This window comes from Lemur catta, chromosome 19 (assembly GCF_020740605.2).
Source record: "Lemur catta isolate mLemCat1 chromosome 19, mLemCat1.pri, whole genome shotgun sequence".
NCBI lineage: Eukaryota > Metazoa > Chordata > Mammalia > Primates > Lemuridae > Lemur > Lemur catta.
This window is the reverse complement of record NC_059146.1, coordinates 31,313,972-31,386,060: the sequence shown is the minus strand read 5'-3', so window position 1 is coordinate 31,386,060 and position 72,089 is coordinate 31,313,972. Positions and strand designations below refer to the sequence as shown.

General features: G+C 38.1%; 3 protein-coding genes and 1 pseudogene across 11 annotated transcripts in view; 2 read left to right on the top strand and 2 right to left on the bottom strand.

The window, feature by feature from the left end:
- ZNF793 (zinc finger protein 793) overlaps positions 1-13,789 on the bottom strand; it is a 15,167-nt gene extending 1,378 nt beyond the window's left edge. The window contains exons 1-5 of one of the 2 annotated variants that reach the window (XM_045532198.1): positions 13,611-13,789; positions 11,840-11,985; positions 7,848-7,895; positions 1,750-1,876; positions 1,146-1,241 (exon numbers count right to left, since the gene is read on the bottom strand). In XM_045532198.1, the coding sequence (XP_045388154.1) occupies positions 1,146-1,241; positions 1,750-1,876; positions 7,848-7,862 (238 nt within the window). In that variant the 5' untranslated portion in view covers positions 7,863-7,895; positions 11,840-11,985; positions 13,611-13,789. Of the gene's footprint in view, positions 1-1,145; positions 1,242-1,749; positions 1,877-7,847; positions 7,896-11,839; positions 11,986-13,254; positions 13,363-13,610 lie in introns of those variants that run through there. The other variant, XM_045532197.1, reaches the window with a different exon arrangement.
- A 10,363-nt stretch (positions 13,790-24,152) lies between these two features.
- Positions 24,153-37,804, bottom strand: ZNF570 (zinc finger protein 570). The gene is made up of 5 exons (XM_045532196.1): positions 37,684-37,804; positions 36,817-37,030; positions 33,837-33,963; positions 33,341-33,436; positions 24,153-25,622 (listed from the first exon to the last, which is right to left on the bottom strand). Exons 2-5 carry the CDS (start codon positions 36,919-36,921, stop codon positions 24,262-24,264), a joined length of 1,689 nt encoding a protein of 562 aa, XP_045388152.1. The 5' UTR covers positions 36,922-37,030; positions 37,684-37,804; the 3' UTR covers positions 24,153-24,261.
- On the top strand, positions 32,497-33,072 carry LOC123624415 (annotated as a pseudogene).
- A 101-nt stretch (positions 37,805-37,905) lies between the features above and the next one.
- On the top strand, positions 37,906-70,014 carry ZNF569 (zinc finger protein 569). 8 transcript variants are annotated; one of them, XM_045532190.1, is made up of 8 exons: positions 37,906-38,289; positions 41,257-41,398; positions 41,635-41,747; positions 44,860-45,037; positions 52,853-52,910; positions 56,811-56,937; positions 57,677-57,772; positions 66,762-70,014. In XM_045532190.1, the coding sequence occupies exons 5-8, from the start codon at positions 52,896-52,898 to the stop codon at positions 68,582-68,584; spliced, it is 2,061 nt and encodes a 686-aa protein (XP_045388146.1). In that variant the 5' UTR covers positions 37,906-38,289; positions 41,257-41,398; positions 41,635-41,747; positions 44,860-45,037; positions 52,853-52,895; the 3' UTR covers positions 68,585-70,014. The 8 variants fall into 8 exon arrangements, with proteins under 8 accessions (XP_045388146.1, XP_045388143.1, XP_045388144.1 ...); XM_045532187.1 differs by lacking the exon at positions 37,906-38,289 and adding an exon at positions 38,320-39,286 and having other exon boundaries at positions 41,027-41,398; XM_045532188.1 differs by lacking the exon at positions 37,906-38,289 and adding an exon at positions 38,320-39,286 and having other exon boundaries at positions 41,027-41,747.
- Positions 70,015-72,089: the final 2,075 nt, after the last annotated feature.

Genomic DNA, 72,089 nt, shown 5'->3' with positions numbered 1-72,089 from the left:
CACACAAAAGGGTGCACAGTACATGAATAGAAATCATTAAACCATAATCAAAATGCATGGAAGAGTATTCTGTGAGTAGAGAAGATTCAGAACACTGCCACAAATGAAATGAAATATATTGTAGAATATAGAGAGAATTAATTTCAAATAAGATGGGATTATATCATAGAGTAGGGGTTGGCAAACTTGCTCTTAAAGGGCCCAAGAGTAAATAAATATTTAAATGCTTTGTTGACCATATGGTCTTTGTCACAATTACACAACTCTGCTACTATAGCATGAAAGCATGAACAATATGTAAACCTAAGGGTATGGCTATGTTCTAATAAAACTTTATTCACAAAAATAGGTGGCCAATTTGTAGCCCATAGTTTGCTGATCCTTGTTATGGGAGAAAGACATTTAAATGTTATATAGCACTTTGCAAGTCAACATGTGGGTCTTCAAGTAGCAACTTTGGCTTTATCTGGCAGCTTGTTAGATATGCAGAATTTCAGGCCCCACCCCAGACCTACTGAACCAGAATCCGCATTTTAACAAGGTGCCCAGGTGATTCTTAACACATTAGAGTTTGACAAGCACTGATATAGCAGTTATCAGAGAGTTTATCATGTTGGTCTAGTAATTACTTGCAATATAAATGGCAAAGAGCTCTAAGGTGAACTACTAATCAATGAAATCAACAAAGCTAACTGGGACTAAAGCAGTTCTTAACTTGATGGACAGAAATCAGAGGAGTTCTGAACTTTGTTAGGAAAAAAATTACATCTTTATTTTCACTAAGCTTTACCTGCAATTGAGCATTTCCTTTATTATGAATATAAACAACAAAACAGTAGTACAGAGACTAGGAAAGGGCAGCAGAAACAGGAGAATAAGTGTTTATTTGCAAGAATAAGAATATCTGATTGTGAGAAATTCTGGAGAAAGGGAAATGGACAAAGCACATAAGGGCAGAGGTGAGATTTAAAGGAAAGGCAGGAAGAACACCCAGCTATGGGGAAGGCATGCATGCAGACTGAAGCATCATCAAGAGGGCTAAAGCTCTCAGAGAAAAGTCAGACCTTTTAAGAGAAGGACCCTGAACAAAATGTCAAAGGTGCCAGTCTCCACAGTACCCCTTTTGCTAGATTTCTCACACTTACCCCAACAGTGGCAGCCTGGGCATGCTACCTCACAAATCCATGGAGCTTCTTCCTGCTCCAGCCTGAGGATCACATCTGGTTTGGCCCCTTCATAACCTGTTCCAGGGAAATGATCCAGGCCTTGGGCTGAGCTCCTTGGTCTTCAGGGCCTCTCAGGCAGCTTTAAAGGCTGCACAACAGACATCATACTTGGGAGGGGACTATAGACACACCTTGTCCAGAACCAAACGGAATTAGTAAACCAGGACCACTGAAACTCGATCCAAAACCACTGTGGCAACACAGTGTAAGGGTTAGGAATGCATTCTGTGCAGCCAGACTGCTCAGGTTCAAATTCTGGGTCTGCCATGTAGTAGGTGGGTGACTCTGGGCAAGTTACTTCACCTTTCTGTGCCTCAATTTCCCAATGTATAAAATAGTGGTACAAGTGAGTTAATATTTTAAAGGTGACTAAAATAGTTTCTGGCACATAGAAAGTGCTAGATAATTATTGAATAATTTAGGTACTTTAGAGGGTCTTGCTACTTCAGTTGCTTTTAGCAACTGAGAAAGGAAAGACGGTCATTCAAGCATAATCTGAATCGTCTGGCGAAGCTATTCTTACCCACTGAGACGAGGTTGCTGTAGGTCTCCAGCATCACATCCCGGTACAGGGCCCTCTGAGCAGGATTCAGCCGGTGCCACTCCTCTTGGGTGAAGCCCACAACCACATCTTTGAATGACACAGGTGTCTGTTGAAAATGAAATGACATTGAGTCATGTGGAAAAAAATGTTGGCGGGGGATTGGTACTGATTTTTATAATGTTCATAGGTCAGACTTTACCATGATCGTTTATCTATCTGAGATGCCTTTTACATTCTTGGCTTTGTGTTACATATGGTGGGAAAAATGAAAATCATGTTGGAGGCCACCTACCATTGTCATTAACACTTTGAGTCAACAAACATTGAAGACCCACAATGTGTCTGGGCCAGTGTTGGTTGCTGGGGTCACAATCCAGGAGGGTTCCTAACCTCAAGGAGCTCACTGTCTGGCACGTAAAGCCATCAGGGTGACAGTGTCACAAGAGCTGCGATGGCAGAACACCTAGGCTATGGCATGTAGAAACAAATGGTTCATTAAACTTTTCAGGGTCTGATCAGGCTTCAGAGCTCAGGGATATGTGGGGCTGAGTCTTTTCTGCAGGAAGATGGAAATACTGCATTCCTTGCAGGGGAGCAGTGTGAACAAAGTCATGGAGGCAGAACAGTGATTTTAAAGGTGGCAAGTTACTCAGTAACAAGAGAAAAGTATACAGAGGTCTGTGAGTGACGAGATGATGGAAGTTAGGACAATGGGAAACCAATCAAGGGAGAAGTGTATGCACAAAGCATATTCTAGAAGGCATGAGGTGAGTTTCTTGCATTCTATGTGAAGTAGTATAATGGCAATTCTAAGTAGATTGTGAAAAGTAAAGGATGCATATTGTACACCTAGAGTAAACCCTAAAATCATAAGGCAAAGAGCTGTACCTGAAGTAAATAAATAGAATTCTAAAAAAATTCAATTCATCCACATAAACACACAAAAGAGAGAAAAGAAGAAATAGAGGAACAAAAGCAGATGGAACAAACAGAAAACGGACACTAAAATGATAGATATAAATCCAACCATACCAATAATTCTATTAAATGTAATTTATTTATTTATTATTATTATTTTTTAGAGACAAGGTCTCACTCTGTTGCCCAGGCTGGAGTGCAGTGGTGTGATTGCAACTCACTGCAACTTCGAATGCCTGGGCTCCAGCGATCCTCCTGCCTCAGCCTCCTGACTATCTGGGATTACAGGCTGTGCCACTACGCCCGACTAATAATTTAATAAAAGACTAAACATTCTGAAAAGGCAGAGATCATCAGACTGGATAAACAAAGAAGCAATGCTGCCTACAAGAGAGGTACTTTAAATATAAGCTCACGGGTAGCTTGAAAGTAAACGAATGGAAAGAGAAATGTGGTGGGTCACCTGGAGGGAAATGAGAGGAAAGCCCCTGTAATGACCTGGTGGAAGATGATGTTCACAAGGAGGACAGTAATACTGAGAGAAAGGAGGAACATTGTAAAGAAGAGCAGAAACTGCACCTTAACTTGTTGTGGAGGGTGAACAGGGACAGCACAAGATGACACCCGGGTTATCTCAAAGGCAACTGAGTGACAGTAGTGCTACCCTGGAGATGAGGAAAACAGGAGGCACAAAGAGGATGTGGTGTGCTGGACATGTTGGGGGGACACAGCGGACATGCAGGTTTGGTGTCAAGAGCAAGATCAGGAGTGGAGCTAAAGCTGTGTGAACCATCAACACAGAAGTGGGATCTCTCTCCAAGGAGACAGGATGCCCAGGGTGCTCAGGTCAGAGCCCCAAGGGACACTAATATTTAAGAAGCCAGCAGCAGAAGAGTTCAGCAGGGGACCCAGAGGAGGAATAATAGAGTAGTCTGAAAAGGAGGAAGCCTGACCACTTGGCAAGCCTCAGATTACTTTGGCTGCAGGCAGGCCTCTGGTTTTGGGAACAGAGAACAAAAGTTCTGTAAAGAGCCCATGGCCCTGGAGGTCCCAGTATAAGAAATGGAAAAGAGCAGTACAGTCCCTGAGGAAGACCCACAGGTACTAACCTAAGAAAGTACCTATGATTTACTTTTAAGTGACTGTGTAGTAAAGAATTTAACCCTGCCAAAAGAGGGGTCTGGCCTTTGCCCTTAGCTCCTGGGAAGTCCTCTCTAAACCCTTGGAAGGTCCTTCCAGATAAGAATGTTTGTTTACCCAGGAGCCTTGGGCCACAGATAACAGGGGGCTTTAGGTCACAGGCATCAGCTCAGCTTCTTGGAGGGGCTAGAGACTGAGGGTAGCCACAGAGTAGTCAATCATGTCTACAAGACCAACCCCTCATAAAAACCAGATTCCAAGGCTTAGGTAAGCTTCTCTGGTTGGCAATGCTTCTGTGTATTGTCACAAATCACTGTAGTATTTAGCTCTGCCCAGGGCTCCACTAGGAAGGACAACTGGAAGTTGTGTGTGGAACTCTCCTGAACTCTGCATCATGTGTCTCCTTTTTGGGCTGATTTTAATCCATATCCATTTTGCTGTAACTGTTAACAGTGAGTATAACAGCTTTTCGTGAGTTCTGTGAGGCCTTCTAGCGATTATCAAACCTGAGGATGGTGTTGGAAACCCTCAAACTTGCAACTGGTGTGGAAGTGAGGCTCTTGTGGACTGCTGTCTAATTATAGTGACCATAGACACGAGGGGGGAGACTAGCAGATGGGGCTGGACTGCCTGAATTCAAATACCGGCTCAGCCTCTAATTGAGTGACCTTGGGCAAGCTGCTTAACCTCTCTGTTCCTTAGTTTCCTCATCTGTTAAATGGTGATAATAATAGTGTGTGTCTCTTAGTTATTACGAAGCTTAAATAGTTAATATGTGTAAAGTCTTTAAACAGTACCTAGCACATAATAGCATCATATAGATGTGCCTATTTAAAGTAGAAAAATAATGTAAATCAATATTTTAAAATCTGTAAGAAAGGGAAAACAATTCTAAAGGACACCAAAAAATGGGACCCAGTGCCTGTGCCCTGGGGTCTAGTAGGGTAGACGGCTCTAGTGCACAGTGCCAAGGGGACCTGCTCACCACTCTGGGAGTGGCCAGAGGAAGGACGCATCGGAGGGGCTCTGAGAGCAGCCCAGACCCACACTCCACTCTCAGGAGGCTGCGGGCCACCTGAGCAGTGGCCCAGCCAGAGGGACCTGAAGGCAGGACCAGAGGCAGGGCAGGGGCCATGGATGCTGGCGCATGACCCACTAAGACCCACACAGAGGACACAGCACAGAGGAGATGCCAACCAAGCACCCTCCCTGATGCCAGAACCACACACTTTGGTAGTGAGAGAGCAGCGAGCAGGCTTTACCACAGGGCATGGTGACAGGCTCCGGGTCAGTATTTCCCAGGAAGAGAAAGATGCAATTCTGTATCCAGTCGGCCATGTCATTGTCACAAAACACAGGAATGACGAGGGCAGAGATACAAGAATCACTGAAGTTGTAAAATGAGTGTGGCTTGGTAAAAGAGGGGCAAAAAGTGGGGAGGAAGTTAAGGATAAGTCTCCGGGGTCCTGGCTTGCCTGACAGGATGGCACCATCCGGAGATGGGAACCTGGGAAGAGGAGATGTAAGCCTAGAATTCAATTTTGTGCATATTAAGTTTGAAGGGCTATGGGACAGCCAGGCACAGCTGTTGCCCATGATGTCATCAAAGGGGACTGAAGCTCTTGGATGAGGTCTCGGCTTAGGTACAGATGAGGGAGTCCCCTGCAGACTTACCTGCGTCCACCCAAGAGAAGGTTCAAACCCACAGGAACACCAATGTCTGAGAGGTAAGAAGACGGAAAGAGAAACCATAGAAGATGTTGAGAAACAAAGTAGGGGAGCACTATCACTGGCATGAAGGAGGGAGGACCTCAGTGATTGTAATAAACACATGCTGTGGACAGTGTATTCCAGGCACTTTACATATATTAACTCAGTTAATTCTTATATTTACTCTGAGGTAGGTACTGCCATTATCCCCATATTACAAAGAAGAAACTGGGGCACAGAGAGGTTTAGTGACTTGCACAGGATCACACAGCTGGTAAGGACTGGGATTCAAGCCCAGCAGTCCAGTTCTGGAGTCTGTGCTCTTAACCAGTACTCGGTGCTGCCTTTTACATAGGAGAAGGGGGTGACTGATAGTCTAAGTCAGCAGAACAATCAAAATGCATCCTCTGATTTCAGCCTCAGCAAGTCACCTGGTGAGGGTGAAGAGAGGCTGCTGGACTCAAGAAAGAGTAAGAAACAGGATGCAGAAACATCAAGAGCAGGGAGATTGCTTCAGGAGCTGAAGATGGCTGGTGGAGAAAGGAAAGGATTTGGAGTTTGGAAGTGGTAATGATTTCTAGGGTTGGAGCACTGACAATGGCTGCAGGGACAGGGAAAAAGACCTGAGAAAGCGGGAGAGGGCAGGTCTCTGTAAAGAGGTATCCTGCTTGAGGAAGGCCTTCAAGGAGGCAGGAAGGCAGAAATTCAGGGATCAAGGGGAAGAGAGAGTCTTGTCAGGACACAGGGCACTTTGGGAACTGGAAACACCTCAGACTGAGACTTGCTAGGGAATAAGATGTTTAACTGTTTGTTGCCAAACCAGCAGAGACATATAAGGGGAATGACAGTAATTTAAATGCTGGGTAGCACATCTGTTCCTCAGTCTCGATCAAGGCTACAAATAAAAATCAAATACAGATACAAATCAAATTCAGGACTTCTGTAAACTTGGAGGAACCCTCCTTAATCCTGCAAAAGAAATCATTTATATTTTCACTTTCTTCTAACTGAAATTTAGCATTTCCTTCCATTACATATGTGGATCACAGACCACAAAGGAATTAGAACTTCCTATGACTTTGACACAGAAAACACTATCATATCATTGGGGAGCTAGGTCCTGCTGGTTTTGTTCACTTTAAGAATTCAGAGTTTCGCTTTGGGACTAACATTCTCCTTCCCAGGGAAGTGTTGAGGAATCAAGATCGAAAACCTGCTTCTGCATTTATTAGTTATTGTTAAGAATTTTGTCCACTATCACTATCAGTGCTTTCCATACTTTCATGTGCATAAAGATCACCTAAAGCCTTTTAAATACAGATTCCCAGGTTCCACCCCCGGTTAATCCCATCCAGCAGGGTGGGGCCTGCCATTCTGTATCTCTAACAGGCTCCCAGGAGATGCCCATGTCCTGGGACCACACTGCTAGAAGCAGTGTTGCTCTACCCTAGCCATAAGAAGTCCCCTCAGGGAAATACCTTAAAAAAGAAGTGCTTTGAAAAGCTAGTTTTCCCCTGCAGATAACAATATGCTTCTTCCTTATGGACAGTGCAAATCACGGTCTAACTGTATTTGCCTTTTTGTTGAGCTACCAGGAAGATTACAGTTACTGACTCTTGTTGGACTCTCTACTTTATACATCTGTATCCCAAAAAGAAGGTTCCTTGCTTCATGGCTTATAATATCAAGTTGGAAAACTACCAGAATGTCCATAAAATGAGAGACTAGTTAAATCAGTCATATTCCATGCATACAATGGAGCACTATGTACTTGGTTAAAAAAATAGCATACTAATATGTTGGGTAGAGCAGTATATATAAGTGTCTTGCCACTGTTATCTATGTGCAGAAAGGAGGCTGTGGTATTCCACCTAAATTCCCCTGAAAGACTGGCTGCTACAGGCTTTAAACTTTTCTGGGAATTTTCCCAGGCCAAAGGGAACTGCCCTACCCACAGTTATCTCCCCTCCCTGGGGCAGCCTACAATCAGAGGCTAGTTGATTTCAGAATACAAAAGGCCCCTTGCCTCCATTCCCAACAACATAGAGGGCCACCCCAGCTCCAGAGTATTTTACAAGATCAGCTCAGGCCTCTGTTCAGCAACTCTCTCTGCTCAATCCTGCTTCCTTCATTGCCTTACAGGTGTTCCAAGAGCTTCCTTAAAAAACCTCCTGTGTTAAAATCTCCTTCTCTGAGTCTGTTTTCCTGAGAACTCAGCTTATGACAAAGTGTACATACTTACAATGCATACATATTTTCTAGGACAGTTTTCCTAAGAAGGGAAAAGGACTACTTAATATCATACTCACCTGGTACTCAATCATCTTCTGCTCTTCTTGCAAAAAGAGATGAGACCTCTGAAGGTAGAGATTGGGGAGGGGAGGGTGGAGGGTGGAGAAAGAGAGAACACAAAACAGATCTGTGAGGGATTAGGCCTGTCTTGGAACTTGCAAATCCCCTATGTAAATCTTGTATAAAAATCCATGCTTTAAATCACCGTGGTAGAAGAACAAATGGTACCATTCAACTTAGAACATGAATACATAACACAGACCTTCCAGGAAGTAAAAGTTGCTACCAAGAAATAATTGACAATTTTAAAAAGCAAATACCCTAAAAACTTAAATAATTAGACCCAAGTATATACTGGACAAGGGCTTCTATAACTGTTAGGAAAATACTACAAAACCCAAAAGCAAAATAAAATAACGGTATAACATTAGTAAAATATACTCAGTCTGTGATCACAAATAATTATTGAAAGGCTAAACCTTGTTATCCATCCAACAGGTTACTAAGTGTTTTCATTAAAAAATAATTTGCAACAGATGAGAACAACTATCTTACTTTTAACCGAGAAGTTTAAGAAATAACTATGACTTAATAAATTATAAAAGAAAAAGATTAAATCCTAGAATTAGTTTGGCTCAAAAGTAATTGTAGTTTTAGCATTGCTGAAATTTGCCATTTGATATTGGAATACATTCTTAAATGTGGTTATGTTATACATCATTTTAATGTGCATTTCTCACTTTATGTTTTTTTTGCTAATGACTTATTACTTCTTTATTTTATATGTATTTTAGACTATGGAAATGATGTTAGACAAAAAGCAAATTTGAGCGATTTTCTTATTCGAGTTCAAAATGGGTTGTAAAGCAGCAGAGACAACTTGCAACATCAACAACTTATTTGGCCCAGGAACTGCTAACGAATGTACAGTGCAGTCGTGGTTCAAGAAGTTTTGTGAAGGAGACGAGAGCTTTGACGATGAGGAGCGCAGCGGCCTTTGGAAGTTGACAATGACCAATTGAGAGCAATCATGGAAGCCGAACCTCTTACAACCACAGGAGAAGCTGCGGAAGAACTCAACCATTCTGTGGTCGTGTGGATGGGTCATTTTTGTCACATGATGTGACAACTCTTTCTCTGTAACTAGTCAATCTTCTAAGATGTTTTCCTTGTGATTCAGAAGGTCTGAGCTTTGCTTATGGTCTAATCTAACATTTTAAACAGTTTTATAAGTTTCCAATGTGCATCCCCTATCTTCTATGTAAATAGGACACACTATTACATTTATGCAAATAAATACATGGAAGATAAGGGAAAGCTTCTACAATAAATGTTGAAAGAATGATGTAATTAGAAAATCACCATTTGGTAACCATAATAGTAGTAATTGATTCAGGCAAAAATCATTAATGAATACTAACACTAGTAAATGAAAGTTTGAGGTTATTTACATGGTCTCAAAATATCTCTCTACAAGATATTTACAATAACATAATTTTATGGTGGAGAACCCTGGTGGACATAACCTTAACCAAGTGATCAAAGGTAATATCACCATTAATGTGACAAACAACATCATGTACCTCCTAATATAGTACTCTGAGAAGGCCACAACATCACTTCTGTAGCATTCCTGTCAAAAATGTACAACATGACTCTAATCATGAGGAAAAATCAGAAAAACTCAAATTGAGGGACACACTATGAAAATAACTGGCCTGTACTTCTCATAACTGTGAAGGCCAAAAAAGGTTAAAAATGACTGAGAAAATATTCCAAATTAAAGGAATTTAAAGAGACATGACAACTAAATGCAACATGTAATACTGGATTAGAATCCTGGACCAGAAAAAAGAATTGCCATAAAGGACATTATTGGGACAAATGGAGAAATCTAAACAAGGTCTGTGGATTAGATAATATCAGTTCAATGTTAACTTTCCTGCTTTTGATAATTATATTATGATCAATAAAAAAATGTCCTTGTACCTAAGAAATATACGTTAGAGGTAAAGGATTATTGTGTCTGCAACTTACTATCACATGGTTCAGAATAAAAAATAAATTTGTACGTATACAGAGAAAAAAATTATTTGCACACATAGTAAAATGTTAACAATTGAAGAATCTGGGTGAAGGACTTAACAGAAATTTTTATATTATTCTTGTAGCTTTTCTAAATCTGAAATTAGTTGAAAACAAAAACAAAGAAAAAAAATCCTTACTTTTGTGAAAAGGTAAGCAAATTAGGAAGAACTGTGAGTTGAAGAAAGAGGTTAGCTGCTTTCCCAGATATGTCAGGTTGTATGTGGGGGACAGAGGCACTCCTGTGCCTCAGAGTAAATCCACCAGCATCTTCCAGAATCCTTGAGAAAGAATCCTCCCAGAACACCCTGCATTTGCTGAATCATTGTGTCTTGGCCCCCAGACAGCCAGCCCCTATGGGAACTCTTTTTTAAGCTGTCTCATTCAGGTCTCCATAACCAATGGTCAGTCCCTAAGGGCTAAGAGATTTTGAAGAAGGGACTGGAAATCCCCCTCCAAACTACCTATTGAGAAGATGCTTCCATTACTCATTAACATCATTAATGGGACCCTGACTTAGAATCTACCCCAAACCCTCAGAGTCCACTTCACTGTGTATGTTTTTAGCTTCCAGAGGGAATAACAGAAAACAGGCAACCTGAGATGGCCAAGCCAGAAAAAGGTTCGAATTTTATCTGGTGTTTTTCTGGTTTCAGAATTTCAGACTAAACGTTCTCATGGTATGAATCTCTTGGCTTCACATTATTTATATGATTCAAATAGAATCATATCAAATTCAATGAATATGAATCAGTCAAATGGATTCATATGGAATATATGATTTAATTCAAATTCAGTTACAGGTAAAACTAATTTATTGTATTAGAGCCAAGTTACCTCTGGGGTGGCAGTGGATATTGGCTGGTAAGGAAGCCTTCCAGGTGATGCAAATAATGAATATCTTGATCTAGGCTGTGCTTACATGATTCTGTAATGTAAAACTTCATTGAACTGTATCCTTAAGATAAGCACACTTGACTGTGTGTTATACCTCAATTTTTAAATAAAGAACATTTAATGATCTGAAAAAATGTCTGTTCTATGAATGAAATTACCTGGATCAAACTTAAAACTTGAAAATTTTGTTCAGACTGAGCCATATCTTGCCTCTCCCCTTGGAATCCCTGTCCCAATGAATATTCCATTAAACTGGAATTCAAAAATAGGCAAAACTAATCTGTGATGTTAGAAGCTGGGAGAACGGTTCCTCTTGGCAGGGTAATGACTAGGAGGGGGCATCATGAGGGCTTTCATGGTGCTACAATGTTGTTTTCTGATCTGAGTGCATTACCCAGGGGAGTTCACTTTGTGCTGTATATTTATGTACATTTTTGTAAGTATCTTATATCTCAATAAAAGGCTTATGTTAAAATTTTTTTTAAAAGACCAATTATTTGCTCCCAAACCTGGCACTGAGCACAGTATAGGTAATGAAGGAAAATGGCTTGGAGAAAGAGAAAATGCCCAAACTCCTTACTCTGGCTTATGATTTCTGTACTCAAAGCAGTTACCTGTCTTTGATTCTGTGCAATTGAAAAATAGGGACTATCTGTCCTTAAAACTAAAACTTGACTTGTATGGCTTCTGAAAGATGTTACCAGCCTTAGCTGTTGGCTCCCTTTGTTTCTTAAGATTATATAAGAATTAAATATAATAATTTTAAAAACAGTTAAAACACTTTTTCAGCATTGCATCTTTTTGTTAGACTAATGGTCAAAAATCTTATTTCCATTTTATTTGCAATCTTAGCCATTTTTATGACTATTCAACTTTAATTTCAGTGAAAAACAGTTTCTAAAAATAGGTTTAAGTTTCCTCTTCCTTCGATAAATTTTTTAAGTTAAGCCTAGAAAGAAGTATTTTCCAAACACTCTCACTTTGCTCTTTCTGCCAAATCTTTTATGTTATCATTTTAGATACTTACTCAGTAACCTCTTTGTTTTCTAACCACAGGCAAGGAAGGTCACATCCATCCTAGCTGCCATGGAGTCAGCATAGATTTCCAGAAACCAGACTCACTCTTGGAATGCTGTCAAAGATGGGCATGTCATTACCTTTACCAGAAAGAACCTTAAAGGAAACATTAGAAGTATACATTAGATCCTTGATAAGAGCAATGGAAGCCACATCTTTAATAACATGTTACTTTAGATAAGTTTAGCATGTGATGCTTTCAAATAATTTTTCATTATTGTGCAGAAAAATAAAAAAGGGGAGAGTTTCAAAAAAGAGTTTTGAGGTGGGCCTTGGCCAAGAGGAACTGGCTACTTATCAGCTAGGGAGCATCACCTGGGTGAAATGTGCTCCCATTATGCAGGGTTGCAGCCTCAAATCCCTGACTTTCCCATGCCCAACCTCCGAATTTCATGAGCCTCCTCAATACGAAGCCCTATAGGCCTCCTAATCATAACCACAGATGGTGTCCCCAATCACAGTCCCCCAATCTCCAACCTGCAGAGGTTCTCATAGTCACTGATATCCTCAATGTCCAAATCTGACCACGAAAGACTACTGGTCAGTAACTACAAAGCTCACTGATCCAATCTGATTGCCAAACAGTGAATTACACAGATCCCAGTCATGAACCCACACTTATCTCCAATGATATCCCAATGACTGGGGAGCAGTTATTGACCCCACAGTCTCATCCCTACCCATAATTGACAGTTCCAATCAATGACCCTCATTGATGCCTCTATTCCCCATTCTCTCATCTACAAAAGTCCAATCATTAATACTTTCAGATCCATCGATGATCTAAAGGATGTCTCAATCACTGAGGGCCCAAAGGATTTTTCCGAACATTGATTCCCGTGGACTCCCTCATCATTGAACCCCAAAGTTTCGACAATCACGAATTCCAGTACCGAAACTATTATTGCCCACAGAACTTAGAACCTCCAATCACTGAGCCCGAATGCTCTCCATATCAGCATTGTTGAAGAACCTCACCTGGCCCCAGACCCATTAAGACCATTATAAGCGACCCCCATGCACCACGCCAATCAAGACATTTCACAGAACTCTCATTTATTGAATCCCACACACTCCCAATCCATCTTCTTCGCAAAGACCCCCGCCACTGACTCCCACAAACCTCTGCTCGCCACCACGGAGCCCCTACAAGGCTCAGACGCCCAAGCACTTAACCCTTCAGTCCCCTCGTTATTGACCCTTGCGAGTATCCATAACTGACACAGTCGGGCCACCGTAGTCGCCCGGGCATCATCTGCCTCAGGCCTCAAGGTTTGAACATTTCTCAAATCAACCCTTCCCATTTATCCTGTCTCCGCGCCCTTAACCCGAAATTGATCGCCCGACCACAACACAACGCCTCACCGCGGCATAAGCTCTTCCTATTCCGAGGGGCGGTGCGCAGACTCAGTTGCGACTTTAAGGCTGTCGGCCGCCACCCAGCTGCATTCCACAAAGCAGGATTCTGGGGTTTTTTTTTTTTTTAAGCGCTTTAATGGGAGGTATGATGGCCGCGCCCGCTTGACAACCTCTTGCTGGGGGCGGCCATGTTTAAAGCCGTGCCGTATAACGGATGACCCAACCCTTCCTGGACCAGCGGGTTAGACTATTTTAGGGCACGGAGAAGCAAGTGTCCCTGGGTCCCTAAACACAGCTGTCGCCGCTGCGCTTAGTATCTCAGATGCTCAAACCTCCTGTGACCAATATGGCGGTGCCCGAACCTCGAAGCCGAGTTTTCTTTGTCTCCAGCTGCCCAGGAAGATGGCTGAGTACATTTTTACCGCTTCTTACGTGCAATAGGTGCGGCCTCTCCTAGGCGGCGCTCCTGTACCGCAAAGTAAAACTTTTTCTGAGCCAGCTCTAGTAGTTACAGAGAACCGACGTGACTCCCTCTTCTTTTGGGGAACCTGAGGCGGTCTGAGGACGGGGTGTGGCTTCCCGGAGAGGGCGGGGCCGCCTCAGCGGGAAGAGTAATATGTTCTTGGCTGGAATTGAAAGAAAATGTCGAAAACAGGTATTTAAGGTGGCTTGCCCCAGAAACCGACCTGAGACAGGAATATGAGTGCAGTTTATCTGTCAGTAGGGGATGGAGAAGTGAGACAGGGGAGGGATATAAACCAATACAGACATCAATGAGATTACCCTTGTGAGCAATGGCGTCTCAGTCTTATGGGGAACTCTGGGAGATTGTGTAGAAACTACCTCCAAGTTGTCACACCGAACGCTAGTGAGGCTGAGATATTTATACACCATCTCCTCTTCCTCATTGTTTAAGAATTGCAGGGGGGTTAAAGCACTGCCAGCCTGCCTCATGGGCAGGTCTCAGGCAGAGTATGTAGGTGCATGCCATAAGAAGCCAGAGGTCTGCATATGGGAATGCACAAGGGGAGTGGTGGTGTACCAACATCATTCTCTACAGTCCTGCTCTGCACATCACAAACGTTGCCTTCAAGTAAATTATGCCCTGGCTTGGTTAAAGAGATTCAATTTTTCATCTTTTTGGTTTAATCAGTTATCAAATTGTTCCCTGAGATAATTTTATTTCAAACCACAAATGCTGTATTAAGTGCTACTTCTCCAAATGCATGGTAGATAGGTCTATGTTGACTCCTTCCTGTCTCTTGTGCTTAATAAAGAAAGACGCAGAAGTCCCTATTGTGATCTACTATATCTCTTCATTGTGGGAATTAAAAATATATCTGAGAATTTGTCCCATTTTTTTGGCTGATATGTTACCCATACTTTATCATTTTACCACTCCTCTGTAGCAAGGAGGAAAGTCATGGAGTCTTTCAGTGTGAAAACACTGTCAGCTAAGTAGTAACCTATAGGCTATTCTGGGCCAGGCTGTTGGAGTTTTTCAGAGTTTATGAGGCTTTTCAAATGGGATTTAGATAATTTGTTCGATCGCCTACTACCTGTTGCTTGAGGTATGATAGGCAAGGTGGAAGTAACATTATGAAAATTATGGCCCCCTCCTTGGACTACACTGCCTCTGAATTAATCAGCTATCATGGAAGCAGTAGCACCCCTGTATCAGTCAGAATTCAATGCAGGAAAATAGGAATCTCTTTAGGTATCTTAGGTATTTCAGGCAGAAAGGGTTGAAACAGGGGATTATATGCTTCTAAAATCTTTAGAATGACTAGAGAGCCAAACATCAGGATGTTGACTCTAGCTCTAAAGTCACACTAATGAAGCTACAATTTGGAGGTCAGGAAGTTTCAGGAAACTGTGATCAACTTTGCTAGTGATTAATGAATTTACTGTAGATGCTTATATCTGCTGAAGTTTATACATAACTTTACTGCTGGAGGACCTCTACTCCCTTTTTTATTTCCAAATCTTCTTTAAAAGCGTCTCTTTGGCAGTAACCAGATAGTATTTAGAGCTACAGTAGTAAGTAGTCTAGGAAATGAAATTCTTAGGTTTCCAGTCCCTGAGGGAATAAAAGGGAATGGAAATTAATGTTGTTTAGAAATAAATACTATCCAGCCCTACATCTACATATAGAGGATATAGTGGGAAATAAATCCCATAACCCAAATAGAGGCAACTACTATAAAGACATTGGAGGGGGGGAAGTTGTATGGGAAGTAAGTGGTGAAATCAACCTGCCAGTAACAAGCAAAGCTAGCTGTCACTGTAATGTATTCATTCATGTTGCTTGAAGACTCACAGTTGTGAGCTAAGAGAAATAAAATGGAAGCCCTTAACCCAAACCAAAGTAACATCCCTAGTTCAAAGCTACTCTGTTTAGATACATCTGCTTACACTGTTTGTTATTTCTATTGGGGCTCACTTACATGGTTCTGTTCACTTGTGTCTTAGTCCATTCTGTGTTGCTATAAAAGAATACCTGAGGCTGGGTAATTTATAAAGAAAAGAGGCTTATTTGGCTCATAGTTCTGGAAGATATATAAGAAACACGGCACGAGCATCTGCTTCTGGTGAGGACCTCAGGAAGCTTCCAATCATGGTGGAAGTTAGGAGAGCCAGTATGTCACATGGCAAGAGAGGGACCAAGAGAAAGAGGAAGGAGGTGCTATGCTCTTTTTAACAATCAGATCTCTAAGGAACATTAGTTCCTTGAAGATGGCACCAAGCCGTTCATGAGGGATCAACCACAAAGGAAGACAATAATAAAAGAAGAAAGGAAGAGAAGATTTACAAAACAACCAGAAAACAAGCAAGAAAAAGACAATAGTAACTCCTTAACTATCAATAATAACATTAAATATAAATTAACTAAATTCTCCAATTAAAAGATATAAAGCAACTGAATGTATTAAAAAAATAAAACCCAACTATATATTGCCTACAGAAAACTCACTTCACCTACAAAGACACACAAAGACAAAGTTAAATGATGAAAAAATATATTTCATACAAAAGAAAAGAGTAGGAGTAGCTGTACTTACATCAGATAAAATATATTTTATCTGTCTTTGTCAAGAGACAAAGAAGACAAAGAAGGTTATTATATAAGATAAAGGGCTCAATTCAGTAAGAGGATATAACAATTATGAATATATATGCATCCAACATAGGAGCATGCAAATATATAAATCAAATATTGATAGATCTAAATGGAGAGATGGATTTTAATACAATAATATTAGGGGACTTTAACACCCCACTTTAAGCAATGGACAGAACATCCAGGCAGAAAATCAACAAAGAAACATTGGAGTTAAACTACACTCAAGACCAAATGGACCTAACTGATATTTACAGATTACATCCAACTCTCTCAGAATAATCTTTCTTCTCATCAGCACATGGAACATTCTCCAGGATATACCATATGTTAGTCCAAAAGTCTCAACAAATTCAAAAAAGTCAAAATCCTACCAAGTATCTTATCTAAACTTCATGGAATAAAGCTTAAACTCAGTAACAAGAGGGACTTTGGAAACTGTACAAATACATGGAAATTAGACAATATGTTCCTGAATGAACAATAGGTCAATGAAGAAATTAAGAAAGAAATAAAAATGTTTCTTGAAACAAATAAAATTGAAAATAAAATGTGGCAAAAAGCATACTAAGAAGAAAATTTATAGCAATAAATGCCTACATTAGAAAAGTAGAAAGGCTTCAAATAAAAGAACTAACTATACACTTCAAGGAACTAGAAAAGCAAGAACAAATCAAACCCCAAATTTGGTAATTTCCCTTCTCTCTCCTTCATTCATTCCTTCTCTTCCAACCTTTTGTTTCTCTCTGTCCTCCTTCCATTCTTTTCCCAGAAGCCATTATAAAAGCCAAGGTCCCAGCTACCTAGAAGAATGATAAGCCCTGGAAGATACTCAATTTTCTATTGTGAAACTCTCCTAGCACCCCTGAGTAAGGGGTAATGGGGGGCAGATTGAAGATACTTATTAGTGTCAACCTAAAGGAAGAAACCAAGGAAAAATTATAAGTGGAGAGTTTATTTGGGCCAAATTTGAGGACTGGAACCTGGGAAACACACTTCCAAACTAAGTTTGGGAGGTGCTCCAAGTTAGGGCAGTTACAAGATTTTTAAGGACAAAATGAGGAGGTATAGCAAGGTGGTTTCAGCCTGTTCACAGAGATACCATTTCTTAACAGAGATAATGTAACAGATGATTGGCTAAAGGTTACAGTGCTTCTCAGAATAGTCATTATCAATATGTGGTTAGGCCAGTTCTTGGAATTATTCACATAAGTGGGAATGATCAAAGACTTTTAGGGGAGTAACTGTGGCCTCCTGCCCCCTTCCCTTCTGCCATTTTCAGTTAGTTAACCTCTGATTGTCCAATTTTTTTTCTGATTAGGAAGTGATGGGAGAAGGACTGTTACCTCTGAATTCTATAATAGATATCCAGGATGGAAGAGTTGAGATTAATAAAAATGAAAACACAACAAAGCAACACATATGTGATGCAGTGAGCCCAGTGGAATAAAACTAGAAACCAACAGAAGGAAAATTGGAAAATCCTCAAATATGCAAAAATTAAACAACAAACCCTTAAACAACCAATGGGTCAAACACAAAATCAAAAAATAAATTATAAAATATATTGAGACAAATGAAAACAAAAACACAACATACAAAAATTTATAGACACAGTGAAAGTAGTACTAGGAGGGATTTTTTTTTTTTTAGACAGAGTCTCGCTCTGTTGCCTGGGCTAGAGTGAGTGCGGTGGCGTCAGCCTAGCCCACAGCAACCTCAAACTCCTGGGCTTAAGTGATCCTCCTGCCTCAGCCTCCCGAGTAGCTGGGACTACAGGCATGTGCCACGATGCCCGGCTAATTTTTTCTATATATATTTTTAGTTGGCCAGATAATTTCTTTCTATTTTTAGTAGAGACGGGGTCTCACTCTTGCTCAGGCTGGTCTTGAACTCCTGAGTTCAAGCGATCCACCTGCCTCGGCCTCCCAGAGCGCTAGGATTACAGGCGTGAGCCACCGCACCCGGCCAGGAGGGAAATTTTTACCTGTAAATGCCTATGTTAAAAAAGAAGAAATATCTCAAATCAATAACTTAACTTTATGACATATGGAACTACAAAAAAGAAAAACAAACTAAACCCAGAGTTGTTAGAAGGAAAGAAATAATAAAGGTTAGAGCAGAGATAAGCAAAATAGAGAATAAAAAAAGTCATCAAATCCAAAAGTTAGTTCTTTAAAAATATCAACAAAATTGGTTGGGGGCGGTGGCTCACCCCTGTAATCCTAGCACTCTGGGAGGCCGAGGCGGGTGGATCGCTCAAAGTCAGGAGTTTGAGACCAGCCTGAGCAAGAGTGAGACCCCGTCTCTACTAAAAAAAAAAAACAGAAAGAAATTATCTGGCCAACTAAAATATATATATAGAAAAAATTAGCCGGGCATGGTGGCACATGCCTGTAGTCCCAGCTACTCAGGAGGCTGAGGCAGTAGGATCGCTTAAGCCCAGGAGTCTGAGGTTGCTGTGAGCTAGGCTGACGCCACGGCACTCACTCTAGCCCGGGCAACACAGCGAGACTCTGTCTCAAAAAAAAAAAAAAACAAACAAAACAACAAAATCTACACACTTTGAACTAGATTGACTATAAAAAAAGGGAGAAGACTCAAGTTACTAAATTCAGAAATGAAAGTAGAGGCATTACTACCAATTTTATAGAAATAAAAAGAATTTTGGCCGGGCGAAGTGGCTCACGCCTGTAATCCTAGCACTCTGGGAGGCTGAGGCGGGTGGATCCTTTGAGCTCAGGAGTTAGAGACCAGCTTGAGCAAGAGAGAGACCCTGTCTCTACTAAAAATAGAAAGAAATTATATGGGTAACTAAAAATATACATGGAAAAAATTAGCCAGGCATGGTGGCTCATGTCTGTAATCCCAGCTACTTGGGGGGCTGAGGCAGGAGGATCTCTTGAGCCCAGGAGTTTGAGGTTGCTGTGAGCTAGGCTGACGCCACGGCACTCTAGCCTGGGCAACAGAATGAGACTCTGTCTCTAAAAAAAAAAAAGAAATAAAAAGGATTTTAAAAGAATACTATGAACAATTGTAAAGCTAATAAATTTGATAATCGTGATGAAATGGGCAAACTCCTAGGAACACACAAACTACAAAAACCAGCTCAAGAAGAAATAGAAAATCTTAATAGACTTATTATATAACAAGTAAGAAAATTAAATCAGAACCTAATTTAAAAACCTCTCAACATAACAAAAAAAAAACCAGGATCCGATGACTTCACCAGTAAATTCTACCGACCATTTAAAGAAGAATTAACACAAACAATCCCCGAATTCTTCCAAAAAGTTTAAGAGGAAGGAACACTTCCAAAATACCAAGCCAGACAAAGACACTACAAGAAACAAAAACTGCAGGCCAATATTCCTTATGACTATAGGTCAATACAGATGCAAAGATCCTCAATTAAATACTAGCAAACTGAACTGAGAAGCATATTAAAAAGATTATATAACGTGACCAAATGGAATTTATTCCAGTCATATGAGGGTGTTTCAATACATGAAAAATCAATGTACCATATCACATAAATAAAGTGAAACATACATGATTATATTAATTGATGCAGAAAAATTGTAAGAGCTGACACTATAAATCTCTTTGAACAAAATTTAGGTATAAATCTTTGTGACCTTGGATTAACGGTTTCTTGGATATGATACCAAAAACACAAGCAACAAAAGAAAAAATAGATAAATTGGAATTCATCAAAACTAACAAGTTTCTTTGCTTCAAAGGGCACCATCAAGAAAGTTTTACAATTTACAAAATGGGAGAAAATGTTTGCAAATAGCATATCTGTTAAGGCACTTGTATTCAGAATGTATAAAGAACTCTTACAATTCAACAATAAAAGACAATCCAATTTAAAAATTGGAAATGGATTTGAATAGACATTTCCCCAAAGAAGATATACAATGGCCAATAAGCACATGAAAGGATGCTCAACACCATCAGTCATTAGGGAAATGCAAATAAAAACCATAAGTAGTACCACTTTACACCCACTAGCCTTTGTACTCACTTGCCAGCCTATAATCCATAGAGTATGTTCCTGTTCAAGTACTGGCTGCCTGGTGAATACAGCCTACCTCAGAGCTATTTACGAAGATAGGATTTATGCGGCACAATGATATCCCATATCTTAGGGACCTATGAGAAAAGAATATAAGCTGAGCATTTATTTCTTTAACCCTTTTAAGATACTGAGCTATAGTTCAGATCACATAGATATCTAAATGATATTAATGAGGAAATAGGGAAGAAGAGGAGGGCTTTAATTTTTATTTACTGTGTTAACTTTCAGTCCACTGTGTTGGAGTGTGGTAGACAAGCACTTTCCTTTATTCTGCCATCCTGTTTCCTGTTGATATTTTCAATCATTCAAGTATGTAGATCTGAGGCCTCTCTTCAGTTCAGACAGTGGTAGACAATTTCTTTGATATTCTTAATTGCTCATTTTTTCATTTGACTTGTAAATCAGAAAAATATAATAAATTTTAAACTATCAAAAATTCTGCTAGATACTGATTATAACCACAGTGGCTAAGTTAATTTAAGCATATATCTCTTAAGCCAGCGTTATTGTATATCTTTGTTCCTGTATGCTACCTACCTATCTGAAGTAAATTTCTGTCTACCCCATTTCTATTATGATGGCCTCACACCATTTCCCTTCCCCCATTTCCTTTCACATCCCCAGTATATTTTATAAAATAATAGCTACCATTAAATACTGCTAGGAATTTAATATTATGATAAATTCCTCCCATGTAATAGTTCTAAGAAAATATATCCTTTAACATCTGAGAAAAATGAGTTCAGAAAGGATACTAATTGGCCCACAAAAATTCTAGACTTTTCATTTGGATATAACAGAAAATTATTAATAATTAATACATCATGGTACATACAGAATGTGGCCCAGAAAATATTAAGAAAAATGATGGGGCAATTAAACAGGCTTGTAAAACCCATTTATAAATAAAAACAGTCATTCTCAAAACACTCAGACATGGAAAGATAGTTTTAAAATTGTTAACAGTAGTTGCCTCTGGAAGTAGATTATATGTGAGCTTCTTTCTGAAGAAAATGATGAATATGGGAACACCAGTGACATGCCTCGGACATGGTAAGGAAATAACTGACAAAAGCAAACATCATTTAAATGTTTTTTTTCTTTAATTATGAAATAGTTTAAATATACAGAAAGATACAGAGAATAAGAACTGACCCATATACCCACAACCAGCTTTATCAAATTATAAGAGTTGGCTACACACTATTGGCTTATTTTTAAAAGAAATAAATAATTAAAGATATTTTTCTTTGTATCCTTTCCCCAAACTCATTTTTCTTCCTCCCTAGAGGTCACCACTGTTTTAAATTTGATGATTATTTCCATGAATGCTTTTATATTCTTTCTATATAGTATCTAGCCATGAAAAATATACACAACATGGATTTGCATGTTTTCAAACTTTATATAAATCAATGGTACTATAACATACTCTCTAGTTCAATTTCATTAGTACTACTTTAAAGATTTACCTATGTTGGTAGAAGTATTTCTAGTTATTCCTTTTAATTTGCATTCTAGCTTTTATTCAGACTAATAGTTATTTAGATTGCTTTCAACTTTTCATTCTCACAAACAATGCTGCAGTGGACTATAACGTACATCTGTCTGAAACATGAAGAGAGACCACATAGAGGCTTAAGTGTGGAATCCCTGGGTCAAAGAATAGACACATACCTGGGTGTGGTGGCTCAAGCCTGCACTCCCAGCACTTTGGAAGGCTGAGGCAGGAGGATTGCTTGAGATCAGGAGTTTAAGACCACCTGGACAACATAGCAAAACCCCACCTCTGCAGAAAATTAAAAAAATTAGCTGGGTATGGTGGTGCATGCTTGTAGCATCAACTACTTGGGAGGCTGAGGAAGGAAGATTGTTTGAAGCCCAGAAGTTTGAGGCTGTAGGGAGCTATGATCATGCTACTGTACTCCAGCCTGGGCAAGATAGTGAGACCTTGTCTCTAAAATAAATAAATAAATGATGAAAATGAAAATACGAGTATTCACACCTTCAACTTTCCTAGATATTGGTAAATTATGCTAAATATAACTGCTTCCAATAGCACTATATGAATGTTCCCATTGCTCCATATCTTTCCAGTAATTAGCACTATGATAATTTTACCAATAGTTCATTGTTTTTGTTACACTTCCCTTACTATTAGTGATGCATACCATTTTTCTAATAATCCCAAATCCAACCTTTCTCTACTGGTGTGAGTCATCATTATTATATGCAAAGTTTCTACAAATATATTAGATTCAATAATTTTTTTGCTGCTTTTAAGAATTTACACTTCATAAATGAATTACAGAACAAACTTGTGAAATTAAATGGCAAAATTGTCCACTGAATTTTGGTTGGAAATGCAGTGAATTTGTGAATTAGGAAGAACTTCCAACTTATTGAGTCTCTTCAGCCAAGGCTGTATGATACTCCTAGATTTAGTTATTCTTCTGTTTTCTGGGTTTAGAAAATCTATTGTTTTATGTTTTATTAATTTAACTGTTTCAGCGTCTGGAATTTAACTCCATGAGAATGTAGCCTTTGTATTGCCCATTGTTGCCTCATACCTAAAACAGTGTCTGGCAAATATTAGCTACTCAATATTCACCGAATGAATGAAAGCTTGTATCTATGGTTTTCCTACCTCAATCCCCCTTTGATTTCAATTTTACAATCACTGGATAGGAAAACTTAGAAACTTTACATTTTTTTCTATAGTATGGAACAATTTACATGCTCTTAAAATTACCTGAATTCACCCATATGATTACCTAGGCCTTGTGCCTTTTTATGGAAACTTATTCACTTCTATGTTTTTTTTTAGTTAATTATGGTCATTTCTATTCCTCCCTTGATCTAAACGTAAGTTTTGTGTTCTTCCCAGTGAATTTTATTGTTCTTATTTTAACTGGTTTATCCAATTCATTCTCCTAAGAAACTTCCTAAAACTGGTAATAAGTGTTATGGTTCTACTACCTATGTCTACATCAATTACTCACCTACAGTACTAAGACTCCCACTTATGTTCTAAAATAATTAGGTTTTCCCAATTCTGATCTGGTGCTTCCCTGGGATGCTTTCCATTACCCAGTAAAGAATCTTGTTTTAGCTGTGAGGAATAAATGAGTTAATACATGTTGAGTATGTAGGACAGTGCCTGGTGGCTAGTAGGTACTCTATACATGTTAGGTATTATTATTTATTGAATTTCTGTTATATTTGATATACTATGTGAAGCACTTTACATGCAAATTTCTCATTTAATATGCATCAATTTATAACACACACTATTTCATTTAATAATCACATCTACAGTACAGTATCCTTTATTATCCCTATTTTAAGAATTAAAGAAAACCCTGAGGTTTAGATAAGTCAAGCAAGTTGCTCAGAGTCACATAATGCCATAGCAATGATAGAGCTATGATTTTCCAGAGTCTAGCTCTCAGGACTGGGAAGTGCCTAGTACCCAAAAAAGGAGACTGGAACAAAATAAGGCTGAATGGTGTGTAAGAAACACATATAGAGAGCCTCACAGACAATTTTAAAGACTTTGGATGTTAGTCTGAGAACAATTGCAAGCAAAAAAAGTTTTAACTGGGGACAGTAATGTGCATATTCTCATATTTTAAAAAGATCAGTTTGAGTGTATTGTGGGAAATGGATTTAAGCGTAGCAAAAATGCATATAGGAAGACCTGTTAGAAAGCTTTATCAGTGATCTAGTTGAGAAGAGTCATAGACTAGGGTGATAACATTAAAAATAGAGAAGAGTATAAATTCCAGAAATATTTAGGAGATAGGATCTACAGGACTTGGTGATTGACTGGATGGGGTGGTGACAGTGACTCCCCAATGTGAATTCTCTGATGATGAGCAAGGTGTGCATGTTGCCTGAAGGTTTTCTTGCATTCCTTGCATTCATAGGGTCTCTCTCCAGTATGTATTCTCTGATGTTGGGCAAGGGATCCACAGTAACTAAAAGCCTTTCCACAAACATTACATTCATAAGGTTTTTCACCAGTATGAACTCTGTGATGTTGAGTAAGGGATGAGTCATTGCTAAAAGCTTTCCCACATTTAATACATTCATAGGGTTTCTCTCCAGTATGAACTCTTTGATGTTGAGCAAGATAAGCAATCTGGCTGAATGCTTTCCTACATTCCTGACATTTATAAGGTTTTTCTCCAGTATGAATTCTCTGATGTTGAGCAAGATGTGAATTCTGGCTGAAGGCTTTCCCACATTCCTTACACTCATAGGGTCTCTCCCCAGTGTGTATTCTCTGATGTACAGTAAGGTATGCACGAAGGCTAAATGCTTTCCCACAGACGTTACATTCATAAGGTTTTTCTCCAGTATGAACTCTCTGGTGTTGAGCAATGGATGATCTATTGCTAAATGCTTTCCCACATTCAATACATTCATAGGGTTTCTCTCCAGTATGCACTCTCTGATGTTGAGCAAGGTAGGCAAACTGGCTGAAGGCTTTCCTACATACCTTACATTCATAAGGTTTTTCTCCAGTATGAACTCTCAGATGTTGTACTAGATGTGCATTCTGACTGAAGGCTTTCCTACATTCCTTACATTCATAGGGTTTCTCCCCAGTATGAATCCTCTGATGTTGAACAAGATTTGATCTCTGGCTGAAAGCTTTTCCACATTCCACACATTTATAGGGTTTCTCTCCAGTATGAATTCTTTGATGAAGAGTAAGGGATGAACTCTGGCTGAAGACTTTTTCACAGGCATTACATTTTAAAAGTTTCTTCTCTGCACAGACACTCTTGGGCTTAATGGCCATTAAATTTTTTTTAAAGCTTTTCTTATGTGTGTCATGTTTATATATTTTCTCCTCTTTAGGGATGATCTGCTGTGTATGAAGCAGTGTGTTCTGATGATGAAAACTTCCCCAAGATTTGTTATATTCTTGTTCTCTTTCATCAACAAGGGCTTCTTCATGAATGATTATCTCTTCCTTGAAACATGCCTTCTGATTCCCTGGTTGCCTCTCAAAATGGCCCTCACATTTCCACTCTTCTCTCAAACTGGAGTACTCAAGGCCATAGCTTGTAAGTTTTTCTATTATTTTCTGGGATTGTTCTTCTTCAAAAAGGTCCTGCTTTGGGGTTAATTCTTCATTCTCACATATAGGTTCCCACTCTGAAAAGTAATAATAAGAAGAAAATGTCTCCTCTATTGAGTACCAAAAGTACATTTATAAAAGTATATCTATAAAGTAAAATATGTGTACTTAATAGCAAATAAAACCCACAAGAACATTAGCTTTTACATTTTTGAAGTGTGCAAGAAGAGAAACTGAAACTGAACTGAATCATTCCTCCTCTTACAGAAACTTGAGGATAAATGATTAGAATTATAAGAAAATCAATAAGATAAATCTCAGGGAAAGAAGGAATTATTGATGTGGCTGGACCCAGTTATAATTTTATGCCAGTATGAATAATACACATACTGAAATAGTCTCCATTCTTATAGCTACTTCATTCAAGAACATTTATTGAACAAATATTTACCTTGTGCCAGGTACTGTTCTAGATGCTTTCAATATCATAAAACAAAGATCCTTACCTTCATGGATCTTACTTTCTTAGAAGAGACAGAAAATAAATGATAAATAAGTAAATGTTATTATATATTAGAAGGTACTAAGTACTCCAGAAAAAGAGAAGCAGGGAAAGAGATACCAGGTGTGCCAGCAGAGTTAAAGCTAGGAATCATTAATAAGTTAACAAAAGATTTGAAGGAAGTGAAGAAGTTAGTCATTCACATTTCTGGGAAAAAAGCATTCTTGGCAGAAGAAACAGCTAGTTTAAAGGCCCAACAGTAGAAGCATGTCTGCTATGTCTGAGGAATAGTAAGAAGGCCAGTGTGGCTAGAGAGGAGTGAGTACTAGAAGATGAAGTCAGATGGTAAAGGGTAACCAGATTAAGTTTTATAGGCCTTCTAAGGCATTTGGCTTTGACTCTGAGTGGGATGGAGAGCCACTGAAGTGTTTTGAGTAGAGGAGTGATATCTGATTGCTATTTTATCAAAACACTGAAAGGTGGGAAACAAAGGGAGAAGCAATTATCATATATGATTTATTATTATATTAATAGTAATCTAGGTGAGAGATGACAGTGATTCAGACCAGGAGACAGCAATGGAGGTCTAGTGAGGTGGTCAGATCCTAGGTATATTTTATAGGTAAATCTAAGAGAATATCCTGAAAGATTGGATATGGAATGTCATAGAAAGAGGTGAAATAAGCATTCCTTCAAAGTTTATGGTCTGATACCCATCAACAGTGGTGGGAAGGCCATTGGCAGAAGAGGTTTGGGTGGCAAGGTATGAAAGATTTGGAGTTCAGTTTTGAGCATATTAAATTCAAGGTATCATTTAGAATTTGAAATGGAGACACTGAGTAGGCAGCTGGCCATGTGACACTGGAGTTTAAGAGAGGACTGAATCAGATTTAAAATTGGGAGGTGTCAGCATGTAGATGGTATTTAAAGAGACTATATTACCAAGAGAATGAATGTAGATTAAAAAAAAGAAGAAGAGCAAGAAATGAATGCTAGAGCACTCCAACATTAAGATATTTGGCAAGAGAGAAGAAATAAGAAACAGAGATTAAGCAGCAAATGTAACAAAAAGAAATCAAGGCTGATAACCACATGATATTAAAGATTATAACAAAAATCAACTTGTTTAATGATTATTATTTATTTTTTCTTTTTTATTAGATCTTGATAGAAATATGATTATTATTTTAAAGCCTATTAATGACTAGAATGGTCAGATACAAAAATGACAATAAATTCCAATAGAGCAGCTAAAATGAAATTTACATCTAGATATATCATTGTAAAAATATAGAATAACAAGGGCAAGGAGAAAGAACTTCTTAACAGTTGCAAGCAAGAATATATTAATGAAAACTGACTTCTCAACAGCAACAGAAGCCAAAAAAGTACTGAATGATATCTTTAAAGTTCTGATAAAAACAATAACTATCAATCTATGACTGTATATACAGAAAAAGGTTCTTGGATGCATGTTAGCAAAATAAAAATACAAAACAAATGAACAAAGCAATAATAATAATAAAACAGTTTATATGAATAGTATAGCTCTAAGTATTTATAAAGAAGATGTATCATAAAAAAGTTTTGAGACAGAGAACAAAGAAAATGACAAATGTCAATAAATCTAAGCAGCACTTACTAAACAAAATAATATTCTACCTGTATAACTTCATAAAGCAAAATAATAGTTTATGGAATTAAAAGAAACAAGGAAGAACTGAAATGAGGATAAGTGAAGTTAAGACAGTCTAAGGTTCTTGTATTATTAAGAGAGGAAAATAAAGATAAGGATTAACTTTAGATTTCATTAAGGTGATTATAAATGCTAAATTTTCTAAGTTAACCAGTATAGAACAGAAATATATTATAACATTCAAATTAGCAGATGGAGAGAAGTCAAGAAACAAGGAAAAATTGTAAAAGCAGAATTTATAAAAGAAAATAAATAAATTAAACTCTATTAGTAATACCAAAAAATTTAACTAACCACAATTTAACTAAAAGATAATCAGACTGGACTTAAAAAAATGCATTTAGATATATACTGTTTATAAGAGAAACACATAGAAAGTAAGAGTAAATGAGTAGAAAAAAGTACACCAAGTAAATATTAACAAAAGAAGGCTAACATAGCTGTAATAATATTAAGCAAATTTTTTGCTTAATCAAATTATCACTAGATTTAAAGAGGATAATAATACAAGGAACAATTCACTAGAGGCCGGGTGCAGTGGCTCACGCCTGTAATCCTAGCACTCTGGGAGGCTGAGGTGGGTGGATCGCTCAAGCTCAGGAGTTCGAGACCAGCCTGAGCAAGACCCCGTCTCTACTAAAAATAGAAAGAAATTATCTGGACAACTAAAAATATATATAGAAAAAAATTAGCTGGGCATAGTGGCGCATGCCTGTAGTCCCAGCTACTTGGGAGGCTGAGGCAGTAGGATCGCTTAAGCCCAGGAGTTTGAGGTTGCTGTGAGCTAGGCTGACGCCATGGCACTCACTCTAGCCCAGGCAACAAAGTGAGACTCTGTCTCAAAAAAAAAAAAAAAAAAATTAAAAAAAGGTTAGGATGAATAAATGTTGGAATTAAAGAATAAAAAAGAAAAATACATGAAATTTTAAAAAGACAAATTATAGACGATCAATGAAGTGAAAAATGTCTGAAACACTAAAAACTGATAAACTTTTGAAAAAAATTTTCTCCATTTTTGAAAGAAAAAAGGGGTCATAATTATATATACTGCCAAGTAAATAACAGAAAAATGATGGACAACTTCATCCAATAAATTTGAAAACTTACAGGAAAACTCTACATTCTTAGAGAAAAAACTATAATTGACTATAGGAGAATTGCAGAATTTATATATTCTGAAACCAAGAATTTTAGAATATACTAAATTGAATTATTAGGTTAAATCTTTTCACAAAGAAAATCCCAGACTAAGATGAACAAAGTTCTATGAAACATTAAGAAAACAAGTAATTCTGATTTTACACAAATTCTTCTAAAGACAAAAAAAGGAATTTATGAGAGTAATATAACCTTGTTTCCAAAATCCAACAAGAGTACACAAAGGGAAAATTGAAGGCCAAACTGACTGATAAATATGGACATAAAATACCCAAACAAAATATACTGGCAGATAGCACTTAGCAATAAATGGAAAAGATATAAAGACAGATTTTTCTCAGAAATCCAATGATGGTTCAACATTATGTTAATTCACTGCATTAACAGATGAAAAACTAAAACCATTTAATCATTGTGTTTTGATATTTGTTAAAACTCAAAAGCTTTCCACAATCAAAACTCTAACAAACAGGAATGAAAGGGTATTTACCAAAAACTTTTAAACATCAGAATTATTATAACAAAATATTAACGTATTCTTATTGAGACCAGAAGTGGACAAGAATGCCTGCTATTCCTACCTCAATTCACTACTTTGATTCATATTACACTGGCAATAAAAGACAGGGCGACAGAAAAAATGAAATTAAAAGTATAAGAATTACGACCAGGTGTGGTGGCTCATGCCTGTAATCCCAGCACTCTGGAAGGCAGAGGTGGGAGGATTGCTTGAGGGCAGTAGTTCGAGACCAGCTGAGCAACAGCAAGACTCTGTCTCTACCAAAAATAGAAAAAATTAGCTAGGCATGGTGGCTGGTGCCTGTAGTCCCAACTACTCAGGAGGCTGAGGCAGGAGGATGGCTTGAGCCCAGGAATTTGAGGTTGCAGTGAGCTATGATGATGCCTATGCACTCTACCGAGGGAGATAGAGCAAGACTGTCTCAAAAAAAAAAAAGCGTAAGAATTTAAACTGGAGAAAATGCCATTACCCACAATATGTCTACCCACACCGAAAATCCAAGGAAATCTCCATATTACTAGCATTTACAGGATTAGTTTGGCAAGGTTGCTAGACATAAGGTCAATGTATAAAGTTAATTTCATTTTTATATATGAAAAAACAGAAAATACAGATAACATTTAGCACAGAAACAAAACTAAGGACGTTTGGAATTAATCTAATAGAAGACATGCATTAGCCTTTATGGAGAAAAATTAGCCTTTATGATGGAAATAACATTGAAAAATGTGAGAAAAACCTAAATAAACAGAGAGCTATATACCATGGTAATAAATAGAAAAATTTCCAAAATCTAGTATAGAATAAGTAAGTTTGAATCAAAAGTCAATAGCTTTTTGTTGTTTCCTGGTAGAAATTGTAAAGGATGTTACAAAGGATACAGATGAAGAGATGCATAAGGAGAGGTATGGGGGAAGGGGTCAGGAGCTTCCATGCCCTCCCCTGGTGATAAGGAAAACTCCCATCTATTACTTGGCACAGCAGCCGCCTGAGACCCCCACTCCTCATGGAGGACCCACATTAGCATATTACTAACCTAACACCTGGTACATTAACATATCACTAACCTAACATCTGGCACATCAGCATAACACTAATCCTATTGCCTGGTGCAGACACTAAACTTATTACCTGGCGGGCATTAGTCACCTGAGACCCCTTCCCCTTGGATCACCGCAACTTAATAAAAGTGGGAAAAATTGGGTAGACGGGGCTCAGAATTTGGTGGTGAGATCCCTCTGAGCCCGCCGGCGAATAAATCTTGATTCTCTGACTCTCAGTGTGCCGCTCAGTTTGTCCTCGGGAACACTTGCTGTAACACTTGCCATAACACTGGCACACCACCCCCCAGGAACCTCCAAGTGTTCAGCTATCTGGAAGCTGTTTGAACCCAGTCCTTTTGGGTTTTTATGGAAATTTCATTACATAGTCATGACTGATGAAATCATTGGCTATCAGTGATCAACTTAACCTTCAGGCCCTCTCCCTTCCCCTGTGGCTGGGGTTGGGGCTAAAAGTCCCAACCCTCCAATTATGCCTTAGTCTTTCCAGTGAACAGCCCTCATCCTGAATCTACCTAGGAGCTGCTAGCCATCAGCCATTAGCATGCTCAAAAGTTGTAATAAAGGTCCATTAGAGCTCATATCCAAGGTTTCTTGGGTCTGAGTCTTCAGGGCATCTGTCCTCATCTTGGCACAAGTAAACTCTTTAAAATTATATTTTGTACCTCAGTTTCTTCCTTTAGGTCAACATATCATAGCAGTGGCATTTATAATAGCCACTGCTATTATACACAACTCAAATGATCATCAGTGGATAAATCATAGTTCTACACAATGGAATTAAATATTACATGTCATTAGTTAAAAAACAAAATCAATGAACCATCAGGAACATAATTTTGAGTTAAAAAAAAAGGTCACAGAATTCACATGCACAACATATTTCCATTCATAAAAAAAGTTGAGAATATGCATAAACATTTTGTTAATATATATATATATATATACACACACACCCGCACACCCCCATATATAAAATCAAAATATATATAATTTCACCAAGATAAAGAAAAGTCAGGAAATGATAAGAAACATTGTAGGATAATGGTTACACTAGTAAGGAGTCCGGGTTGGGCCATGGGTAGGCCATTGTGTATCATTAGGCAGGGGCCCTCAAAATTTTCTATTTCTTAAGCTAAGAAGTAGGTACATGGGTTTTTGTTCTATTATTATTTAAGTTACATATATATATGTTAATCTATATTTATATGTGTGATTTATTTAACTATATAATTAATAAAATTAAATCATATACTATTTGACACTACCGTTCTACATCAAATTTTTTCTTAGAACAAATACATGAAGATTGGGAAGAGGCAGTGTGAAGGGGCGGGTCAGCTGGGGAGTGGTGTTTACAGAGATGTTTACAATGACAGAATGTTAGTCCCTTTTACCTTAATGCTTCCTATGTCGGCCCATACCACAAAGCTAAAACTCTTACTCTTCTCCCTCAAATATCTTCTAGCTGCTGATCTCTGTTTTTGTTAAAGATCTTCATCTTCCCAGTCACCCTCTGAGCTTCCTTTATGTCAGCTTTTCATCACACATGCCACTTATAGCTATGTTGCACCTCTGCTGCTAGCCTATCAATTGTTCGATTATGTGTGTACAAGTGTAACACCCTAGCACCTTGCAAGTACCCTGTTTAAAGTACAAATTTGACAAATATTGATTAAAGGGATGAAAGAATGAATGAATTGACCATTCAGGCAAAAATGAGGTATTTGGAGGCATACTACTAATAATAGCAGCTAACAGCTATTAAGTTCATACTATGAGATGGAACTTTTCAAAGCACTTGAAAAGTATTATCCCATTTTACAGATGACAAAAGCACAGAAAGATTAAGTAACTTTCCTAAAATTTCACTGCACATAAGTATCAGGATTTCAACCCAGTACTTCACTTACAGCTGTCTGTAGAGCTCAACAATTTATAAGACTAGGAAAGTTTTTTTTAAAAAAATTAGAAGAGCCTCTTCCCCTTAAGTGGCCTGAGGTGATCTGTGAAAATGGTTCATTATTCACCTGACTCACAAAACCCCACAAAATATACAAGTCAAGACGTTCAAATCTTCATGTTCACTTCAAGAACACTCGTGAAACTGCCCAGGCCATCAAGGGTATATACATATACAAAAAGCCACCAAGTATCTGAAAGATGTCACTTTAAAGAAACAATGTGTACCATTCCGATGTTACAATGGTGGAGTTGGTAAGTGTGCCCAGGCCAAACAGTGCGGCTGGACACAGGGTCGGTGGCCCAAAAAGAGTGCTGAATTTTTGCTCCATATGCTTAAAAATGCAGAGAGTAATGCTGAACTTAAGGGTTTGGATGTAGATTCTCTGGTCATTGAGCATATCCAGGTGAGCAAAGCACCCAAGATGCATCGCCGAACTTACAGAGCTCATGGTCAGATTAATCCATACATGAGCTGATCCTCCAACACCAAGATGATCCTCACTGAAAAGGAACAAATTGTTCCAAAACCAGAAGAGGAGGTTGCACAGAAGAAGAAGATATCCCAGAAGAAACTGAAGAAACAAAAACTTATGGCACAGGAATAGATGCAACATAAAATAAATGCGAATAACAGTAAAAAAAAATTAGAAAAGGTTTATGAAACTGAGAAGGAATGGGACTCAGAGAATAGATAAATGAGTTATTAGAAAGGAGAGGGCAAAGTGTGAGAAGGAAGATAATTAAGAATAACAAATGTGGGAGAACATCCTAAAAGACTCTTACAATATTTGAGAAGAACGTACCCACAAAGAAGAGTGAAGAGGTGATACCTTTGAGTTAAGATGAACTGTTAGCTGCAAAGGTTTTTGCCTGCCTATTTCCTCTTCACTAACCTGAGTACAAGCCTTTTGTCAGCTCTCTCTTCACCATCCAGGGCTCTTTTCCTTGTTCCAACAACAATATCACACTTGGCTTGGAAAAGCAAAGTCCTGCAAATAAAAAAGAAGTAGAATTTGGTCATGCTGTGGATATCCCAGAACTCACAATGAAATCCTTTGATCATCAGGGAAGACAGAGCTTACAGGAAGCCAAAGAAAAATGTGTAAAGTACATGTATTAGAAGGATAGGGAAAATGAAGCTTCAGGCACAGGTCAATAATAGACTTGTCCACTGCCAACTCCATAAGTATTAAATCATTTGTTTGGCACAGGCAGCAGACATTTAGTCAAGCTTTGCAGATGCTATCCAAAAATTCACAGCAGTGGTAAAAAAGAGCATCCTATGGTAAGTAGAAGCTCAAATTTTTTAATTAATTAATTTATTTTTAACTTTAATTTTTCTAGACTTTACCCTAAGAAGCTCAATATTTCAGAGGAAGATATCCTTACCCAGTGAGACCAAGATCTTATAGTTCTCCAACATCACATTACTGTACAGATGCTTTTGAGAAGAATCCAGACAATCCCACTCCTCTTGGGAGAAGTCTACAGCCACATCTCTAAAGCTCACCAACTCCTGAAATGAAATAAATGAAATGAAATAATAATCTCATCTCTTACTATACTCACCTCATTTACTCTGCCCTAGGAATACAGGACTCTCTCGGACATTGTATCCTCAAATATGTCAACCATGTTACTTTCCGGGCCTTTGTACTTCTCAGATCATTCTGTATAAAGTAGCAACGCTCTTACCCCAATTCCTTATTCCCCTAAACCTGATTTATTTTTCTCCACAGCACTTAATTATTTTGTTATTTATTCCCTACTCCTTCCCCACCCTTCCCTATCTCACAATAAATATGTAAGCTCCATGAGGGCAGAAAATGCTTTTGCTTTGGCCACTTCTATATCCTCAGTTACAGAACAATATCTGGCACACATGAGTCATTCAAATAGCCATCGCCTAGGCCGGGCGCGGTGGCTCACGCCTATAATCCTAGCACTCTGGGAGGCCAGGGTGGGTGGATTGCTCGAGGTCAGGAGTTCAAGACCAGCCTGAGCAAGAGCGAGACCCCGTCTCTACTAAAAATAGAAAGAAGTTATATGGACATCTAAAAATATATAGAGAAAAAAAATTAGCCGGGCATGGTGGCACATGCCTGTAGTCCCAGCTACTCGGGAGGCTGAGGCAGAAGTATTGCTTGAGCCCAGGAGTTTGAGGTTGCTGTGAGCTAGGCTGACACCATGGCACTCTAGCTAGGGGGACAGAGCGAGACTCTATCTCAAAAAAAAAAAAACAAAAAAAAAAAAAAAACAAAAAAAACCCAAAACCAAATAGCCATTGCCTAAATTGAAATAGTCAACGAATGGTTTGAAAAAATTTCAGGTATAAGGGTATTGAAAACGACCCCAGAAAGTGCTTGTTATAGCTCTGAAAATTGTGCTAGGTCAAGCAGAGCAAATCATCAAATTCATTAAAATTCAAATACTTTAATTCAGAGCTCTTAAAATTTTGTGTAAAGAAATTGGTGTTTTACTTGCTTCCACATACAGGGGTTAGGCAAAGTTTTTAAAAACTTGGAGCTATGCTGTGATTAAATGGATTTTGGGTTTGTGACCACTTGCTGATGAAACTAACACACATTATGTGTGTGTGTGTGTGTGTGTATTTTTAATTAAATTTAATTTTTTACAAAATTAAAACATTTGACTTTATCAAGCTAATAAAAGATACAACTTTTTTTGCTTTTGATATAATTTGTCATGGTTAAAGAAATTGTCTCCATAGAAGCAAAATTCTTGAAGTGTTTTCCAACACTCAGTAATCTTTTTTCTTATTTAATTATATGAAGTAGTATGTAAATCTCTCCTTCTCTGCTTGTAGTAACAGTTTGGTTTGTATGGTATATATATATATATATACATGCTTCTTAAAATGTTTTCCCTAGCTTATAGAAATATATATAACAAATGTATAAAAATTTATATATGACATAAATATATTTTGACTGATTCTTTGATATAAGTTAATTTATACAGTAAACAAAAATAAGCACAATGTCGATATAAGAAGCTTAAATTCTAACCTTAAAATACTTGACCTCTAACAAATGATGATAATACTTGGTTTCAAAATTCATTCATAATTATTACCAAACCAGTCTGAAGCAAAACAACAGTTCCCTTCACCTTTTTGCCCTTATAGAAACATGGCTTCCAGCTGAGAGGAATACTTCCCCTGAAGCCCTGTCATTTGATGACTGTTTTATTTCCCAAGTTCCTTGTACCACAGTACCAGGAAGTGAAGCAGGTGATCTCTTTGCTTCTCACGCTTATTTCCAGACCATTTCCTCCTATCTCCTCCCACATAATTTTAAATCTTATGAAATCAGACTATACCAATCACAATCTCTCCTTGTTTTAGTTATCTACCAATTCCTGGTAGATACCAATTCTCTGTCATTCCTTGAACCCTTTAGCACACGGCTCATTGTCACTTTCTCCAAAGTTCTTCCTATTATAATCTTTGGTCATTTCAATATTCAGATAAATAATAATCCCAACAACTTGGCCTCTCACTTCTCTCACCCCTTCTCCTTCAATAATCTTGTCCTCGACACTGCTACAGTCATTCACTTCCATAGTCATGACCCCGACATTGTCATTACCAATAAGTACCAAACTCTACGATACCCCTGTAGCGGACCGATTACAGAACGGGAGATGAACACAGAAACATACAGACACACAAAGAAACACACAGACACACAAAGACGGTACAAGACTGCAGTGCCGAAAGCACCAGTCACTTTATTTTTATACTCCTTTTGTCCAGCAGCTACTTCCTGGTACATGACTATCTTTAGAGCCCTGAGGCGAAATGTTCCATTTCTTATGGAAATTGCTCAAGGAAGGCAGACATTTGCATCTTAACCTGTGGACCTCATTATGGCCTGCAGGACAATGAGACACGCCTTGGCTTGTGTGCAAGACCTAAGGCCCTTGGCTATTTGCCATAGGGAAGTTTGTTTATTCAACAGGCCATTGACCTCTAGCTCCAAGAAGCATTCAACAGGCCCCGTATGGACCTATTGACCTCTGGCCTCAAGAAGCACGTCCAGCTTCACTGACTCTGGGCTCAAGCCAATTCTTGCCCAGGGACGGTCCCTACATACCCCAATCAGGATAATTCTCGGAACCCCACCTACAATTAATTGGTCTTACCATGTTTTCACTGTTTCTTATCCCCACAGATCCTCACTTCCTAGCACAACCATTTGTTACAATCATCCTCCGCATATGCCCTTAACTTCCCTGTCCCTCACTTAGCTGTACTCACTTGGTTAAACCACAGTCATCTCTCAGCTTACTCTGTGCCTGTACCCTGCACAGCTGAACTTTGCTGGAGAAACGCATACCAACATACCTGGTACATGGCTTTAAGAAGTCTAAAAGCCATTCTTTCTTCCTTCCAGCTCTTCTCTTGGGAAATGGCAGTGTCCTCAGATGACTCAGATAGGGAAGAGAACATGAGAAACTAGGCTTTCCTTGCAGCATCCAGAAACACCAGTCTGAACTTTTTAGGCTTCTCTTTCCCCATGTTGCAATTTTCCCTCCAATAGAGAGAGCGTAATGGAGACCTAGGAATATTTGCATACAATTTAATCCATGTTTAAATCACTTCCTAATTCATTATTTTTAATAGACCTTGTAGACTTTACAAATAAAGACTCACAACTAATGAATAAGAGCACCAAGATCAAATAAAGGTCTGCCTGACTCCACAGTCCTCTTCAATAGATCAGTGACTCTGAATCTTAATGGCACAATGACAGCACTTGGCTAGCTTTAAAAGATCACTGGGTGACACACAATCTCATTCAGTCCCAGTGTCTTAAAAACTACAGTGCCAACAACCAGCTTACACACATCACAGTTAGATGCCATGGGTAAGGACTGTCTCACACGGGCATTCGTTCCCATGCCCCTAAGATTCAAGCACTAGGGTATCACAACCGACACCCTCACTCACATCCCAGTCACAAAGAGGCCGCAGGTGCCGGTAAAAGGGGACAGGTACCCGCCCACTCACGCGCCCCCTCGCTGTCTCACACTCTTCGGTACCATTGATTCACTTGCACCCACAGTCACACAGGTACGACGTGGACTGGCACATCGGGTGATAGTCTCACACTGTACGGTACTAACCACGGTCTCACACGTAGAGTCACACAGAGGGCCGAGGGACTGGCGTTCGAGAGCCCCCGAGGCCACTGCTCAGCCCACTACCTACCTGAAGAGCTGAACTGCGGAAAGATCCCGTTCGCACTCCGAAGGCTCGGGGAATTTCCACTAGGGCCTCACCTCGCTACCCTAAGAGCTGGATGGAACCCTGCCCCGGCGGGCGGGCACAAAAGCGCTACGGCCGCCTCGGCCTCCGGAGGACACAAAGGGGCCAACGGGCCAGTTCCCGCGGGGGCCGCTGGGAAACGTAGTCCAGAGCAGAAAAGGCCGCAGCGCTGCAGGATCCGGCGGCTCTGGAGCAGGTCCGCTCGGGGTTCGTAATGCCGCCCCTCCGCGCTGAGTCCTTCCACGCCAGCCTCTGCCAGGCCTTCCAAAGCGGAGCCCGAAAGTCTCGATTCCTTTCAGTTCGGAGCCTGGGTCAGTCACAGGGACTGGGCCCAGCGTCACCAGACGGACTGGGATTGAACTGCGCAGGCACAAGTGCCCACCACCTCCCGCAGCAGCCGGGACTGGGAATTTACAGCCGCGGGTTAGCCGCGGGGGAAGGGTTTGTGTGTGGGAACGCGCCGGTGCGCGCGCACCTGCAAAAGTGGGTGAACATCAAGTTCCTACGTTCGTGCTGCGACACCCAAAAAAAGTTGGGGGAGCCAGGCAGGTAGAGTGCGCAAGCACATGACGCTTCTGCCTAGTCCCCCACTTCCCTCACCCTAAGGTGTTACTGCTGCGGGGGGTGGTTACCTGGAAGAGGGGAGAAGTAGGTTAGGGCAGAGAGTGTCGCCCTTTGCATGTGGTTCCTGTGTTTTTGATTTGGTGATGTTGAGTGTGAATATGTCTCCTCTTCCTAAAATGGGTCTTCTGCCAGATATGTTCAAGATTCCCATCCTCTGTACATTCAGATACAAATGTCACATCTCCAAAGAGGACCTCCCTGATCCCACCTCTTTCCTGGCTAGCTATGAAGTCACATAGCACTTATATTTTTAGTTGTTATTTATCATTGGCTCACAACAAGTTTCTGTCACCTGATTGTGATTTTGCATGTGGGTATATGACCCTTTGAGTTCATCATAGTTTGTGTGTTTCTGTGAGTGTAAAACCATGGGTTGAGGTAAGCATGCTGCATTTCTGTGACCATGTGTGATTTTTGTTATTATGTATGTGACATTTGTGATGTTAACTGTGAAAATGTGCTATGATAGAAAAGGACTGATGTGTGGAGAGTGAAGTAGTGTGTGTGACAGATGGTGAAGATTAGACTGATGGTTGTGGGTTTGTGTGTGGAATTCTGGTCTGTAGTATCCAATTAGAAAGCACCTACTGGGGCTGGCACAGTGACTCACACCTGTAATCCCAGCACTTTGGGAGGCTGAGTGGGAGGATCCCTTAAGCCCAGCAGTAGGAGACCAGCCTGGGCAACCTAGCCAGACCACCCATCTCAAACAAACAAAAAAAGCAGCTACTGTGTGCCATATACCATTTGAGGTGCTGGGATAGACACAGAAAACAAATTTTAAGAAACAGTGAATAGAATATTAATGGGCTGAAGGGCAACTTCAAGAGTCTTAATGTGTATGTAATTGGATAACACATGGAAATTTGGATCTACACAAAGAAATGAAGAGCATCAGAAATGGTGACTACAGGGTAAACAGGTAAGACTTTTTTCTTATTATTTGAATCTCACCATAAGATAAATTACTGTTTAAACAAAAATTTAAAACAATGTAGTTTAGGGCTTATAACATATATAGAAGCAAATTATATGACAACAATGGCACAAAGGCCATGAGAGGAGAAGTAAATAGGAGTAAACTATTGTTAAGGTTCTTATACTCTATGTGAAGTAATATATCACTTGAACGAATACTGTGTAAGTGAAAGATATACACTATAAGCCCTAAGGCAACCACTAAACTATTAATAACAAAACAAAGACTCATAGCTAATAATCCAAAAAGAGAGACAAAAAATAATCCAAAAGAAGTCAGAGGAGAGAGGAACAAATAACAGATGGGAAACAAATAGCAAGATAAAAGGTTTCTATCAATAATCAAATATAAACGATCTAAATACCTAATTAAAAGGCAATGAGTATCAGATTTACTAAAAAGCCTGACTCAACCATACGATGCCTGTGGGAAATTCACTTTAAATATGATACCAATAAGTTAAAAATATAAGTATGGAAAAAGATACACCATGCTAATGCTGATCAAGAGAAAGCTGTAATGACCTGGGATTTGGCAATAGATTCTTGGATATGACACCAAAAGCATGAGCAACAAAAGAAAAAATAAATTGGGCTTCATCAAAATTAAAAATTTTGGGGACTCAGGACATTATCAAGAAAGTGAAAAGAAAACTTACAGAATAGGAGAACTTATTTGTAAATCATATGTTTGATAAGGGTTTAATATCCAGAATATATAAAGAACTCCTAAAAACTCAACAGTAAAAAGATAAACCCAGTTAAAAAATGAGCAAAGAAAGAACTAAAGAACTCCTAAAAACTCAACAGTAAAAAGATAAACCCAGTTAAAAAATGAGCAAAGAAAGAACTTTAATAAACATTTCTCCAAAGAAGATGTATTAAATACAAATGACCAATAGGTATATGAAAAGATGCTTAACATCATTAGTAAATAGGAAAATACAAATCAAAACCACAATGATACCACTTCACACCTACTAGGATGGCTATTATCAAAATAACTAAAAATAACAAATATTGGTGAGGATGTGGAGAACCCTTGTACAATGTTTGTGGGAATCTAAAATGGTGCAGAAGCTATAGAAAACAGTTTGGCACTTCCTCAAAAATCTAAGCAGGTAATTACCATGTGACAGAGCAATTCCACTCCTAGTTATGTACTCAAATGAACTGAAAGCAGGAATTTGAACAGATACTTGCGTGCCAATGATCATTGCAGCATTGTTCAAAGTAGCCAAAAGGTGGAAACAACCTATGTGTTAATCAACGGTGGATAAACAAAATGTGATATATACATACATGGAATAGGATTCAGCCATAAAAAGGAATGAAGTTCTAATACATGCTATGACACAGATGAACTTTGAAAATATGAAGCAAGGTGAAATAACAAGTTACAAAAGGACAAATATTGTTTGATTCACCTTACATGAAATAACTGGATTAGGCGAATTCATAAAGACAGAGTAGATTAAAGGTTACCAGGGTTTAGGGCAAAGAAGGAATAGGGAACTATTGCTCAGTGATTACAAACTTTCTGTTTAGGGTGATAAAGAAGTTTTGGAAAGAGATAGTGAAGGTAATTGTACAACATTGTGATTATTCTGAATGCCACTGAATTGTACATTTAAAAATTATAAATGGTATTTACTATTCTATTATTCTCTTTCCGCCCTCCCAGACACCCCATCCCTAGCCCGGTCGCCCCCTCCATCCCCCCTCCTGCCGGCCCCAGATTGCACTGCTGCAGCCCCCTGATTTCTTTGGCCAGAGCCTCAGGCCAATCTGGCGACTGCGCATGCGCGAGTCTGCATGCGCGAGTCTTCATCGTCACACTGACAGCGGCTGTTGCCTCAGTGACAGGCCGTTGCCTAGAGGCCTTTGCCTGAGGCTCCAGCTTTCTGTGGCCAGGGTTGTCTTCTCCCACCGTACCCCGGTGATGGTCCCATGGTCCTAGGAGCGGAGGATGAGGGCCCACCAGGTTGAATGAAGAAACCTCCCTCGAAGCAGCCGGCAAGCACCTCGGGAACGATCCCGCCTTGTGGGTGTGGACGTGAGTCTCCCCGAAACTTGTTGCCCCTGCGGACCGGAAGGCTGGATGCCTAAGGAACTGCTGGGTGCCAGTGTGAGAGGGCTTCTGGTACAGTGTGTGTGTGTGTGTGTGTGTGTGTGTGTGTGTGTGTGTGTGTAGTAATTTAATTGAAAAAAAGAGGAAACACCCAGTGCCTTAGATAAAACTTTGAGATGTGTAATGCGTTTTTCTTTCCTCCTGTGATTCCTCTCTTGCAGAAAAGTAGAGCTGAGGAAGTAGGAATCATGAGACAGCAGGCCTTCCTTGTAACTCTCTCACAGACCAAGCCAGATGGTCCGCTCCGCATCCAGACACCTACATGAAAAAGAAGGTAAGAGAGATTAAAACAATTTTGTCCTTTATTATAAAAAGGAAAGGTTAGGGTCCCTGCTTTGGGGGGCTGGATTCTTCTCCAAATTCACAGTAGCGTCCTGAGGAGCACTCTGGACTGGAGTTACTGTAGGTTATAAAGTATATTTGGCTCACATAGGGGTCCTAATGGAACATCTTGGTTAGGGGGTAATGAGGGAATTCCTGATATTTGGGCTTCCTTTCTTCTCAAAGAGCCTACTCTGGGAGATGACTGAGGTCTAAACTTCTGATTTGATCTAAACTTCTGACCAAGTCTTTAAATTATGGCTCAAAAGTGAACTGTCATACTCCTAAAAACTGAGCTTCACACAAATTAACTCTTTCGATGCTCACTAAAACCCTAGGAGGTAATTATTTTTTATTTCTTTATTAAGGATATTAAGGCCAAAGGCACAGAGAATTTAAATAACTAGTCAGAGATGGCAAGCTTCTATGGCTGAGTCTGTTTAGAATCCAGGCGGTTTGGCCACACTATTCTTCCTATCACGCTCACAATCCCAGGTCATTCAGTTCAATAACACTGTCACAGTCACAGTCAAGAAGTCCAGAAAGAACAGACACAAGCACACTGTCTCTGACAAAATTGCTGGGTCAGAATCAAACTGTCCCGGGAGGGAACGTACAACGCGACCATGGTCACAGAAAAAGTCACAAATTCACACGTCCTCAAATGTCACTGGACTTCAGAGTCTCTAGACACTATAAACAACAAACCCCAAATTCCACGGCCAAACTCTCTCTCACACACAATGTCACTCTCCGCTCTTCTGACTGCTGCCAGGAGCTTGAGGCTGGAGGTGACCGGTCCCCTACTGGCCCCTCCGATCTTTCCACCACATCCCCCACCCCCACCCCCGGTGTAGTCCAGTCCCGGGTGGAGACCCGACTACACGGAACTAAACAGACTGAGCGGGGCTTCCTTCACAGAGCAGGCATCCAAACCCTGCGAACCTGAAGATGCAGCCAACCATAAGAAGGAAGGGTGCCCTTTTTGCGGGGTGAGGGTGGGTGGAACCAAGGAACCAACCAAACGGGGGAAAAAAAAAAAAAGAAATGAAAAAGAAAAAAAGTAGTCTGGGGCTGCGAAGGCCTCTGGGAAATGTAGTCCGGAGCAAGAAATCAGCGGAACTATTCAGATTCTTCTCAGTAGCAAGTTGCACTGCCAGCTTCTGAGTGCGGGGAACAGGGGAGGCCGCTCCCGCAACACCCTGGGCCGAGCCTCCTGCGAGAACCGTGCGCCCTCACGCCCGCCCTTGGCGTTCTCGCCGCTCGCAAGCAGGAAAGCCGTCCTGCCGGGTGAGCCGCGGGGGCCTCTGGGAAGTGTCGCCTCGCGTCTCCTAGACCGAGGCTTGTGTTGCCCTCAGCCGCAGCGGGCGCTGACCCCAGTGGCGCCCCCATCACAGCGCGCAGAGGCTGTGCCGCTGGGCGGCGTCGGGGTGTGGAATCAGGGCCTGCGTCCGCGGGCTCGGTGGTGAGTCGTCGGGAAGCCGCGAACTCTGAGCCCGGGCCTCTCTGTGCCGGGTGGGAGTCGGGGCCTGCGGACCCGGTGCCCGTATCTTTGGAAGAGGACGCGGGGCGGGGTGATGCCTGCCCCTGGGGTTCCCAGGCGCCATGGAAGTGGCGTGTGAATGACTGTGAGAGTCTGCGGTGATGTGACTGTAATTTACCAGGCATTTGCCTGGCTGAATGTGGCCGTGGGATCGCGGATTTTGTGCAGGTGCTTTCCCTTTTATCTTTCAATATGAACGTGGGTGCAAACATGCATGACTGTGGGATCCTGAATGAATGAGAAACGCCGTGGATGGAAGCTAGGGTATGTTTGTGTGTGTAGCTATGTGAGACTGTACCAGTGCTGCATTTTTTTCAGTAATGGTACATTTTTGTATGAAACATCAATAGCCCCAAAATATTAATATTATATATTTTTAATTTTATTGTGTATTAGCCACGTTGTTTTGTGTGCATACTAAATTCATTTTCCTTGCCCCCTACTTCACTCCCCAAGTTGCAAAATACAGAAAAGCTCAAAGAACAAAGATCATTTATAATTCTACCAGCCATGCAACTACTGTCAAAATTTACTTCTCATCTTTTCAGCCCTCCCTTTGTGAAAATATACGCAGACATTCATGTGTTTTTATTTATGTATATAATGGCTTTAAAATTGCAATCACACTGTACATACAGTTTTGTAACCTTTTCTCATTTAACAATACATGATTAATATCTTTCCATTTAAATAGTTACAAATCTGTGCCATCATTTTAAAGTTTTTCATAGTATACATTTACCCCTATTGATGGGTAATTTTTAGGTTCTTTTCAAATTATTGCAATTATAAACAGTATGTCTATCAAAAACTATTTGCTGCATGTTATAACACACTTTTCTGTTTGTTTGTTTGTTTGTTTTTGAGACAGGGTCTCGCTTTGTCGCCTGGGCTAGAGTGAGTGCCGTGGCATCAGCCTAGTTCACAGCAACCTCAAACTCCTGGGCTTAAGCGATCCTTCTGCCTCAGCCTCCCGAGTAGCTGGGAATACAGGCAGGCACCACCATGCCCGGCTAATTTTTTCTATATAGATTTTTAGCTGTCCAAATCATTTCTTTCTATTTTTGGTAGAGACAGGGTCTCACTCTTGCTCAGGCTGGTCTCGAACTCCTAACCTCGAGCAATCCACCCGCCTCAGCCTCCCAGAGTGCTAGCATTACAGGCGTGAGCCACCACGCCCGGCCAATAACACACTTTTCTTAATTTTTTTGAGGAGAGAGCAGGCTCCTAGAAGTAGAATTGATAGGTCAAAATGTATGCTCTTATTAAAGGCTCCCTGAATCTATCTGTTCTCCTGTAAGGTTCCCATAGTCTACGGTATTATTGACATAGTATAAGACTACCTATATCCATAAACCCTTGATAACAATGGATATCATAAATATTAGTAATCTTTGTTAACCTCATGGCAATAAAATAATTTTTTACAAATTTGCAGTTGTTTAATTAGTACTGAGGTCAAGAATTTTAAAAAATCTCTTTTGTGAATTATATGTTTTCTAAAGTAGTATTCTATTTTCAGATTTCTTTTCCAGAGTTCTTCATGTATTGAGGATTCATTTATTCATAGATTGGCCATTTATTGAATGCCCTCTATACAACAGGCACAGTCCTAGGTGCTTGGGATATAGCAGTGAACAAAAGAGACAAACCCCTGCTATCATGGTACTTACATTGTTGTGGGCCAGATAATAAACAAGGTAAGTAAATTAAATATGAATATATTAAATGGCGAAAAATACTAAGGGAAAAAGTAAAGCAGGAGGATATTTAGAATTAGAGGTGGGAGTTAGAGTTTTTGATGCAGTAGCCAGGGAAGGCATCCTAAAAAGATAGTAATAAAGAAATGAAGGAAATAGGCCAGGCATGGTGGCTCATGCCTGTGATCCTAGCACTCTGGGAGGGTGAGGCGGGTGGATCGCTCGAGGTCAGGAGTTCGAGACCAGCCTGAGCAAGAGTGAGACCCCGTCTCTACTAAAAATAGAAAGAAATTATCTGGCCAACTAAAAATATGTATATATAGAAAAAATTAGCCAGGCATGGTGGCACATGCCTGTGGGAGGCTGAGGCAGTAGGATCGCTTAAGCCCAGGAGTTTGAGGTTGCTGTGAGCTAGGCTGACGCCACAGCACTCAGTCTAGCCCGGGCAACAGAGCGAGACTGTGTCTCAAAAAAAAAAAAGAAGGAAATAAAGGAGCTAGTTACATATATAAGTGAGGGAACATTATTCCAGGCAGAGGCAACAACAGTTGTAAAGGTTCTGAGGTGGCAACACGACTTAAAATGAGAGGCTGGTGTGGCTGAAATATACTAAATGTTGGGGAGAGTAGTGGGACATGAGAGAAGAATAGTGAGTGGAGGGGAGGAAGGCAGATCAGGTTGGGCTTTGTGGCTCGTAGTAATAATTTGACTTTTACTCTGAGTGAGATGGGAAGCTACCGGAGAGTTTTCAGCATGGGAGTAATATTATTTGCTTACAATTTAAGGGGATATCTTTGGCTGCTCTGATGAGAATGGATTATGGGAGAAAGAATGGGAAAGGCGAGGAGGTCAAAGGAAGAACCAGAGAGACCAATTAGAAAACTAGTTGTGTCACGATTGTGTAACGATTGGGATACGTTCTGAAAAATGTGTGGTTAGACAATTTTATCTCTGTGTGAGCATGATAGAGTGTACTGACACAAACCTAAATTGTATGGCCTATTACACACCTAGGCTTTATGGTGTAGTCTATTGCTCCTAGGCTACAGACCTGCGCAGCATGTTACTGTACTAGATACTGTAGGCAACTGTAACACAATGGTAAGTGTTTGTGTATCTTAACATATCTAAACACAGAAAAGGTGCAGTAAAAGTACTGTATAAAAGATAAAAAATGGTACACCTGTATAGAGCACTTATTATGAACAGAGCTTATAGGACTGGAAGTTGCTCTGGGTGAGTCAGCAAATGAGTGGTGAGTGAATAATGAAGGCCTAGAACATAACTGTACACTGCTGTAGATGTTATAAATTCTGTATAGGCTATGCTAAATTTATAAAAAAGTGTGTTTCTTTCTTCAATAATAAATAAGCTTATTCCAACCTTTTAACTTTATAAACTTTTAATCTTTTTTAACTTTTTGACTCTACTTAGCTTAAAATACAAACACATTGTACACCTGTACAAAAATATTTTCTTAATATTTTCTTTATATCTTTATCAGCTTTTTTCTTTTTTAATTTTTTTTATACTTTTTATACTTTTTGTTAAAAACTAAGACATAAACACATACATTAGCCTATGCCTACATAGGGACAGGATCATTGATATCATTCTTCTACCTCTACATCTTGTTTTACTGAAGGTCTTCAGGGGCAATAACACATGGAGTTGTCATCTCCTATGATAACAATGCTTTGTTTTGGAATACCTCCTGAAGGAACTGTCTGAGGCTGTTTTATAGTTAACTTTTTTTTTTTTGAGACAGGGTCTCACTCTGTTGCCTGGGCTAGAGTGCAGTGCCATCATCTTATATCTTAGCTGACTGCAATCTCAAACTTGTGGGCTCAAGCGATCCTCCTGCCTTGGCCTACCAAAGTGCTAGGATTTCACTATACCTGGTCAAATGTTTTTTTTTAATAAATGAAAGAAGTAAACTCTAAAATAACTAAAAAATATAGTATAGTAAATACATAAAACAGTAACATAGTTGTTTATTATTATTATTATATTATTTTATTTTATTTATTTTTTTTTTTTTTTGAGACAGAGTCTCACTCTGTTGCCCAGGCTAGAGTGAGTGCCGTGGCATCAGCCTCGCTTACAGCTACCTCAAACTCCTGGGCTTAAGTGATCCTGCTGCCTCAGCCTCCTGAGTAGCTGGGACTACAGGCATGTGCCACCATGCCTGGCTAATTTTTTCTGTATATATTTTTAGTTGGCCAGATAATTTCTTTCCATTTTTTAGTAGAGACAGGATCTCGCTCTTGCTCAGGCTGGTCTCAAATTCCTGACCTCGAGCGATCCACCCACCCCGGCCTCCCAGAGTGCTAGGATTACAGGCGTGAGCCACCGTGCCTGGCCTGTTTATTATTATTATCAAGTATTTGCTGTACACAATTGTATATGCTATACTTTTATACTACTGGCAACACAATAGGTTTATTTACACCACCATCACCACAGACACATGAGTAATGCATTGTGCTATGACATTGCGATGACTCTGACATCACTGGGCAATAGTGATTTTTCAGCTCTGTTATAGTCTTGTGAGACTGCCGTTGTATATGTGGTCTGTTATTGACCAAAATGTTATTATGCAGTGCATGACTATATTGCTGCAATCTAGGGAAAAGATGTTGGTGACCTGGACCAGAATAGAAAAAATGGTGAGAAGGAATCATGTACTGGATATAATTTAAAGATAGAGCTGCCATGATTTGCTGACAGACTGAGGTTAAGCGTGGGTATGACAAGATGACATAATATTTTTTATCTGAGTAACTTAAGAATGGAGTTATCATTAACTGAGAAGGGAAAGAATGTAGGAAAAACTAACATTTTGCATGTGGAGAGCTAAATTTCAGTTTGAAATATAGTATGTGAAGTATGAGATGTCCATTAGACATTTAAGTGGACATACCAAGTCAGCAGTTCGATATATTAGTCTGAAGTTCAAAAGAGAGGTCTAAGATCTGGGATGGAGACATGTATTTGGGAATTATCAGCATATAAATGGTATTTAATGCATGAGACTGAATGAGATCACTTAGAGGGTAGGGTAGATAGAAACAGGTAGAGGCAAAGGACTGATCTCTGAGCCACTCTGACATTACAATGTCTGGGAAATAAGGAAGAATCAGCAAAAGAGACTGGCAGAGACAACCTAGAAAGGCTGGAGGAAAACTAGGTGAGCGTGATATCCTGGAAACCTAGGGATGAATGTCTTTTAACAAGAACTGTGTCAGATGCTACTGATGGGCCAAGAAAAGTGAAAGTGACTGAGAAAGAAACATGAATTTAGCAATATGAAAGTCATTGGTGATCCTGAAAACAGTTTCAATGGAGTTTGGGGTCAAAGAGAGAACTAGAGAAGAAAAAATGGAAATATCAAGTCTAGATAAGTCTTGTAGATGTTTTTCTCCAAATGGAAGTGAAATGGAATGCTAGCTGGAGTTAAGAGGTATACAGAAATGCTGCTATATACTGATTGAAATGATCCAGTAGAGAGAGAAAATTGATGATACAGGAGAGGAAGGAGATAATATAAGCATGTCCTTAAGTAGCCAGAGCAAATAGGATCTAATGCCAGAATTTGCCTCAGCTTGGAACTTGACCATGGTAGTGACAGGAGAGAAGGGAGAAGTACCTGGACACAGATATGTAGATGTAGAAGGGAAGATGTGTTGGTGAGAGCTTGTGAAACTTCTGATGGCTTCAACTTTATTCTGAAGTAGAAAGAAAGAGACTCAGCTGAGAGTGAGGTTGTCGGAGGAGGTGCTGAGGTTTGAGGAGAGAGAAAAAGAAAGAAAATAATCACTTAAGAGATTGGAACAGAGAATAGAGAAATATGATTTTTCAGGCAGCACCACCTAATGTTAGTATTAATGAATTTAAAGTGAGCCTGTCCTTTGTATTCATATGGAACCACAAAAAACTATGAATATCCAAATCAATCTTGAGAAAGGACAAAGCTAAAGGCATCACACTTACTGATTTCAAAATATATTACAAAGCTACGGTAATGAAAACAGTATGGTACTGATACAAAGACAGACATAGACCAATGAAACAGAATGGAGAGTCCAGACATAAATTTATACATCTGTAGTCAACTGGTCTTTGACAAGGGTACTAAGAATACACAGTAGGGAAAGATAGTCTTCAACAAGGATGTTGAGAAAACTGGTTATATATCCATGCAAAACAATGAAACTGGGTCTTTATGTTACACCATACACAAAAAAATCAACTAAAAATGGATCAAAGACTTAAACGTTAGGCCTGAAAGTGTAAATCTCCTAGACAAAACCCCGGAGTAAAACATTGATTTGCCCGTGATTCATAGATATGACTTCAAAAGCACAAGAAGGAAAAACTAAAATAAACAAGTAGAACTACATCAAACTAAAAACCTTTTGCAGAGAAAAGGAAACAATTTATAGAGAAACAAGTCAACCTATGGAAAGGGAGAAATTGTTTGTAAACCATATATCTGAAAAGGGGTTAATATCCAAAATATATAAGGAACCCCTACAACTCAGTGGCAAACAAAACAAAAATAATCCAATTAAAAATGGCCTGAGGGCTTGAATAGGTATTTCTATAAAGAATATATACATGGCCGAGTGCGGTGGCTCACGCCTGTAATCCTAGCACTCTAGGAGGCCGAGGCGGGTGGATCGCTCGAGTTCAGGAGTTCGAGACCAGCCTGAGCAAGAGCGAGACCCCCGTCACTACTAAAAATAGAAAGAAATAATCTGGTCAACTAAAATATATATAGAAAAAATTAGCTGGGCATGGTGACACATGCCTGTAGTCCCAGCTACTCGGGAGGCTGAGGCAGTAGGATCGCTTAAGCCCAGGAGTTTGAGGTTGCTGTGAGCTAGGCTGACGCCATGGCACTCACTCTAGCCAGGGCAACAGAGTGAGACTCTGTCTCAAAAAAAAAAAAGAATATATACAAATAGCAGGTATATGAAAAGGTTCCCAACAACATTAATTATCAAGGAAACTACTAATGAAAACCGCAATGATATATCACCTCACAGCTGTCCAGATGGCTATTACTAAAAAAAAAAAAAAAAAAAAGCAAAAGACAAATGTTGGTGCAAATGTGGAGAAATTGGAACTCTTGCACACTGTTAATGGGAATGTAAAATGGTGCAGCCAGTATAGAAAACAGTATAAAGTTTCCTTCAGAAAATAAAATAGAACTGCTACATGATCCATCATGCCCATTGCTGGGTATATATCCAAAATCATTGAAATTGGGATCTTGAAGAGATAGTAGCACTACTGTGTTCATTGCAGCACCATTTGCAATAGGCAAGATATGGAAACAATGTCAATGTCCATGGACAGATGAATGGATAAAGAAAACGTGATATGTACATAGAATGGAATACTATTCAGCTTTAAAAAGAATGAAAGTCTTTAGTGTACAACAACATAAATGAAACTTAAGGACATTTTGCTAAGTGAAATAATCCAGTCACAGAAGTATAAGTACTACATGATTTCACATATATGAGGTATTTAAAATAGTCAAAAATAGTCAAATTCATAGAATCAAAGAGTGGAATGGTAGTTGCCAGAGGTTGGGGAGAGGGGAAGATGGGGAGTTACTAATCAGTGAGTGCAATGTTTCAATTAAGCAAAATTAATAAACTCTAGAGATCTGCTGCTGTACGACATTGTACTCATAGTCAGCAATAATGTATTGTGCACTTAAAAATTGATTAAGAAGGTATGTTTCATCTTGTGTTCTGGGGAAATAAAATAAATCTAAAATGAAAGAAGAATGAAGACTTCCTCAGACAAAACTAGGAGAATTCATTTCCAGCAGACCTTCCTTGTAAGAAATGCTAAATTTAGGAAGTTCTTTAGGTAGAATATAATGTCATTTAGAAACTTGTGTTTGCACAGAGAAATGAAGAGAGTTGGAAATGGAATAAATAAAGGTGAAATAAAATTTTTAAATTTTAAATTTCTTGTTTTTTTTTTTTTTTTTTTTTTTTCCTGAGACAGAGTCTTGCTCTATTGCCCAGGCTAGAGTGCCGTGGCATCAGCCTAGCTCACAGCAACCTCAAACTCCTGGGCTCAAGCAACCCTCCTGCCTCAGCCTCCCGAGTAGCTGGGACTACAGGCATGTGCCACCATGCCCAGCTAATTTTTTTCTATATATATAATTTTCGCTGTCCAGATCATTTCTTTCCATTTTTAGTAGAGACGGGGTCTCACTCTTGCTCAGGCTGGTCTCAAACTCCTGACCTCGAGTGATCCTCCTGCCTCGGCCTCCCAGAGTGCTAGGATTACAGGCATGAGCCACCACACCCGGCCTAAATTTCTTGTTTTTAATTGCTCTAAAAGGTAAATGATTGCCTAAAGTAAAAATTTTAACTGTTTTGTTTATGGCACAGATCACAGTAGAATATATAACAAGTATAGCAATAAGGATGGGAGGGAGGAATTTGGAATATAGTGTTGTAAGGTCTTTTACTGCCAGTGAAGCAGTGTTGTACTCTTTTTTTGAAGGTAAACTCAGATTAATAAGAAATGTATATTTGAGACCCTGGGGAACCTTTAATTTTTTTCAAAAGTGGTATCAATAATAATTCAATAGAAGAGATAAGATAGAATAATAAAAAATGTTCAGTTAAACCAAAGCAAGGAAGAAGGAGAGGGGAATAGAACAAAGGAGTAAACAGAATACTGCTAGGAAGATGGTAGGTCTTAATCCAACCATATCAATAATTAATTTAAATATCATTGTTCTAAACACCAGTTATATAAAGATAGAACTCATTACACTGGATAAAAGAGCAATATTTATCTAAATGCTGTCTAGAAGAAACACATTTTAAACATAAAGATAGATACATTAAAAGTGAATGATAGAGAAAAAATACCACAGAAATACTGACCAAAAGGAAGATAGAAAGCAATTTTAATATTAGACAAAGTAGACTTTAGAATAAGGAGTATCGTCAGTGATAGAGACATTACATGATAATCAAGGGTTCCTTCTCCACTGTAGTATTATCAGATCTATTGCAATGGTATGTATTTTTTTTCATTAAATTTGTATTTTTGGCAAAACTGTGAATTTATTTTAAAAAATAAAATGGTGCTACTAAGCTTATAATGGTAATAATATTCATAAGCAACTGTACCCTATTTCTTTTTTTTCCACCATTCCTAATTCCTGTCCCTAAAGGGACCCACTTTCAACTCTTAACTGTAACTACTTGTATTTATTCTACTTTTCTAAATCATATGCTTATCCTTTTAGATTTTTTTTTTACTATAGAAAGTAAGGATTTAATTCTCTTAACATCAGTACCTATGATAACACATTACTCACCCACAGAAATTTTCCCTCCTCCCTCAAAATATAATTATATCAGCTTTTAAATTAAATTCTTATTTAATTGCTACTTAATTATTTCTTTTTTAAATTTCTCAATATACTAAAATACTTTAAGTGTTTTGTCAGTTTCATGATTTTCTTGGGTGTATGCTTTCATGAAACTATATGTATTTTCTGATAGAGAGCTATTGATAAATTCATGGGGCATCTCTCACATGTACACTGCTATTCCTATCCACCCTATGCATAGGCTCCACATGATCATACCAGTTATCCTTATACCTGTACCTATTAGTACCTCTGTGGTGTGAATATTCTTGGCCTTTTTGATGGATTCAAGTATCATTCTGCTACAGAGTGACCTTTCATCTACCTTGTGGGTGCAAGTTTTTGAAACTACAAGATAACCTTGTTCTAATGACTTTTATTCTCTTCCCCAGTTGTATCTCCTCAGACCCTGTCCCTTCCCAGAGAGAAGAGGAGATGACTAAGTCCCAGGTAAATATTAAATAGTGTATTTGCTTTCTACCTTATTCTACGGTGCAATTTAAGGGTATTGTAGTAAGCCATACAGTAAATTAGAAAGGCCTATTTACAGAAAACATTTTCAGAGGAAATGAAGTTGGAAGATCAAAACTAGGGAAGAGTTAAAATGTGGTTTTTTTGTGAAACACGTTCATTCAGAAGGATTCAAGTTGGGCTTCAAATTTAAAATTTCCTTTCTATTGGTAAAGCAAACCAGAGCAGAAATTTCTGCAGAAATTTATTAAATAATTTTCATATAAAGATAAAAAAAATTTCCTAACCGAAATAAGCTTTTCTTTGGTACCTAGGTCAACGAAAACATTATAGTGTGACTTCTTGTAGTTGATAAACCTAGCTTGTTTAATAGTCTGTTTTGATCAAGGATAAAACAAAGAGTATTTGTCAAAATAGCCCAGTATTGGGGAAAAAATGCAAAATGAACATTAACAGAAAAAGGAATATATTATAGTATTTCATATGGTGGAATACTACATAATAGTGAATAAGAACAAAATGATGGCTACACATAACATCATGGATGGGTCACACAAACACAGAGTGAAAGAAGCCAGAAACAAAATAGTATGTACCATATGGTTCCATTTATATGAAGTTGGAAAACTGGAAAAACTAATATATTGTGATAGAAGTCAGAATGGTGGTTACCTCTCAAGAGGGTATTTACTAGGAAAAGGCATGAGGAAATCTAGAGTGCTGAAAATGTTCTGTGTTTTGGCTTGGCTGGTAGGTATACATGTCTATAAATGTATAAAATGTACAGAAATGTAGCTCACCACAACGAGGAATTATCCAGCCCCAAATATCAATAGTGCTGAGGTTGAGAAACCCTGAGTAGTCAAGACAGTATGTTAGGTGAAGAGAAAGAAAGATAGATTAATAGAAAAGAAGAGAGCCCAAAAAGAGACTCACACAAGTATAGCCATTTGATTTTTAACAAAGATGCAAAATCAATTTAATGAAGAATGATCTTTTTAACAAATAATGTTGTAACTAGTCATCCATATCTGAAAACCTTGACAAATCTCCTAATTTATACAAAAATTACTTCAAAATGTATTATAGATCTAAATTTAAAACATAAAACAATAACAATGTTTGAAGAAAATATAGGAGAAAATCATAATGACCTGGGATCATGTTGTGGCTGCTTTTTTGCTCCTGAGCTTGGTAGTGAAGGAATGAATAATCACTCGAAACACACAGTATTTAGAGAGAAGGAGAGAGACCAAAATCTAAAGGAAAAAATGGCTTCCTCAGCAAACTTCCTCCGTGGATTTATTTCCAAGGACATGTGCAAAGGGTCAGGGCCTTTTGTTAATCTTTAACAATTTCCATACAGGTCAACTGTTTTCAGCTGACCTTTATACAGCAAACAAGCAGCTTTGGCAGGTTTTTGCCTAACCCTTCATTCGCCTGCTCACGTTCTTTCCATCCATCCATCCTTTCTTCTAGGCTCATCCCCTACAGATCTCATAAAGGTAGAGAGTTGAATGATAGGTAGTAGAAGCTGGAAAGGGTGGATGGGTTAGAGAGGGGATGAAAAGAGGTAGGTGAAAGGGTACAAACAGATACAGAGTATAAGCTGTATCATTCAACAGCAGAGTAGAATGAATATTGTTAACAATAATAGATTGTGTATTTCAAAGTGGCTAGAATAGAGGACTTCAAGTGTTCCCAACACATGGAAATGATAAATAATCAATCAAAGTGATGTACACTTCAAATACCCTAAATTCCCTGACTTGATTATTACACATTTTATGCACGTATCAAAATATCACATATACCCCATAAGTATATAAAATATTATGTATCAATAAAATAAAATATCTATTTTAGCAGGCCAAAAGTTGAGAAGATAAGGAATAGATATTGAAGTAGAAAAGTAACAGTATATGTAATAGTATTGCACTGTTTGGGATTTCCTTTTTTTTTTTAATCAATATATGCTTTAGGTTTCCTTTTAAATTATTCATTTCATTGTGATTTTAAAATTTCAGCCACAGATACATACTGTTTTAACTGTCAGCTTGTTTTTAATAGTTTTTCCTAATTTTGGGTGTTTCTTTTTCTTCATGAAACTTATTAAACATTTGCCTAATTCATTATTTATTCTTAAAAATGTCTTTTAAATGTGGAGATTTATGTATATACATTCTAGAATTCTCATTTTTAAGATAATTTCTGCATTCACATTTACTAAATTATTTTTCTTAAGCATTTTCTTCACATTTATTTTAATGATTTCCTTTTGGATTCTCTCACTCTTGAGCTGTGTACAATTAGGATTTTCTTGCAAAATTTTTCATGTTGGTTTCTAAAATTTATTTGCTAGTTTAATGATCTGACTTCCTGAGGAAAATGCAGCTTCCTGAGGAAAAATCTGAGACTGAGGTAGTCCCAGGAAGAATGTATCTTATGTGCTAATGTCCTTCCCTGTGATTGGTGAAACCAGGGTCAGCTTATCACATCAGGTTTTCTCCTCAGCCCCACTTCCCTGCCAAGTGTTCATCCATGCTATTCTAATCTTCTCCCAGGTAAGGGAAAACCTTAAAACCCCACTGGATTTCAGGGATTTTTTTTTTTTTTTGCCTGACACTTTGCCTTTGGCTTCTTGTTTATTTCAAATGCCATGATCTTCAGCAGGAAAGGGTTCCAAGACATATCTACCATCAGTCCCACAGCTTTTTCTGAACCCTTAGTGTTAATGGATGTTCATGTTCATGGGATCCTTTTAGGACCTAGAAATAAATTCTTGGAAACATTAATTGTGAATTAACTATTGGAGACTTCCTTTTATCTTACCACATCTCTGTCAGAAATTCCTCAAAAATAGGAAATAGGGATTTCTCCCATTTTTCCAGTGCTGTTGACGATTTTTTCTTATGTTCTTATTCTTTTGGGTATTTCAGTTTTGAACTCATAATGGTGCCTTAGATTTCTATATTCAAATCTCATTGCTTTCAAGAAATTTTTCACCAGTTTCTCATTTCTGAAACTCTTTCTATAGCTTTCTTCATATATAGTTCCAGACGATTTTTTCTTATGTTCATATTCTTTTGGGCATTTCAGTTTTGAACTCATAATGGTGCCTTAGATTTCTATATTCAAATCTCATTGCTTTCAAGAAATTTTTCAACAGTTTCTCATTTCTGAAACTCTTTCTATAGCTTTCTTCATATATAGTTCCAGTTATAATTCTAATTTTGACCATTAAAAAATAAGTCTCTATCAAGGCCTCTTTACTTTGTTATTATCTGTAGGATTCCCATCTTTAGCCCTCTTTTATCTATATATGTAAGCTCTTTGAGCAGTCAAATCCCATTTTCATGGCTGTAGATATATACTGTAGGCTAATGACCAATAAATCCTCACCTCCAGTGTAGATTTCTCTTGATCTCATGAACAGTATGTCCAATTGCTACATCAACGGATATCTTTAGTTGGATGTCCTACCGTACTTCAAATTTTGCCTATCATTCTCTCCTTGTTTCTGCTTCTATCCAAATCCTGCTTTCATTTTTTCCTGCCTTTGTTATCTTGTGAGTTCCCAAACCAATTAACCTGAGTCAAGTCTTATTTTTTTCTTTCTTTTACGCTCAGTATAAATCGGGGCCCAAGATCTCCTCTTTAACCCATGGTAGTTATTAAAGATATATGCTTGCTAAATTAGTGAATGAGTATAAATTGACAGAATGTTGCTAATATGATGTTTTTCTTTTTTTAGAAAATAATAAAACCAGGTAAAGTTTTTTAACAACCTCTGAGTAATATCAGAACAAGGTTCTGTATGTTTTGTCCACATCAATTAAGATGGATCACTTCAGATTGAATAGGAGTGTGTTGTTACAGGAAACAGTGACATTCAAAGATGTGGCTATCGACTTTACCCAGGAGGAGTGGAAGCAATTGGATCCTGCTCAGAGGAACCTGTATCGAAATGTAATGCTAGAAAACTATAACAACTTAATCACAGTAGGTAAGAGTAATTTACTATATAATTCAAACTCTGGAAATAAAGTACATTTTTTTCTTCAGTGTTTCTGAAATGTGTGGAACTTTTAAATGCTAGAGTGAGTTTAGCCTTGAGAGGCCTCTGCTCATGTGAACGTCCATGCTGCAGCTCACAGCTGTCAAGATGGCTATTACCAAAAAAAAAAAAACCAAAAGACAAATGTTGGTGCGGATGCAGAGAAACTGGAACTCTTGCACACTGTTAATGGGAATGTAAAATGGTGCAGCCAGTATAGAAAACAGTGTGAAGTTTCCTCAAAAAATAAAGTAGAACTGCTACGTGATCCATCATGCCCATTGCTGGGTATATATCCAAAATCATTGAAATTGGGATCTTGAAGAGATAGTAGCACTACTGTGTTCATTGCAGCACCATTTGCAATAGCCAAGATATAGAAACAATGTCAATGTCCATGGACAGATGAATGGATAAAGAAAACATGATATGTACATAGAATGGAATACTATTCAGCTTTAAAAAGAAGGAAAGTCTTCAGTGTACAACAGCACTGCTCACGTGAACGTCCATGCTGCAGCTCTCAAAGCAAAGGGTCATCCTTGGTTATATTTCAGTGGGCAACATCCCCAGAAGCCACATTTTCTTATCCTTCGGAAAGCCTGATTTCCCTTATGCAGCCTCAATTCTTGGGTGGATCTTTGTTCCTAGTACATTGGCCCAAATCTGTGTTACTTCTCTTTGACAGGCTATCCATTCACCAAACCTGATGTAATTTTCAAATTGGAGCAAGAAGAAGAACCATGGGTGCTGGAGGAAGAAGTATTAAGGAGACACTGTCCAGGTTAGTGGGAGGGAAACTGACAGGTAAGGAGGAGTCAGGACCCTATTAATGGTTAGTCAATGAGTAGTTGATGTCTCTGAGATGTTCTTAAAATGTATTTTCCTGAAGCCTATAGACTTCTATAGTGACAATTGGTGTGAACTCTTTTTTTTTTTTTTTTTTAAGACAGAGTCTCACTCTGTTGCCCGGGCTAGAGTGAGTGCCGTGGCATCAGCCTAGCTCACAGCAACCTCAAACTCCTGGGCTTAAGCAATCCTACTGCCTCAGCCTCCCGAGTAGCTGGGACTACAGGCATGCGCCACCATGCCCGGCTAATTTTTTCTATATATATTTTTAGCCGTCCAAATCATTTCTTTCTATTTTTGGTAGAGACGGGGTCTCACTCTTGCTCAGGCTGGTCTCGAACTCCTGACCTCGAGCGATCCACCCGCCTCGGCCTCCCAGAGTGCTAGGATTACTGGCGTGAGCCACCCTGCGCCTGGCCTGGTGTGAACTCTTTATATGCCTAATATGTCACTTCTAAATACTATTCTTAATTTCTTTCCTCAAAATTTAGAGGTCTGATCGGCTTTCTTACCTATGTTCTGGGTACCAACTTTTCTTTATTAGTTTTCAGCCTTACTTTGATAATCATTCTATTATTAGCATGTTCAGTCTCTCCACCCACCTTTATACACAGAATCCTTTCCTTTTGCATACAGACATTCATGGATTTGCAGTTGTTCAAATAAACCTGTTGACATTTCTAGTCCTTTACTTTCTACTTTCTCTTTTTTTCTTCCGTTCTGCATGCCTTAGCATTATATTTTATACCCATAGTCACACTTCCCACTGTATTTTTAGCTTTTGCTCTCATACTTCAGTAATAACTGCCACCCTTTTACTTCAATAAAAGTTTTACATAAGTGCTGATTTTTTGTTAGCTCCAATTTTCTGCTATATTTGTCATATATATATGCATGTGTATGTGTGTACATATACACACATACACATACATATAGACATGCATATATACATATGACATGCATATGCATATATGCATGTATTTCTAATTTGATAAAATTGTTTTTGCCCTCTAAGGAGACTGTAATAATTTATATTTTTATGAACATAGTCTATTAGCATGTTTTTAAATCTTTGCCAATATGATAGTTGAAAAATTATAACCTATTATAGTTTGAATTAACATTTCCTTTGAGTGAAAGCAAGCATCTTTTCATACGTTTAAAATCTATATTTCTTTTTTTATGAAGTTTTTTCTTTTACCTTTTTTTATATTAAGTCTTTAATTTGTATGAACTCAGCACATTAAGGTGATTGGCCTTTTACCTGCCATATGTTTTTCGTGTATTTTTTCCCAAAGAAGTCATTCCTTCTTGAAGTACTTTTTACATCTTGACTTTTTTTAATGTTCATGTAGTTAAAACAATCTTTTCCTATGTATTATCATATAATTTTTTCTTTTTATATATATTGGTGAATTACCTTTACATATTTCTTAATGATGACTCATCTTCTCATGTTTGCTATGAATTTAAATAATTGTTTTAACTCTTTAAGGCTATGATGGAAATATTATTCTCGTTTCATAAATAGAATTTGGAAGCTTTCCTTCATGTTCTAGAACACTTATATAGCATTGGTGTTATAACTTCCTTAAAAATTTGGTAGATATTGCCCATTGAACTATTTAGACCTTTTGGATTTTTGAGGGAAGTTTCCTTGACAACTGTTTTCATTGTTTCTTTTATAACTGTTCTATGTAGATATTTTTGTCTCTTTTGGCATTACTTTTTCACAACAGGTTATATTTTTCCAGGAGATTTCCACTTAATCTTAGTTTTCAAATTAATTTTCGGCCGGGCGCGGTGGCTCACGCCTGGAATCCTAGCTCTGGGAGGCCGAGGCGGGTGGATCGCTCGAGGTCAGGAGTTCGAGACCAGCCTGAGCAAGAGTGAGACCCCGTCTCTACTAAAAATAGAAAGAAATTATCTGGCCAACTAAAAATATATATATAAAAAAATTAGCCGGGCATGGTGGCTCATGCCTGTAGTCCCAGCTACTCGGGAGGCTGAGGCAGTAGGATCGCTTAAGCCCAGGAGTCTGAGGTTGCTGTGAGCTAGGCTGACGCCACGGCACTCACTCTAGCCCGGGCAACAAAGTGAGACTCTGTCTCAAAAAAAAAAAAAAAAAAAAAAAAAAAATTAATTTTCACAGAGTTGACCAAGTAATTCTCATGAATATTTAAATTTCCTCTGTATCTGCAAAAATTTGCCACATATTGATGTTCCAAGGTCATCTGTTATATTTAAGAATTTGTATGTATTTTCAAATTTGTTGTGTGAAATTGTTCATAGTGTTCTCTAGTTTTAGCTGCTAGTTGTTTTTGTTTTGTTCATTTTTTTGTGTGGGATAAGTGGGTGGACAGATGTTCTTGGAGATATATGCTACTTCCTATAAGCCCAGCAATGCATTAGAATGCCTGTTTTATCCATTATTTTGTTCTGCAATGGTGAGGTTACTGTACTATAATTCCAGTAGTGAAAGTCCTAGTTCTCCCCCCATGCAATAGTATTCTTCATTTCAGTGGTGGTTTTATTTTTCTCTTTCAATTATTTCCTTGGTTCTGCTGGTAAACTTTTTTTTTTTTTTTTGAGACAGAGTCTCACTCTGTTGCCCGGGCTAGAGTGAGTGCCGTGGCGTCAGCCTAGCTCACAGCAACCCCAAACTCCTGGGCTTAAGCGATCCTCCTGCCTCAGCCTCCCGAGTAGCTGGGACTACAGGCATGCGCCACCATGCCCAGCTAATTTTTTCCTATATATATTTTTCTAGTTGGCCAGATAATTTGTTTCTATTTTTAGTAGAGACGGGGGTCTCGCTCTTGCTCAGGCTGGTCTCGAATTCCTGACCTCGAGCGATCCGCCCGCCTCGGCCTCCCAGAGTGCTAGGATTACAGGCATGAACCACCGCACCCGGCCAGCTGATAAAGTTTTTACCCATTTCTGTTTTCATATTGTTTCTTCCTCATCCATTGATATAGGCATACCTCATTTTATTGTACTTTGTTTTATTGTGCTTTGTACATGTTGCATTTTTTTTACAAATTGAAGGTTTGTGGCAACCTTGCATCAAACATCTATTGGCACCATTTTTCCAACAGCATGTGCTCACTTTGTGTCTCCGTGTCACAGTTTTGTAATTCTTGCAATATTTCAAATGTTGTCATTGTATTATTATTCTACCTGTTATGGTATCTGTGATCAGTCATCTTTGATGTTCCTACTATTATTGTTTTGAGGTGCCACAAACTGTATACATATGAAATGGGAAACTTAATCAGTAAATGTGTGTGTTCTGACTGTTCCACTGATTGACCATTCCCCTGTTTCTTTCCCTCTCCTCATGCTTCCCTATCCCCTGACACACAACAATATTGAAATTAGGCTAAATAATAATCTTACCTCGGTCTCTAAGTGTGCAAGTGAAAGGAAGAGATGCAAACCTGACTTTAAATTAACAGGTAGAAATGATTAAGCTTAGTGAGGAACGCATGTCAAAAGCCAAGATAAGCCAAAAGCTAGGCCTTTTGCACCAGTTAGCCAAGTTGTGAATGCAAAGAACAAGTTCTTGAAGGAAATTAAAAGTGCTGCTTTAGTGAACGCATGCATGATAAGAAAATGAAACAGCCTTATTGCTAATATGGAGAAAGTTTTAGTGGTATGGACAGAAGATAAAACCAACTACAACATTCCCTTAAACCAAAGCATAATGCAGAGCAAGGACCTAACTATTTAATTCTATGAAGGCTGAGAGAGGTGAGGAAGCTGTAGAAGAAAAGTTTGAAGTTAGCAGAGGTTGGTTTTGAGGTTTAGGGGAAGAAGCTGTTTCCACAATATAAAAGTGCTAGGTGAAGCAGCCAGCCAAGTGCTGATGTAGAAGCTGCAGAAAGTTATCCAGATGATATCTAAGATGACTGATGAAGGTGGCTATTCTAAACAAAAGATTTTTAATGTAGATGAAACAGCCTTCTATTGGAATAAGATGCCACCTAGGCCTTTCATAGCCAGAGAGGAAAAGTCAATGCCTGGCTTCAAAGGTTCAAAGGACAGGCTGACTCCCTTGTTAGTGGCTAATACAGCTGGTGACTAAGTTGAAGCCAGTGCTCATTTACCATTCTGAAAATCCTAGGGTCCCTAAGAATTATGCTAAATCTACTCTACCTGTCCTATAAATGGGACAACAAAGCCTAGATGGCAGTGTATCTGTTTACAGCATGGTTTCCTGAATATTTTAAGCCCACTATTGAGATATGCCACTAAGAAAAAAAGATTTCTTTCAAAATATTATTGCTTATTGACACTGAATCTAGTCACTCAAGAACTCTGATGGAGATGTACAAGGAGATTAATGTTGTTTCCATGCCTGTGAATACAACATCCATTTTGCAGTCCATGGAACAAAGGAATAATTTCAACTTTCAAGTGTTATTTAAGAAATACATTTTGTAAGGCTACATGACTGCCATTGATAGTGATTCCTCTGATGGATCTGGGAAAAGTAAATTAGAAACCTTCTGAAAAGCATTCACCATTCTAGATGTCATTAAGAACATTTGTGACTCATGGGAGGAGGTCAAAATACCAATATTAAAAGGAGTTTGGAAGAAGTTGATTCCAGCCCTGATGGATGACACTAGGGATTCAAGACTTCAGTGGAGGCAGTAATTGCAGATATGGTGGAAATAGCAAGAAAACTAGAACTAGAAGTAGAGTCTAAATATGTGACTGAATTCTGCATTTTCATGATAAAATTTGAATGGATGACAAGTTTTTTCTTATGGGTGAGCAAAGAAAGTCATTTCTTGAAATGGGATCTCCTCCCAGGGGAGATTCTGTGAACATTGATGAAATGACAACAAAGAATTTAGAATATTCCATAAACCTGTAGTGGTGGAGTTTGAGAAGATTGACTCCAGTTTTGAAAAAAGTTCTGTGGGTACAATGCTATCAAACAGCATCACATGCTACAGAGAAATCTTTCATGAAACGAAAGCCAATTGATGTAGCAAACTTCATTGTTGTCTTAGTGTAAGAAATTGCCACAACCACTCCAAACTTCAGCAACCACCACCTCGATCAGTCAGCAGCCATAAACATTCAGGCAAGACCCTACATCAGCAAAAAGATTACTACTCGCTGACTGCTCATATGGTCATTAGCATTTTTTAGCAATAAAGTATTTTTAGACATAATGGTACTGTAAACTTAATAGACTACAGTATATTGTAAACATAACATGTATGCACTGGGAAACCAAAAAATTTATGTGACTTGCTTAATAGTGGTACTCACTTTATTGTGGTGGTCTGGAACCAAATCCACAATATTTAAGATAAAGTATGCCTATGTTTCTATTTTGAGCTCTTGATTTATAGATTTTATTTTCATTAAGTTTTTTCAAATTCATTGCAATATATTTAGTCAAGATTATCATCTATGTGTCATAAATTTTTTAGTTTGTATTTTTGCCTGCTTTCTTTACATCATGTTTCTTTACTTTTTTCTCTTATAACAGTTTTTTTATAAATCTGATTCCAACTTCTCATTTTTGACTGAGGATAGTTTTTTTTTTAACCTGCTGTTTTAAGTGAGTTAATGTTGGGGAAGGAAAAGGAATGCTCTAATATAGAGAAGAGGTCAATAAACTATGCCCTGTAGGCCAGCCACTTGTTTTTGTAAATAAAATTTTGTTGGAACACAGCCATACCTAATCATTTACATCTTGTCTATAAGTACTTTCATATTACAGTGGCAAAGTTGAGTAATTGCTACAAAGACTATATAACACACAAAGCCTAAAATATTTACTATCTAACATTTTAGAAAGTTTGCCAACCCTTGATGTATAGAAATGCATCCATACTTCATATTGAAGCCCTTTATCTTTATGGTTATGCATATCTAAGTATGTTTAGGCTTTATTGCTTCTCATCCTAAAAGGATCTGCAGCTGCAAGTCGGAATCTTATGCCCGCTATAGAATTGCATGGCTCTGAATCTTACATCCTTACCTACCCCAACAGAGTTCTTCCTAAAGCAACATATGTTGTAGTGTTTCCCTGTTTAGGTCTGGCTCCTCAGACATCTTAGGATATCAACTATTTTGTAACCACTCTACACTCCCAAATTTTAACATTGTAAGCATTGGTTAATTAATTCTGACCTTCAGGGTATGATATCTATTTTGACACTGTCAACTGCTTGCTCTTCTCAAATCAGCATGAACAGCTGTCTTCTCTTGGAATCCTTCTTCTTGTGTTCTAGTTTTCACTGTATTTCTTGTAAGTGGGTTTACAGCTATCTCCTCAGATCATTGAAGAATCAATGACTTTTCATTCTCCTTGTTTATAGCAAGGAAAAGATACCACAGACTTTCAAAATCCACCATCTTGAAACATCGAGTCTTTATAGTCACATTTGATATTTTGATCTTGCCTTTGAAATTCTCTTCCACTTCTGTTTGATGTACAGTGATGACTCGGATGTTACCTTTTCCCTCATCATCTTTTGCTTAATTGTGCTTCTCTTTTTCATTGTAGCTGAAATGACCAAAGAGCTTAGCATTCTGCCTTCTTTTCTACATATATAACCTGCAACCAAGTCTCTAACTTTACCTGTTTACAGGACAGCTTCACAGGAATTTTTCCCTCAATTTATTCTCAATCTCACAGAAAGGGAGGAAAATCTCCATTTTTCTCATTGGAGGTAAGCAGCAATAAGAGACTTCATGTTTCCTCCTTCATTATGTAGACTTTCACTTATTCTCCCTATGTTTGAGACAGTTCCTTGTCACTTCTGTCTGGTGTCCCTGACTCTAGAGCCTCTCTGGTTCCATTACTCCAGAACAAGAGAGGAGTGTCCCATCTCCTCTAAAGTAGAGGAGTGATATGCACCTCATTATACAATGCAGGCATCTGTCTGCCATATAGACTTCCAATCTTTCTCTTATTTTTAACCCCTCCATCATTCCCACCTTTCATGGTACATGATTTCTCTAATTCCTGAGCCTTTCTTTAGTTATATAGTAGGAATTGGGTTTTGTTTTTTGACATCTTCCTCTGCAAGCACTTGAGTTTCAGCTTTCTCGGTTGTTGTGTCATGTCCTTAATTTTCTTCCATCTGCTACAATTATGTTTACGTCTATTGTCTATTGTTATCTCTTAGGGTCTTTGTCTTTGTTAGTTTATACCTTTTAAAGTATCCCATATTAGTGTGATTTTAGGTGGAATCAGAGATAAACTCATCTATTTATTATGCAATATTTAACTTCAGTTTCTTACTGTTTTTCTTCGTCTGCTCAGTATATTTGTTCTCTATCCAATCAACCTAGGTGGGCACCTCCAGGCTTATGTTCCAATTCTTTCATCCAGTTTTTACCTTCCCATTATTTTTTCTCATTTTGTTGATTACTACAGTGTTTAGAACAATTTTATATGTTTACATTTTTGAATATATAACACATGCTGCTCATAGCACAAAATTTTTAAGTTGAAAAGTAATTCTTCTCTTACTCATTTCCCCTCCATGATAACAACCCTAGTGTCATTTTCCTTTGCACTGTTACTTGTATTTTCAAACATTTTTATTGATACAACTTTAAATTGATTAACTTGTGAATGCCATCTTTATGCTGCTGAATGTTGTTTTCCAAAATGTGTTATGCCTTTTGTCTTAGTTTACTAGGGCTGCTGACTAAGGCCTAGTGACTTGATTTTTCAGTTAAACAGGTTTATTGTTGACAAATGTTAATTTTACCTTTCTTTTCCAATTTTTTATTCTTCTGATTTCTTTCCTTCATTTAATTGCACTACACTCTACTGTAATAATAGTGGTGATAGTACTCATCTTCTCTTATTCCTGACTTTAATGTGAATGCTTCTGGATTTTACCCGTTAAGTGTAGTGCTGGTGTTTGGGTTGTACTGTACTTTATTCTCAAGTTAAGTGAGTGTCTGCCTATTCCTATTTTATAAAGGATTTTTAAGTGAAAATAGATATTGAGTTTTTTCATCTTTTTAATATCTATGGAAATGATTGCTTGATTTTTAATTTTTTACATATTAATATATTTCCTTTTATATAATATATTTTCTAATTTTAAAACATATTCCTGGAAAATCTACTCAGGTATATTTACTGTGCTTCTGGGACACTTTTTTTCTTCTGGGTCATTTTGATGTTTTACATAGATTATTTTCATTGGGTAAATGAAATTGGTGGACAGTTTACTTTTTTGGTGTGTCCTCTTTTTCAGGTTTGGGTGTTAATATTATGTTTGTTTCAAAAAAAATATTTTCTCCTCTCTTTTTTCTTTTGTAGCATTTTGTACAATGTGAGTTGTTCCTTAAATCTTTGTTAGAATTCCCATGTGAATCTCTTTGGGTCTTTTTATTTAGTTTTAGGGAGTAGTTTTTTATATTTTTCTGTTAATTTTGTAGAAATTTGTCTAGATAAGTTTTCTGCATTTCTAGAGTCAGTGTTGGTAATTTGCATTTTTCAGAAAAATATTCATGTCAGTTTATAAAAATGTATTTCAATAGAGTACTGAAAAATGATCTTATGATGTTTTAACATTACATTTTTTATTTTTTTCTGTGCCATTATTTCTTACTCTATTTGTACATTCTGCATCTCCCTAAAAGTTATGCTGCATTTATCTAATAATTGTCTTTTGCCTTTCAGATCCCTTTTAAATGCAATCAAAGCTATTTTTATTTATAAATATCTGCCTCTACTCATATTTCCTTTACTGGAATTTCCTTCTGAAAAATTAGGAGATAGGAGATACATACATTTGAAATGTGTTTAATAATGGGAGAGTAGGTCTTAAAGCAAGAATCAATCCCATAACAGAATTTTTTTTTTTAATTTTCTTGGCTTTACAATATTGGAAAAAGGTTCACAAGTGACATTTGTTTGCGTTCCATTTTAGGAGAAATATGGGGAATTGATGAGAATCAGAAAAACCAGAACAGTCTTTTGAGACAAGTTGAAGGTAAATTCAAGAAAACACTGACTGAAGAAAAAGTCAATAAATGTCATAAGAAATTTGCAAATGTATTTCCTCTGAACTCAGATTTTGTTCCTTCTGGACACAATCTCTATGAATATGACTTATTTGGAAAGTGTTTAGAGCATAATTTTGACTGCCATAATAATGTGGAATGCCTTATAAGAAAGAAACATTGTGAATATATTGAACCTTTGAAATCATATGGTAATAGCTCATCCCATCTTGGAATAACCCCCTTTAAGTGTAATCATTGTGGCAAAGGCTTCAATCAAACATTGGACCTCATCAGACACCTGAGAATTCATACTGGAGAGAAGCCCTATGAATGTAATAACTGTAGAAAAGCCTTCAGCCACAAGGAGAAACTCATTAAACATTATCAAATTCACAGTCAGGAGCAGTCTTTTGAATGTAATGAATGTGGGAAAGCTTTCGTTAAAATGTCAAATCTCCTTAGACATCAAAGAATTCATACTGGAGAGAAACCATATGCATGTAAGGAATGTGGGAAATCCTTCAGCCAGAAATCAAATCTCATTGATCATGAAAAAATTCATACTGGAGAGAAACCTTATGAATGTAATGAATGTGGAAAAGCATTCAGCCAGAAACAAAGCCTCATTGCACATCAGAAAGTTCATACTGGAGAGAAACCTTATGCATGTAATGAATGTGGTAAGGCCTTTCCTCGAATTGCATCCCTTGCCCTTCATATGAGAAGTCATACAGGGGAAAAACCTTATAAATGTGATAAATGTGGGAAAGCCTTCTCTCAGTTTTCCATGCTTATTATACATGTTCGAATTCATACAGGTGAGAAACCTTATGAATGTAATGAGTGTGGAAAAGCCTTCTCTCAAAGCTCAGCCCTTACTGTACATATGAGAAGCCACACTGGTGAGAAACCCTACGAATGTAATGAATGTAGAAAAGCCTTCAGCCATAAGAAAAACTTCATTACACACCAAAAAATTCATACTAGAGAGAAACCTTACGAATGTAATGAATGTGGGAAGGCTTTCATTCAGATGTCAAATCTTGTTAGACACCAGAGAATTCATACTGGGGAAAAACCCTATATGTGTAAGGAATGTGGGAAAGCCTTTAGCCAGAAATCAAATCTCATTGCTCATGAAAAAATTCATTCTGGAGAAAAACCCTATGAATGCAATGAATGTGGTAAAGCCTTCAGCCAAAAGCAAAATTTTATTACACATCAGAAAGTTCATACTGGAGAGAAACCTTATGATTGTAATGAGTGTGGTAAAGCCTTCTCTCAAATTGCATCCCTTACTCTTCATTTGAGAAGTCACACAGGGGAAAAGCCTTATGAATGTGATAAATGTGGAAAAGCCTTCTCTCAGTGCTCACTGCTTAATTTACATATGAGAAGTCATACAGGTGAGAAGCCCTATGTATGTAATGAATGTGGAAAAGCCTTCTCTCAAAGAACTTCCCTTATTGTGCACATGAGAGGTCATACAGGTGAGAAACCCTATGAATGTAATAAATGTGGAAAAGCCTTCTCTCAAAGCTCATCCCTTACTATACATATACGAGGCCATACAGGTGAGAAACCCTTTGACTGTAGTAAGTGTGGAAAAGCATTCTCTCAAATCTCATCTCTTACTCTTCATATGAGAAAACATACAGGTGAAAAGCCTTATCACTGTAATGAATGTGGCAAGGCTTTCAGCCAAAAGTCACACCTTGTTAGACACCAGAGAATTCACACTCATTAGAAATCCTGTGAACACTGTGAATATGAGAAAGCCTTTGCAAGGAATTAACACCTCATTGCACATTACACAAATGGTTCTAGAGCAGAAAACTATGAATGTGGGAAAGCCGTCTGAAGAAGTCACAAACTTGCGAAACAGAATTCTTACCAGGTTGACAAATTGCATAATGAAAAAGCTGATTATCTAAAACCTTAAGCAGACATTTTACTTATCCATAATATTCAATAAGAATCTCATTAAAATCTGAAATAAGATGTCTGCTATCAGCATATCAACATAATAGTTGAACTCCCAGCCAATGTCTTAAGCAAGAAAAAGAAGATTGGGAAAAAAGAGGAACTCTAAAAATAACCTTTTATACAAAAAGTTAATTGGAAAATGTGTAGATAGAAAATATCTAAGAATAAACACAATGATTTATGAGACGTATATAAAATTATAAAATATCTTTAAGGGCACAGAAGAACATTAGACTTGACTTTGTAAAAATATAAGTTCCCTCCCAAATCTGTAAGTTTATTCTACTTACACTTAAAATTTACATCAGTTATATTTTAAGGAACTTCACAAACTGATTAAAAAATTTTTTATGGAAAAGTAGAGGACACAAATAGCTGAAACAAATTTGAAAAAGCAAATAGGGAAGACACACTCTATTATATATCATTATATACTTATTTAAAGATGTCATTTAAACTATGTTATAGAAGGAATAAATTAATCAGTAGAAACAATAAATATTGAGAATTGATACAAAAATCCAAGAAGATATGGGAATTTTGTGTGTGATAATGCTATTGAAATCGTTGTGGAATTAGTGGCATAGTCAATAAATGAAAGATCCATATGAGAAAAAAGTTAATTTTCTACCTTACACCATATACAAAAATAAGATCCAAATAGATTGATGACCAGAGTATCAAAAGCAAAATTCTCACACTATGATGAAAACAGAATATATTTATTAGAGTAACAGATTTCCTTAAAAACACGTAAACATGGAACAATCAATTCTATTTTGATGTTTTGGCCTCATAGGCACCCACATATGTGTGCAAAGAGATATATGTAACTGTTCACAGCATCACGGTTTGTCTAAGTTGGATATGACAAATTTCCATCAATAGAGGCATAGATCAATACGATGTGATTTTTTTTCTTTGATAGAATACAGTATTTAGAGAGAAGACAGAAAATTTACATACAGTTACATGGATAGATTGCAGTATATAATATTGAGAGAAAAACAAAATGCACAATGAAACATTGTGTGAGATTTGTATAATTTAATAAGATGGGGCAAAGAACAGTACTGTGTATTGGTCATTGATCCATATATGACATTGGTTGCCTTTTGGGATGCAGGAAAGATTTGCTTGGAGTTGTTATATTTACCTGTAATATTTATTTAATAAAAGAATGAAAGCAAATATGACAATGGTGATAAATCTGGTTGTCAAAATTATATTGGTTTTTCAAAATCCTTTTTTGCCTTTATTTATTTTCCTGATTTCTCTAAAATAAGAATCAAGTGGATGGGGAAAACCTGGGCCTATAGCCACAATTTGAAAATACATACTTATTCTTGATCAGATGATAACACATATAGAATAAATTCTCTTTACCATACACAAAACAAGCCTGACAAGGTATTATTTTTTTTACTCTCTCTTCATAATGTTAATTGGGATAATGAAAATCAGTATATAGCATTTGTTTTAGGCCAATTTTTACATTTTTAAAAAATTTTTATCTTAAACACAAGTCTTTACCCTAGTTGAAAGCAGTGGGGAAAAAAAAGAATTATTTAATTGTTGGGATGATTGACTCTCCACTTGGAAACAAAATCAGCATACATTTGGGTTGGTTTTCAGGTGAGGGAAAGAAATCATTCACATACATTATGAAATGTGGTTAGCATTCTAAAATGTCAAGCCAAGGATAGTTACCAGCATCAGAGCAGGGGCAATTTAAGTATATCCTAAAAAAAGCTTGATTTGATTTCTAGATCCTTAAATGGGGATGCAGATGCTAGTGATTTTATGTGTGTCAGGTAAGGGCCCAGTGGATGTGAAAAGCTCACTTTCTCTTGTTCAACAAATGGATTATGGTGAGACCTTTAAAACATTTATGGTGACTCATTTTTTTTCTGTGAATAGTCCATTCTTACAGTTTGTTTTTTCTCCTGGAACTTTAAAACATGTTTTTATTGAGAAATAATTACAGATTTATAGGAAGTTGTAGAAATAATACCCCATAGTACTATTTACTTTGTGTACCCTACACCTAGTTTCTGCTAATGGTAACATCTTACATAACAATAGTAAAATATGAGATTTGACATTGGTAAAATCACAGGTATTATCAGATTTCACCAGTTTTATATGCCCTTGTGGATGCGTGTCTGTATAATTCTATACACTTTTATTTCACATGTAGATTCATGTAATGACCACTACAATCAAGATACAAAACTTGCACCACCACAAAGATTCCTCATTCTATCTTTTTATAGTCATACCCATCTTCTCCCCCTACTCCCTGTCCCTAACCCCTGGCAACCACTAATCTAAATTTTGCCATATTAGGATGGTTATATATAACAAAGCAGAGGACTGACTGACACCTCATCTCACTGCCAATCATTGTGGCCCTAAAGGGTGATTAAATTTTTTTCTTATTTTTAGTGTTGTAATAAATTCTAGATAAAATTTTTTTCAATTATTTTTATTATAAAAGTATTCCTGTTCTACTTTAATGACTTCTATTATCTAGTGAATACTTCATATAGCTATAATTTGGGGAGAAAAACAAATATACGTAAAACTGCCTTGAAAATTAATGGACATAGGGCTGGGCATGGTGGCTCATGCCTGTAATCCTAGCACTCTGGGAGGCCGAGGCAGGAGGATCGCTCTAGGTCAGGAGTTCAAGACCAGCCTGAGCAAGAGCGAGACCCTGACTCTACTAAAAATAGAAAGAAATGATCTGGAAACCTAAAAATATATATAGAAAAAATTAGCTGCGCATGGTGGCACATGCCTGTAGTCTCAGCTACTCGGGAGGCTGATGCAGAAGGATTGCTTAAGCCCAGGAGTTTGAGGTTGCTGTGAGCTAGGCTGACGCCATGGCACTCTAGCCCACGCAACAGAGCGAGACTCTGTCTCAAAAAAAAAAAAAAAAAAATTAATGGACATATGTTCTGAAATGCATACTATTTTGAAACAGCATTAATAGTCTTGGGCTTGAACTAGAATACAACTAGCACTGTTGTATTCTGCTACAATAATAAAATAGCAGAGGTCTCATGGCTTTCAGGGAAGCTTCTGAATGTCCTTGTTACTCGGCACTGAGACATATGATCCAGTGAGATATAGCCAAGTCCATAAGGAGCTTCTCAGCTTAGGGAACAAATCATCTTTGGCATCCATTTGGGCTTCACAATTTCTGGCCACTCCCTTCAGAAGTACAAATCTAGCTCCCATTTTAGTGAAGCAACATCTCA

Bases quoted from the DNA above. Each gene is read 5' to 3' on its own strand.
- ZNF569 (XM_045532190.1), top strand. The intron at 56,938-57,676 runs GTAAGAGTAATT...TCTCTTTGACAG, and splicing joins TAACAACTTAATCACAGTAG to GCTATCCATTCACCAAACCT. The intron at 57,773-66,761 runs GTTAGTGGGAGG...GTTCCATTTTAG, and splicing joins ATTAAGGAGACACTGTCCAG to GAGAAATATGGGGAATTGAT.
- ZNF570 (XM_045532196.1), bottom strand. From the start codon at position 36,921: ATGTTCTCTTCCCTATCTGAGTCATCTGAGGACACTGCCATTTCCCAA. The intron at 33,964-36,816 runs GTATGTTGGTAT...ATTTCATTTCAG, and splicing joins TTCTTAAAGCCATGTACCAG to GAGTTGGTGAGCTTTAGAGA. The intron at 25,623-33,340 runs GTTAGTGAAGAG...ATTACTTTTCAG, and splicing joins GACAAAAGGCTTGTACTCAG to AGTGGGAACCTATATGTGAG.